The sequence below is a fragment of the Lolium rigidum genome, chromosome 6 (genome assembly GCF_022539505.1).
Source record: "Lolium rigidum isolate FL_2022 chromosome 6, APGP_CSIRO_Lrig_0.1, whole genome shotgun sequence".
NCBI classification, from domain to species: domain Eukaryota; kingdom Viridiplantae; phylum Streptophyta; class Magnoliopsida; order Poales; family Poaceae; genus Lolium; species Lolium rigidum.
The window spans coordinates 272956925-273029013 of record NC_061513.1 but is presented as its reverse complement, the minus strand read 5'-3'; positions in this window follow the sequence as shown (position 1 = coordinate 273029013).

The following is a 72089-nucleotide window of genomic DNA, read 5'->3' as shown; positions in this document are numbered from 1 at the left end:
TTGATTCATATTGGTGTAGCTGTAGTGACGAACAATGCCTTTGATATCATACTTCAAACCGTTGAGGAAACGCTGCATTGTCATCTCAAGAGACTCACGGACACGGCCACGCTGCATAAGCATCTCCATCTCCATGTAGTATTCATCCACAGTCTTCACACCTTGTCTCAATAGAGTCAGCTTATCATATATATTCCGCAAGTAATTTGTAGGCACAAAGCGAGAAGTCATTGCCTCTTTCATGGCACGCCATGTGCGTATAGGTTGCTCACCATCCCCATCTCTATTATGAACAAAAGCATCCCACCAACGCAAAGCGTAGCCATCAAACTCGGAAGAAGCAAGCTTGATCTTCCGGTCTTCAGTATAATGTGGATGTAAGCTCCACAACTTCTCAATCTTGAGCTCCCAAGTGAGGTATTCTTCAACATAAGCTCCTCCTTCAAACTTGGGGATAGAAAATTTGGGCTTACCCAACCCATCTTCCTCATCTTGTCCACGACCATTGCGGCCAAGTGGAACCCAACCACGAGGACGATGACCACGTGGCGCATCACGAGCATTGTGTGCGTCATCTTGAAGCTCAGGATCTTCGTCATCTTCTTGTTGTTGTTGTTGCGCGGTCAAATTCTCAACCGCCAAACGCAAATCAGCAAGACTGCGTTGTACATCCGTCATTTGATCTTGCATTGTAGTGACGGTCACATGAGTAGCATCCAGCTTTTGGGAGATCTCTTCAACCTTCCCATTAAGCACATCGTCCTGAGCGCGGAATTCACGTCGCATCTCATTACGAAGAGCCTCATACTCCCTCCATGTGATGATATCCGCAGCACTCTTGTTTTCCTGGTTAACAAGTTTATGATCACTAGCAGACATCGTTAGTAGATTAGTGCACTAAATCAAAAATATATGGTGGTACTCTCACAACTCACTCAAAACTGATAAGAAAAGGAGATCTTACCGTTCCAAAGTAAATTAGTGTTGCTTACCACTTGTAGTAACAACTAGTGCACGGATGTAGCGAAGCGAATATCAAGGGTATAAGAACAAATCACACGACAAAGCAGGGTATATGTGGGGCTGTAGGTAGGCTACCTATTTGCACCAATAACAAGCTCTAGCGCTGACCGTAGACAACCAATGATACTCACACAAGGCGATATAATGGGGCAATGCAACTATATGTGGGAAAGGTTGCAATGCACTAGAGAGACGCTAGCAAAGCTCAACGAGACAGGCACAAGATTGCTCAACTACGGGTGCAGTAAAGTAAACTTAGGCCTTCACTTGATTCAACTAGCACTTCACTTTTATTTTTGGATTTTTCTTTTTGTATAACACACGCAACTATGTAGCTCTTTTTGCTTCTTTTCAATTTTCTCTTCTTTTTTTGATTTTCTGACACAACTCCTTGATAACACGGCCAACAGAAATATGCCAAGCACCGATAACCTAACGAGCAGCCTGTCGAGCGGTAAAACTAGTCTCTTCTGAGGAAGTTCCTAGTCACTTTATATCGAAAGGCTGTGTCTATGGTTGGGAACAAGCACACTGTACGCTATGTGGACTCGGAGTAACAAAACTGACACAATATGATAAACTAGATGATAGAGAAAACACAAACCCTAACAATACTAGATGGAAAGAAAAAGATACGCAAAAACAACTACGAAAAGCAACTAAAACTCGAAATTAGTGCAATCTAAGGCTATGGCAAACCCTAACCCTAATTTTTTTATGGCTTTTTCTGGATAGGAAACACTCACAACTCAACTATAGGGTGGATTGTGGATGGCTTACCGAGAAAAACTGGAAATCTGATACCAAGATGATAAGGGGTGGCCCGATCTTCTCAGTAAGCAACGGTGGTGATGATGATCACGGGGTGATGGCAGCGGAGAAACACGACGATGAAGTGGATGATAACTTGTATGACGCAACGAGATCTCTCGATTGGTCCCTGTCGCCAATGCAACAGCTCTCAACCCTGCAAGATATTTGCAACTCCACACACTTGCGCACGTAGCCACCGACCACGAAGCGGTAAGTTGCGACCGTCTAATCCCCAATGGAACAGCAGATCACACAAGACTTTTTCAGGATCTACACAATATCAAGCAATATGGTGTAGGGATTCAATAGTTTTGCTAGAGCAAACAACTAAGAACTAGGGTTTATCTTAAACGTGGTCTAAAGCAGCTAGGGGGCGTCCTGGGCACTTATATAGGTGTCCGGGACGAGTTCTGGTCGAAAGATACAAGAATAACCGACCCAGAATAGATCTGGTCGAGACAGACTCGGACTAATCCGGTCTGGAATCCGGTCAACCGGGCCAGGGCCGGGTCGGCCGGTCCGAGCGTCCGGTCGACCGGGCGGCAATCGGAAACTTCACAACTTCCCGGTTGTTGCCCGGTACGATGCATCATATCCGGTTGGCGGCCGGTTGGCGACCGGTCAACCGGGCCGGGGACCGGGCTGGCCGGTCTGGGGCCCGGTCGGACCGGGTTCTGGACCGGCCTGGACGTCGTCTTCTCCTCTCGCGCATGCCTCCCGCTCCTCCCTCGCGCGACCATGAGATATCTTCATGTCCAGCTCCATGTCCAGCTTCACGTCCATCTTGACGTCCGTCTTCATGTCCAGCTGCTCCTCTACTCCTCGTGCGACGCCCGTCTCCTCTTGATACCTGATGATACATAAGTAATAGGATTTAGGCAGTATAAAGTTCTCATCAATCAAAGTACCGTTTAGAAACAAGTTCACTCGTTGTTTAAGTAGCTTCGCACGAGCCCTTGTAATTGGTCCAATCCGAACTTCATCGGATTTGAGCTTCACAGTAGGTTCATCTTCATTTGTCAATGACGGAGGTAGTGGTGTAGTAGGGATGTCCTCATCATGACTAGAACGCGGTCTGCTCGGCGTTGTTCTTCTCCAGTCGCGGTTGTTCGTCAATAAAGTCGTTTGGCGCGGCCTCTCCCTCCACATAAAGAAGGCAGACCAGTAGGCGCTACCATCACCATACTTTGGGTTGAGCCACATCGTCTCCTGCTGCCACCTCTGGAAGACGTCGTAGCCGAATTCCTTGCCGTTGGGAAGAGGTAGCACAGAACCCAACCCATGCTGATGACGAAGCCGTTCGGCACCGTTGTGTTGGGAGCCAGAAGGATACCATACTTGGCGAGTTGGATGGCCTTATGCTAGTCCACCCATTCCTGGTCCATGGACGTATCTCATATTATAGGGAAGATAATTTGGAGCCTCTTAAAAGTTATTATCGTAACCAATGCAAAATCATAAAAAATCTAGCACGCCACTAGAAATACAAATTAACTGTACAATATGAAAGTAGTAGAAACTTTGGAGTATTCATTTCCTTCAACAAAACAGACTACACATGAGGAATCGTCCTACAAGAAAAGTAGAATCCATGAGACATTGGATATGTTGAATCGCCTCACCGAGAATTGAACAAACTTAATCTGGAGCATATTGTATTAAATGTAGAAAGGGGGAACTATTATAGTTGGTCGCAAAAAATGAGAGGTAGCTAACTGTAGTACTACTACATACTACAAATGTGTGTTCCTTATTAGTTTTGCAGGACCAAGGGCACATCACCGAATTGGCTCTGCCCGTAGATTCCAATTTTTCCTCATAATTCGTTTATTGTAAATTCTGTTTCCCCAAAGTTCATTTCTAAATGAGCTAATTACACTATTGGTCCTAGAACTTGCATCGCATGTGAAGTTTTGGTCCTAGAACTTGTAAAACGTGATAAGTTAGTCCAGAAGCTTGCAAATCGGGCTTATTGAGTGTCATCCACGCTGGCAGTTTTGTCGCGCTGGTCAGTGTTGTTTTTTCTGATAACCCCCTGCCTTTTCCTTTTGTTTGGTTGAATCCCGTTTGTAACTCACCGTTGGATCCCGCCAATCAGTCGCGCGTCGGTTGCATGAATCTCCAACCCTAGTCGCGCGTTGAGCTGAGCTGAGCTGCGGCGGGTGGCGAGAGAGGAGCGGGGCACTTGGTCGGCGAGAGAGGAGCGGGGGAGCTGCCCGGCGGAGAGGAGCGTGGGAGCTGCTCGGGGGAGGTCCCCTCGAATGGCGTCGATGGTGAGCGGGCGGACGAATGGTGGCGGTTGATACATCCCAAACGTATCTATAATTTCTTATGTTCCATGCTACTTTTATGATGATACTCACATGTTTTATACACATTATATGTTATTATTATGCATTTTCCGGCACTAACCGATTGACGAGATGCCGAAGAGCCGCTTGTCTGTTTTCTGCTGTTTTTGGTTTCAGAAATCCTAGTAAGGAAATATTCTCGGAATTGGACGAAATCAACGCCCAGGGGCCTATTTTTACACGAAGCATCCAGAAGACCGGAGGACTTACGAAGTCGGGCCACGAGGCGCCGCCACAACAGGGCGGCGCGGCCCAGGTGCTGGCCGCGCGGCCCTAGCGTGTGGGCCCCTCGTGTGCCCCCCTGACCTGCCCTTCCGCCTACTTAAAGCCTCCGTCGCGAAACCCCCAGTACCGAGAGCCACGATACGGAATACCTTCCAGAGACGCCGCCACCGCCAATCCCATCTCGGGGGATTCAGGAGATCGCCTCCGGCACCCTGCCGGAGAGGGGAATCATCTCCCGGAGGTCTCTTCATCGCCATGATCGCCTCCGGATCGATGTGTGAGTAGTTCACCCCTGGACTATGGGTCCATAGCAGTAGCTAGATGGTCGCCTTCTCCCCATTGTGCTATCATGTTAGATCTTGTGAGCTGCCTATCATGATCAAGATCATTTATTTGTAATCCTACATGTTGTGTTTGTTGAGATCCGATGAATATTGAATACTATGTCAAGTTGATTATCAATCTATCATATATGTTATTTATGTTCTTGCATGCTCTCCGTTGCTAGTAGAGGCTCTGGCCAAGTTGATACTTGTGACTCCAAGAGGGGTATTTATGCTCGATAGTGGGTTCATGCCTCCATTAAATCTGGGATAGTGACAGAAAGTTCTAAGGTTGTGGATGTGCTGTTGCCACTAGGGATAAAACATCGATGCTTTGTCTAAGGATATTTGTGTTGATTACATTACGCACCATACTTAATGCAATTGTCTCGTTGTTTACAACTTAATACCGGAAGGGGTTCGGATGATAACCTCGAAAGTGGACTTTTTAGGCATAGATGCATGTTGGATAGCGGTCTATGTACTTTGTCGTAATGCCCTGATTAAATCTCATAGTACTCATCATGATATATGTATGTGCATTGTTATGCCTTCTTTATTTGTCAATTGCCCAACTATAATTTGTTCACCCAACATCTGCTATCTTATGGGAGAGACACCACTAGTGATCTGTGGACCCCGGTCCTATTCTTTACATCTGAAATACAATCTACTGCAATTGTTCTTTACTGTTCTTCGCAAACAACCATCATCATCCACACTATACACCTAATCTTTTGTTTACAGCAAGCCGGTGAGATTGACAACCTCGCTGTTACGTTGGGGCAAAGTTCTGTGATTGTGTTGTGCAGGTTCCACGTTGGCGCCGGAATCCCTGGTGTTGCGCCGCACTACACTCCTCCGCCATCAACCTTCAACGTGCTTCTTGACTCCTACTGGTTCGATTAAACCTTGGTTTCTTACTCGAGGGAAACTTGCTACTGTGCGCATCACACCTTCCTCTTGGGGTTCCCAACGGACGTGTCAACTACACGCATCAAGCAAATTTCTGGCGCCGTTGCCGGGGAGATCAAGACACGCTGCAAGGGGAGTCTTCACTTCCAATCTCTTTACTTTGTTTTTGTCTTGCTTTGTTTTTATTTTATTTACTACTTTGTTTGCTGCACTTAAACAAAACACAAAAAAATTAGTTGCTAGCTTTAGTTTATTTACTGTCTTGTTCTCTATATCAAAAACACAAAAAAATTAGTTACTTGCATTTACTTTATTTAGTTTGCTTTATTTACTACTGCTAAAATGGGTACCGTTGAGAATACTAAGTTGTGTGACTTCACTAGCACAAATAATAATGATTTCCTATGCACACCTATTGCTCCACCTCGCTACTACAGCAGAATTCTTTGAAATTAAACCCGCTTTACTGAATCTTGTTATGAGAGAGCAATTTTCTGGTGTTAGTTCTGATGATGCTGCTGCCCATCTTAATAATTTTGTTGAACTATGTGAAATGCAAAAGTATAAGGATGTAGATAGTGACATTATAAAAGTAAAATTGTTTCCTTTCTCCTTAAGAGGAAGAGCTAAAGATTGGTTGCTATCTCTGCCTAGAAATAGTATTGATTCATGGACTAAATGTAAGGATGCTTTTATTGGTAGATATTATCCTCCCGCTAAAATTATATCTTTGAGAAGTAGCATAATGAATTTTAAGAAATTAGATAATGAACATGTTGCTCAAGCATGGGAGAGAATGAAATCTTTGGTAAAGAATTGCCCAACCCATGGACTGACTACTTGGATGATCATCCAAACCTTTTATGCAGGACTGAATTTTTCCTCGCGGAACCTATTGGATTCACCTGCTGGAGGTACCTTTATGTCCATCACTTTGGGGGCGGCAACAAAGCTACTTGATGATATGATGATAAATTACTCTGAATGGCACACGGAAAGAGCTCCACAAGGTAAGAAGGTAAATTATGTTGAAGAAACCTCCCCCTTGAGTGATAAGATTGATGCTATTATGTCTATGCTTGTGAATGGTAGATCTAATGTTGATCCTAATAATATTCCTTTAGCTTCATTGGTTGCCCAAGAAGAACATGTTGATGTTAACTTCATTAAAAATAATAATTTCAACAACAATGCTTGTAGGAATAATTCTGGTAACAACTATAGGCCATATCCTTCTGCTAATGGTAATAGTTATGGTAATTCTTATGGGAATTCTTACAACAATAATAGGAGTGTACCCCCTGGTCTCGAAGCCATGCTTAAAGAATTTATCAGTACACAAACTGCTTTTAACAAATCTGTTGAGGAAAAACTTGGTAAAATTGATATTCTTGCTTCTAAGGTTGATAGTCTTGCCTCTGATGTTGATCTTTTAAAATTGAAAGTTATGCCTAATAAGTATATTGATAATAAGATTGTTACTACAGCAAATGCCATCCAAGTTCAAATTAATGAGAATATTAAACTGATGGCCGAATTGCATGCTAGGTGGGAAAGAGAAGAAAATGAAAATCTAGCTAAAGAGAATAACGTAGCTAAAGTTTGGACTATTACCACCACTAGTAATGATAATGCTTCACATGTTGCTACACCTCCTACTATCAATGGTAAAATAATTGGTGTTGACAATGTTTCTACTCCTAGTGCAAAGCGTGCAAAATTACCTGAAATTGCTAAAACTGCTGAAACTTCTTGTGATAAAACTGCTGAAATTTTTCAAAATGTTGGGGACAATGATTCCATTGCTGTAGGACATAATGATTTAGACTTTGATTATTGTCACATCTCTGAAGTTATAAATTTCTTACAAAAGCTTTCTAAAAGTCCTAATGCTAGTGCTATAAATTTGGCCTTTACAAAACATATTACAAATGCTCTCATAAAAGCTAGAGAAGAGAAACTAAAACTTGAAACCTCTATTCCTAGGAAGTTGGAAGATGGTTGAGAGCCCATCATTAAGATGAGGGTCAATTACTTTGATTGTAATGCTTTATGTGATCTTGGTGCAAGTATTTCTGTTATGCCTAAGAAAATCTATGATATGCTTGACTTGCCACCATTGAAGAATTATTATTTGGATGTTAATCTTGTTGATAATGCTATAAAGAAACCTTTGGGGAGGATTGATAATGTTTGTATTATGGTTAACAATAACCTTGTCCCCGTTGATTTTGTTGTCTTGGATATTGAATGCAATGCATCTTGTCCCATTATATTGGGAAGACCTTTTCTTCGAACTGTTGGTGCCACCATTGATATGAAGGAAGGTAATATTAAATATCAATTTCCTCTCAACAAAGGTATGGAAAACTTCCCTAGAAAGAGAATTAGTTACCTTATGATTCTATTATTAGAACAAATTATGATGTCGATGCTTCGTCTCTTGATGTTACTTGATACACACTTTCTGCGCCTAGCTGAAAGGCGTTAAAGAAAAGCGTTTATGGGAGACAACCCATTATTTTACTTCTGCACTTTGTTTTATATTTGAGTCTTGGAAGTTGTTTACTACTGTAGCAACCTCTCCTTATCTTTATTTTATTGCATTGTTGTGCCAAGTAAAGTCTTTGATAGTAAAGCCAATACTAGATTTGGATTACTGCGCAGGAACAGATTTCTTGCTGTCACGAATTTGAGCAGTAGTCTCTGTAGAAAAATCAAAAAAATCTGCCAATTTACGTGCGTGATCCTCAGATATGTACGCAACTTTCATTCAATTTGGGCATTTTCATCTGAGCAAGTCTAGTGCCACTTTAAAATTCGTCTTTACGAACTGTTCTGTTTTGACAGATTCTGCCTTTTATTTCGCATTGCCGGTTTTACTCTGTTTGATGGATTTCTTTGTTCCATTAACTTTCAGTAGCTTTGTGCAATGTCCAGAAGTGTTAAGAATGATTATGTCACCTCTGAATATATGAATTATGCACTGACCCTCTAATGAGTTTGTTTCGAGTTTGGTGTGGAGGAAGTTTTCAAGGGTCAAGAGAGGAGGATGATACAATATGATCAAGAAGAGTGAAAGGTCAAAGCTTGGGGATGCCCCGTGGTTCATCCCTGCATATTTTAAGAAGACTCAAGCGTCTAAGCTTGGGGATGCCCAAGGCATCCCTTCTTCATCGGCAACTTATCAGCTTCCTCTAGTGAAACTATATTTTTATTCGGTCACATCTTATGTACTTTACTTGGAGCGTCTGTTTGCTTTTGTTTTTATTTTTTGTTTTGTTTGAATAAAATCGGATCCTAGCATTCTTTGTTTGGGAGAGAGACACGCTCCGCTGTTTCGTATGAACACATGTGTTCTTAGCTTTATCTTTAATGTTCATTGTGAAAGTTGAACTATTTCATTCATTGTTATATGGTTGGAAACGGAAAATGCCGCATGTGGTAAATGGTTTAATGTCTTGAATAATGTGATACTTGGCAATTGTTGTGCTCATTTGGATCATGTTTAAGCTCTTGCATCATGTATCTTGTACTCATTAATGAATAACTACATAGAGCTTGTTAAAATTTGGTTTGCATGATTGATCTCTAGAGTCTAGATATTTTCTGGTTGAGGTGTTTGAACAACAAGGAGACAATGTAAAGTCTTATAATAGTTACAATATGTTCATATGTGAGCTTTGTTGCACCTTTTATACTTGAGTTTGCTTCGAACAACCTTGCTGCCTAGCCTTGTATTGAGAGGAATTCTTCTCGTGCATCCAAATCCTTGAGCCAACCACTATGCCATTTGTGTCCACCATACCTACCTACTGCATGGTATTTCTCCGCCATTCCAAAGTACATTACTTGAGTGCTACCTTTAAATTTCTATTCTTTGTCTTTGCAATATATAGCTCATGGGACAAAATAGCCTTAAAAACTATCATGGTGAAGAATATGTACTTATGTGTCTTATTTCTTAATAAGTTGCTTGTTGAGCGGTAACCATGTTTCTGGGGATGCCATCAACTCTTTTACCTTTGTTGAATATCATGTGAGTTGCTATGCATGTTCGTCTTGTCTGAAGTAAGGGCGGTTCTCACGATCAAATGGTTTGAGTATGCATAATGTTAGAGAAGAACATTGGGCCGCTAACTAAAGCCATGATTCATGGTGGAAGTTTCTGTTTGGACAACTAATCCTCAATCTCTTATGAGAAAATTAACTGTTGTTGAATGCTTATGCATTAAAGAGGAGTCCATTATCTGTTGTCTAGGTTGTCCCGGTATGGATGTCTAAGTTGAGAATAATCAAAAGCGAGAAATCCAATGTGAGCTTTCTCCTTAGACCTTTGTACATGCGGCATAGAGGTACCCCTTTGTGACACTTGGTTGAAACATATGCTATGCAATGATAATCCGTGTTAATCCAAGCTAATTAGGACAAGGTGCGAGCACTATTAGTATACTATGCATGAGGCTTGCAACTTATAAGACATCTTATACATAACACATATGCTTTATTACTACTGTTGACAAAATTGTTTCTTGTTTTCAAAATGAAAAGCTCTAGCACAAATATAGTAATCAATGCTTCCCTCTGCGAAGGGCCTATCTTTTACTTTATTGTTGAGTCAGTTTGCCTATTCTTTCTATCTCAGAAGCAAACACTTGTATCAACTGTGTGCATTGATTCTTACATGTTTACTTATTGCACTTGTTATATTGCTTTGTGTTGACAATTATCCATGAGATAAATATGTTGAAGTTGAAAGCAACCGCTGAAACTTATATCTTCCTTTGTGTTGCTTCAATGCCTTTACTTTGAATTTATTGCTTTATGAGTAACTCTTATGCAAGTCTTATGGATGCTTGTCTTGAAAGTATTATTCATGAAAAGTCTTTGCTATATGATTCATTAGTTTACTCATTATCTTCATCATTGCTTCGAATCGCTGCATTCATCTCATATGCTTTACAATAGTATGATAAAGATTATGATAGCATGTCACTTCAGAAATTATCTTTGTTATCGTTTACCTACTCGAGGGCGAGTAGGAACTAAGCTTGGGGATGCTTGATACGTCCCAAACGTATCTATAATTTCTTATGTTTCATGCTACTTTTATGATGATACTCACATGTTTTATACACATTATATGTCATTATTATGCATTTTCCGGCACTAACCTATTGACGAGATGCTGAAGAACCAGTTGCTGTTTTCTGCTGTTTTTGGTTTCAGAAATCCTAGTAAGGAAATATTCTCGGAATTGGACGCAATCAACGCCCAGGGGCCTATTTTTCCACGAAGCTTCCAGAAGACCGGAGGACTTACGAAGTGGGGCCACGAGGCGCCGCCACAACAGGGCGGCGCGGCCCTGGCGTGTGGGGCCCTCGTGTGGCCCCCTGACCTGCCCTTCCACGTACTTAAAGCCTCCGTCGCGAAACCCCCAGTACCGAGAGCCACGATACGGAAAACCTTCCAGAGACGCCGCCGCCGCCAATCCCATCTCGGGGGATTCAGGAGATCGCCTCCGGCACCCTGCCGGAGAGGGGAATCATCTCCCGGAGGTCTCTTCATCGCCATGATCGCCTCCGGATCGATGTGTGAGTAGTTCACCCCTGGACTATGGGTCCATAGCGGTAGCTAGATGGTCGTCTTCTCCCCATTGTGCTATCATGTTAGATCTTGTGAGCTGCCTATCGTGATCAAGATCATCTATTTGTAATCCTACATGTTGTGTTTGTTGGGATCCGATGAATATTGAATACTATGTCAAGTTGATTATCAATCTATCATATATGTTATTTATGTTTTTGCATGCTCTCCGTTGCTAGTAGAGGCTCTGGCCAAGTATTTACTCTTAACTCCAAGAGGGGGTATTTATGCTCGATAGTGGGTTCATGCCTCCATTAAATCTGGGACAGTGACAGAAAGTTCTAATGTTGTGGGTATACTTCATAGGTGTACCATCGACAGTGGGTATACTTCATAGGTATACTTCATAGGTGTACAGACGGTGATGAGGCATGTGGCCCATCGGGCGGCCCAGTTGTTGTTGATCATGAAGGAAGAAGTCCGGCCCAGGATCAGTAAGCCGGATCCGCACCTACATTCGGAGGAACCCGGATCCGTGGAGGCCCATGAGGAACCCGGATCCAGTACGACGTATATGGAAGGCGGATCTGTGACGTACACGGCAAGACATTGTACCGTAGTTAGGCAATCTGTAATCCGGCTACGACTCTCCATGTAAACCCTAGATCCGTGCGCCTTTATAAGCCGGATCCTGGGAGCCCTAGAGGCACGACCACAACTCATTGTAACAACGCGAAAGCGCCCAGATAATTGCAGACAAGCAGCAGTAGGCCCTGTCATCATGCAGGTGTTCCGAAGCTGGGTAAATCGCGTACCACCGTCCCGTGTGCACTCCGCCCTATGGCCCCTACTTCTTCTCCCCCTCGTGAGGATCCCTCCTCCGAGGTACCGTCGATTAGGCAACGACAGTTGGCGCCCACCGTGGGGCCTGCGGCGTCTGGAGGCCGGAACCGGGAGGGTTCCGCCATGGGAAGCTTCGACGACACCATTGCTGTGGGGCGCGTCCTTTACGCCGGAAGTCTGCCGATCGTCCCTCCGGATGAGTGCTGGATTCCGGCTAGGACAGATCCCGTCAAGCTCTCCATCGTCCCAGTTGGCGGCATACACATCTTCATCGGGGAAACCGTCGATTCCGACGGAAACCCACTGGTAAGTAGCGCTGACGCGACCGCCGCTGAGCAGGACGCAGTCGCGAAGATCCGATCTGAGTCGCAGGAACTTTCCAAGAAAGATTCCGCCTTAGATCTGGAAAATTCAAAACCCACCCAATCCGCCCCCGAGCAGGAGATAGAGGTGGAAGAATAGTGCAGATCCGCCTGGGTCTCCCAGGTGTTAGAGAAGCAAAGGTGTCACTTCGTACACTTCTTGGCCCATACCACCGGAACCGCCCCTCATGAAGACGGAGCCGGTCCTGAGCAGGTCGAGGCACCGGAAAGCAGCCATGCTCCGGAGCAGCAGGAGGCTGTCGGAGAAAGCGTGTCTCCGGTTGAAGAGCCGATTTTGGGCAACCTAAGCCCAATTTCTGGGGATACACCCTCCATGGACACTGAAGAGTTCGATCGCAAGGTAAAAGAGTTCGGATACGGTGATCAGCCCGAAGTTGAATCCGCCCAGCCCAAGCAAGTTCTCGCAACCTTGGCGGCGCTGGACCAACGAGAATCAGGGGATGACAACACCTACTCCGATCCGCAGCCATCTCGCGCAGGATCTCCGCTCTCGCGAGAATGTCCGCGCAAGGAAATCTTGTCCCCAGAAGAACTGGTTGAGCAAGCTGGCATGGATGCAATCGCACGTTCAGCTGCCCTAAAGAAACCAATCACCCCCGAAGACGGATTAAACGCAGAGGCTCTAGAAGCCACAAGACTGGAGATGCTGGAAACAACCCAGAAATTCGCCCGAACCGCCGCAGCAATGCTGGATGAAAGGAAGGAAGCCGCACGCTTCGTGGAAAATTTCCAGCAACGAGAGCTCGAGGTTGACGAACAACTGGTAAAAGTCCAGGAGCTCTAGCAACATTGGAAAGATAAGGTCACCGAGCTTCAGCAGGAGGTTGATCAGATCAGGCGGGATGCTATCCCCCCTCGCAAGATCACCTTCGCGACCCCTACTGAGCAACGGCCGCTCGCAACTCCAAAGGATAACATGAAGAAGGCCGCGGAGATCTTGAAGAAAAAGGACGAAGAAGTCGACATCGAATACGTCCGTACGCTCATTGCCTCAGCAATGAAGCAACAGAGCAAGGCAGACACTTCGCGCAAGTTGGAATCCAACCCGGAACACTGCATCTCTACTGCGCAGAAGGACGCCTACAACAATCGCCATCGCGATGACGAATCGCGTACCGGATCCTCGGAACGCAGAAGAAAAACCAGAGAACACCCAAATCCAATCCCTATACCATCAAAGACACCTCCGTCAGATCCGAGAAAGGGAAAGGATGCGATGTATACTGGCAGGGACAAGTACCGGAATCCCTCACCTCCGGCCAATGGATACCCGCGTCCGCCACCTCCTCGCCGCCGCAGTCCAGCCGGAAACACCAGGCCTCATGGTCCAGGTGGAATTAACATACGCGACAACATGCCGCCGCCGAGGAACAGAGAGCGTACGCCGGAACCCCGCCGAAGCCGGAACAATGATCAAGAACCCGAGCCTAGGAGGAGTCGGAACGAGGATCGCTAGCCGGAGCCACGCCGGAGCCGGAACGACGACAGCAACCAGCACCACGGTGAAGGCAGCCATCGGAGCCGGAGTCAACACCACGAAGGACGGGGAGACTCGGATGGTGGAAGCAAGAGGTCACATCGGCCCCCTCGCAGGTCTCCCTCACCACCACCTAGCGGTGGAGGCGGAGGCGGAGGCGGCGGCCGGAGATCTCGCTCTCGCTCAAAATCCCCCTGCACACGGCTCAATGAGTACAGAACTGATTACATTGGCCCAAAGTGCTTCGGCAGGATGATTCGAGAGGAACCAAAGCCAAGGATGAACCTCAAGCTACCCGGAAACCTGAAGAATTATGATGGCACGGAAAGGCCGGATACCTGATTGAGGATTACTATAATGCTGTAACCTTCGCCGGAGGAACCCCTAATATCGCCTGCCGCATGCTTCAGCTGTACCTTGTAGGTCCAGCCCGGATCTGGCTCAGTGACCTCGAGAAGAACTCCATCTTTTTCTGGTTTGACCTAAAGAACGCCTTCGAAAAGCACTTCAGGGGCACCTACAAAAGACCTGCCACAACAAGCGACTTACAGGCATGTATCCAGAAGAAGGGTGAAACATCAAGGAACTTCCTCACCCGATGGTTGGCATGCAGAAACGAGTGCGAGAATGTCGACAACCGCACAACAATGCACGCCTTCATTGGTGGCTTACAGCGAGGAGGACTGCTGCGACACAAACTAACCTGCTTGGTCAATGCAAACAAACTGACGTTGGATGACATGATCACCATCGCCAGCGATCATACCGCCACCGATGACGACGCAGGCGGAGATCTAGCAGCTACAACAATTCCCCTGCATCAGCAAAAGAAGAACCGTGACAACGGTAGCACCAGCGGCAGTAAGCGGAAAAACCCACCTGATGACCAGAAGAGTGGCGGATCCGAGATGGTCGCCATGGCTTTTCAGCGCGGAGGTCAAGGAGGCGGAAGAGGCCGCGGTCGCGGAGGCGGAGCCGGCGAGGGGCCAGCAGCGAAGTGACGAGGTCACCGCAGCCGGAGCCCGCGCCCCCAAACATACGAGGAGTACGGAGACATGCCCTGCCCGGCCCACCCGGATCCGGCTACGGGGAAGTCCACTCACACTAACCGCAACCGCAAGTGGGTCAACGATCTGAAAAACGACCCGGAAGCGGGATACAAGCGAGCCCGGAAGCACCGCCCACGCGGCAAAGGAGGCAAGGGCAAGAACAAGGACAAGGAGGAGGACAGGTTCGAGGCGATGGACGAGGATGATAACTCGCCGGATCCCAAAGCAGGGTCCGCAGGAAAATCCAACCCCTTCGAGAAAAAGAGTGTGGGCGCGTACCACACCTTCCTCGGAACCCCAACAGTCCGCGCCACCAAGTCAGCTTTCCGGATCCTGAACGCCACAGTTCCGGCTGTGCCGCAGTATGTCAGGTGGTCGGAAGTCCCGTGCACATTTGATAGGCAGGATCATCCTACCATTGTGCCAAAAGAATGCTACGCCTTGGTTGTAAGTCCCCGCATTGACGGGTATGATTTCTCCAAGTGCCTCATGGATGGCGGAGCCAGCTTGAACATCATGTACCTAGAGACTGCGGAGCGGATGAACCTTACCAAGGAGCAGCTTAAGCACAGCACCACTGAATTTCATGGTGTGGTTCCGGGTAAAAAGGCAAATTCCCTTGGCAGCATCAGACTTCCCGTGGCCTTCGGCGACATCAACAACTTTCGCGAAGAGATGATCACGTTTGAAGTCGTGCCCTTCAAGAGTTCCTACCATGTCAACTTTGGCAGGCCCACCTACCACAAGTTTCACGCAAGAGCATGCTACATCTACAACAAGCTCAAGATTCCGGGTCCAAATGGTATGATTACCATATCAGGAGACTACAAGAAGGCTCATGAGTGCGAGTTGGGCGAAGCCGCCTTCGCAGAGTCTGTGATATCTGGAGAGGAGCTGAAAGGCTACAGAGCCGCGGTGGATCCGACTGAGATGCAGACCACCAAGAAGCAGATCTCCGAACAGGAAAACTCCTTCAAGGCCGCGATAGAGACCAAGAAAGTTAGCTTCAAGGAAGACGACGCTACCAAGCAGGTCTCAGTCGGAGCCAACATGGACCCCAAATAGGAAGACGCGCTCGTCGAGTTCCTCCGCGCTAACATGGATATCTTCGCATGGCAACCTTCTGACATGTCCGGAGTACCAAGGGAACTCGCCGAGCACTACCTCAACATAAACCCGGGGGCTAAACCAGTGAAGCAAGCTATGCGACGCTTTGGAGATAAGAAGCGCCGCGCCATAGGAATGGAATTAGCAAAGTTACTAGAGGCAGGTTTTGTAATAGAAGTAATCCACACTGATTGGGTCGCAAATCCCGTCCTTGTACCCAAAAAGAATTCTGAAATACTAAGAATGTGCATCGATTACTCCGGCTTGAACAAGCATTGTCCGAAGGATCCGTTTCCCCTGCCGCGCATTGACCAAGTCATTGATTCGACGGCAGGGGCGGAACTTCTGTGTTTTCTTGACGCATATTCCGGGTATCATCAGATCCGGATGAAGAAGTCCGACCAAAAGGCGACCTCGTTCATCACCCCGTTTGGCACTTACTGCTATGTTACTATGCCTTTTGGCTTGAAAAATGCAGGTGCCACCTACCAACGTACGATGCAGCGGTGCTTGAAGGACCAAATTGGCCGGAACGTACACGCCTACGTCGACGACATCGCGGTCATGACCCGGAAAGGATCCTACTTGATCAGCGACCTTACAGAAACCTTTGAGAATCTCCAACGGTACAAGATGATGTTAATTCCGCTGAAGTGCGTCTTTGGCGTCCCAGCCGGAAAACTCCTTGGCTTCATTGTCTCTAATAGGGGCATCGAAGTTAACCCGAAGAAAATCAAGGCAATCTTGTGCATTAAAAGTCCAACTTGTCTTAAAGATGTGCAGCGACTAACTGGTTGTGTTGCAGCAATCAGTAGGTTCGTCAGCCATCTTGGCGAGAAGGCGCTACCCCTGTACAAGCTATTAAAGAAGACAGACAAATTTGTTTGGGACGAGGCAGCAGATGCAGCGCTTTAAGGGTTGAAGGATATACTCACCTCCCCACCCATCCTGGCAGCACCAGGAGAGTCAGAGCCTATGCTCCTTTACCCAGCGGCTACCAACGAGTCATCGGCCTCGTCATCGTAGTGGAGCGACAGGGAAGAAGGACACGAGTATGGAGTCCAAAGACCGGTCTATTACATCAGCGAAGTGCTGACAGAATCCAAACAAAGGTACCCTCACTTTCAGAAGCTAGCCTATGGAGTATTCCTGGGCAGCAGGAAGCTGAGACACTACTTCCAGGAGCATCCAGTAACAGTCGTGAGCAAAGCTCCGCTGTCAACGATTCTCAATAACGCTGACGCAACATGACGCACAGCAAAATGGGGCATTGAATTATCTACCTTCGACATCAACTACAAAGCCAGGACCGCGGTCAAATCCCAAATCTTGGCAGATTTTGTTGCAGATTGGACAGAAGCTCCGGATATAAATCTGGAGCCGGAACCAGAAACATGGGTTATGCACTTCGATGGATCCAAGCAGCATCAAGGCGCAGGAGCCGGAGTCACCCTGAAGTCCCCTACCGGAGAAGAACTGCGATGCGTTTTGCGGATCCACTTCGAAGCTACAAACAACATGGCGGAATACGAGGCTCTACTACACGGATCGCGCATCGCTAAGGAGATAGGGATCAAGCACATTATTTGTTGTGGCGATTCCGACCTGGTGGCACAGCAAGTAGCCGGAACCTGGAACGCCAGAAACTCCGTCATGGCGGCTTACAGAGACGAAGTTGACGAGATCGCCAAGTGCTTTCTCGGATACGAAGTCAAGTACGTCAGGAGAGACGACAACGCAGCGGCAGACATGCTATCCAAGCTCGGATCCGGCAGAAAGCCAATTCCGCCTGGTATTTTCCTGGAGCACCTGCGGATACCCTCGGTGAAGGGCGCTAACCCGGAGAACCCAGATGTGGTAGTATCTCCGGCTAGAGAAGTGATGGCTATCATTCCGGCCTGGACGCAGCCTTTCCTGGACTACCTCATCGATCAAAAGTTGCCAGAGGATGAGGTCCTCGCACGACAGATCGTCAGACGAGCAAGATCCTACACAATAGTTGATGAACAGCTCTATAAACGAAGTGCAACAGGGGTATTTCTCAAATGCGTCTCTAATCAAGATGGTATTGAGATACTCAGAGAGATCCATGCTGGGGATTGCGGGCATCACGCCGCTCCCAGATCACTCGTTGCAAAAGCCTTTCGGCTTGGATTTTACTGGCTCACAGCTAAAGAAGATGCTGACAAGTTGGTAAAAACTTGCCGAGGTTGTCAGTACTACGCTACTCAACCAAACGCTCCGGCCCAAGAGCTGAAGACCATCCCTATCACCTGGCCATTTGCGGTCTGGGGGCTTGATATGGTTGGTAAGTTAAAGAAATCATCTGCTGGCGGTTTTGAGTACCTCCTGGTCGCTATTGATAAATTCAGTAAATGGATCGAGGCAAAGCCAGTGAGAAAAGCCGATGGTGCTACGACACTCAAATTCGTCTGCAGCCTCGTGACGAGATTCGGCATCCCACACAGCATAATCACAGATAATGGCACGAACTTCGCCCAAGGAGAGTTGAAGGATTATTGTCACGACGTTGGGATCCGGCTAGACCTGGCATCCGTGGCTCATGCACAGTCCAGTGGTCAGGTCGAAAGAGCCAACGGACTCCTTTTATCCGGAATCAAACCACGCCTTGAAGAACCGCTGCGTCGCGCAGCCGGAGCTTGAGCAGAGGAGCTGGACTCCGTCCTGTGGAGTTTACGAACTACCCCCAACAGGTCAACAGGATTCACTCCGTTTTTCCTGGTATACGGATCCGAAGGTGTGCTCCCCTCCGACATCATCCATGATTCACCGCGAGTCTCCTCCTACAACGAAGAAACTGCTGACGAGGCCAGACAGCTATCTGTGGACTTGATCGAAGAAGCTTGGAATTTAGCAGACCAACGTTCCACCATTTACCAGCAGAAGCTCTAACGCTACCATAGTCGTCGAGTTCGGAATCTCTCGTTCATGGCCGGAGACTTGGTCCTCTGTCGTGAGGTGAAAGATCATAAGTTGCAATCTCCATGGGAAGGACCCTTCGTCGTTAGCAAAGTGCTTCACAACGGATCGTACTACCTCGTCGATTTCCGTGAGCTAAAGGACAGACCTGCCAATTGGCACCGGAAACGTAACCGGGAGGATCCGGATGACATTTACGATGAAACAGAACGTCCTTGGAACATTGCACAGGTACGTCCTTTCCACACTTAGCGTAGAATTACATACTTTGTAACAATATTATACATGATCAATGAAATAAAGCTTTTGGTTCACTATATGAGTCATTTACCTCCTTTACTTGTTCATTTTTAGATCGTGTATGTTTTCCGACTAAACCCGCAGAGCTGGATATTTCCGCCTAGGCGTGTATGAAAGTTGTGATTTTCAAAAAATCGTCCCTTAGGACGTAAGCTTAAGTTTTCTGGTGGAAATGTTTTCTGTTGCGAATTCGTGGATTCCTAGTAGCGATTTCCGGCACCTTGGCTGGGGGCTTGTTTCCGCGGTTATTGACGGATTGCCATTGGGCTTCGTCGCCGCTGGCGAGCGTTTCCGGCTAAAGGTCTTCCGGCTCGCGGAAGGTCAAGCGAGTAAGCCGGAAAACATAGAAATCAGCACTTGCTTTCCAATAAAACGAAACATGCAGATAATTTAAAGGATTGCAGGATAAGTTGTTTCCGCACATGCATAGCTGTTTCGTCCCTAGCTACTTAAGAATATAAGTTATATTACAAACCCACTGAGGGGCCAAAATGATGCATCAGTTTTTAACTGCCTCGCAGGTTCTACTCGGAGGTTTGCTCCTCATCCGAAGCAACGTAGGCGGAGCCATCGCCAGAGTCGTCGCCGGAGCTCTCCTCTTCGTGATCCGCGCTTGACCCGGAGCCTTCCTCAGCGAAGTAATCTTCGGGGAGATCCTCCTCATCTTCATCCTCCGCGTCAGAGAACCCCGCAGGAAGATCATGCTTATTGTACCAAAACGAGTGGTTAACTCGTCCGACAAAGATCCGGTCATACCCTTGGGTCTCCGCGAGGAGGGCCCTCATATTGGTGCCTTTGGGGGCTCCGCGTGAGACGTTCGCGAAGTTCATGGTGGGGAAGTGCGCCTTGCACGTCGCCAACACGAGGGAAGCAACTCCGCGAGCAGAAGACTCCTGCCAATCCTTGATGAGTTCCGGCACCTGCTTGATAAGCTTGGTCATGGTGTCGATCACCGTAGTTCCGGCTCTCTTCAAGGATAGTGATTTGGCGACTCCGCGACATGCCTCGAAGAGGTTATCAATAGAGCTCTGCGCCTCCTCATACGCTTCAGTCCTTTTCAGGGTGGCATCCTTCGTCCACTCAAAACCAAGGCTTGCTGCGAAAAATACAATAAGTTTTTTCCGCGAACAGAAGCACAAGACTGAAGAGGTCGGAGTCACAAAACAAGAAAAAAGAAGTTCTTACGGAAGATCATTTTATCAATTGCCTCCGCCTCCGCCTCGTACTCCTTGTTCTTCGCGACCAAGGTCTGGATCCGCTGTTGACTTTTCTTCAGTTTCTCGGCGAGATCCGACAGCTCTTGGGCATGTTTCTCCAAGAGTTCTTTTTTCTTCTTGGACTCCTCCTCGGAGGATTCCTTCAGGAATTTCTTGAGTGTTTCATTTTCTGCCTCAAGTACTTCTATCTTGGCGGAAAGGGAGTCGATTGAGGGGCGTTTGGTAATATCATCTGGAATTTGGAATTTCAACAACAAAGTTAATATAGTTGCATTGACGATACTAGGGGCTCAGTCGGAGTCATTACCTTCAAAACCCTTGATGCGGGTCTCCAGCAGCGCAATGGCCTTCTGATTATCCGCGTCCCTGGTTTGAAGCAGTTCAATTTCTTGTCTCTGCTCCAGCACGTGGGTGCGCAAATCTTCGTGCAGTTTCCGCGTGTTCTATGAAAGCAGTTTTAAGGATTAGACGGAAATTCAAACTTATGGGGGCTGGACGGAAGTTAAAGTGTTTAGCATGTGAAAATTTTGATTTTCCGCTACAATCTACAAATTTAAGGCATTGGCTCATACATGTTACTCAGAAAAATGCATAAACCAATGCCTGGGGGCTGGTGTTACCTGACGCACATTCTTGTGCTTGGCGAAAAAGGCCCTGATGCCGCCTTCAAACTCATTCAGCTCCTGCTCCTCCGTGTTCGCAGGCCCCCACACTTGCTCCATCATGTCGGAAATTTCCTTGTGGCGCTGTGCAAGGGGGACCTTTTGCAGAACTGGGAAGAGGTGGGGATGAGTCTGGGGCGTTCCAGTGGCGCCGCTCAAACGGAGTTTTCTCTCGACTAGTTCAGTCGGAACTTCGGTAGAGGTAGCCGTGGGCTGATCAGGCGGAGGTGCAGATGAGGAGGTGCCCTTGTCGGAATCGACAATTGGATCTTCCGGAAGGTCATCAACGTTGATGACGTCCTTGGGATCCGACTTGGCGGCGGATGAAGCCTTGGGCGGAACCTCCACTTCTGGGGTAACTGGAATAGAAGCCGGAGACGGCATGACCCTCTTCTTGGTAATCCTGGGGGCTTGGCTTCCGGAGCTTTTGCTGCAATAAAAGAACAAGGAGCATAAACAAGTTAGTATATGTTAACTCACAGTAGCAGCAAGGTCTCGTTACGGAAACCAAATGCTTACCCAGTGGGTATAAAGAATTGCTGGATGTTGGGTTGAGCGCGGTTGCTGGTGTCAATCATCTTGAGACGTTTCTTCTCCGCCTCCAGTTTACGGGTGGCCGCGATGCTAGGTGCTTCGCGGACGCGTTTGGCTGCAGGGCTGGAAGGAGCGGCTCTCTTCCTCTTGGATATGCGCGGTGCTTCAGGAGCTTCCGCCTCCGATGCGGCCTCCGGGTCAGTATTGCCCGCGTGAGGAACCCGGAGGAGAGTTCCGAGGTCGCCTTCCTCGAGGGCTTCGAGCTTTGTTGCAGAGCCAGAACTTAGTCAAATTACAGATTACAAATAAAATAACAACTTAAGACGCGATAACTGATTGCGCGTAGTTAACACGTCCGTTGGGAACCCCAAGAGGAAGGTATGATGCGCACAGTAGCAAGTTTTCCCTCAGTAAGAAACCAAGGTTATCGAACCGGTAGGAGCCAAGAAGCACGTCGAAGGTTGATGGCGGCGGGATGTAGTGCGGCGCAACACCAGGGATTCCGGCGCCAACGTGGAACCTGCACAACACAACCAAAGTACTTTGCCCCAACGAAACAGTGAGGTTGTCAATCTCACCGGCTTGCTGTAACAAAGGATTAGATGTATAGTGTGGATGATGATTGTTTGCAAGAAAACAGTAGAACAAGTATTGCAGTAGATTGTATTCGATGTAAAAGAATGGACCGGGGTCCACAGTTCACTAGAGGTGTCTCTCCCATAAGATAAATAGCATGTTGGGTGAACAAATTACAGTTGGGCAATTGACAAATAGAGAGGGCATGATGCTGGCGTGCAGTTGACGTGGGAGTTAGAAATCTTTGTGGAGTAACTTTTCTTCAGGTCCCCGGCAACGGCGCCAGAAAAAGAGCTTGATGGCGTGTAACTCACATGTTCGTTGGGAACCCCAAGAGGAAGGTATGATGCGCACAGCAGCAAGTTTTCCCTCAGAAAGAAACCAAGGTTTATCGAACCAGGAGGAGCCAAGAAGCACGTTGAAGGTTGATGGCGGCGGGATGTAGTGCGGCGCAACACCAGGGATTCCGGCGCCAACGTGGAACCCGCACAACACAACCAAAGTACTTTGCCCCAACGAAACAGGTGAGGTTGTCAATCTCACCGGCTTGCTGTAACAAAGGATTAGATGTATAGTGTGGATGATGATTGTTTGCGAGAAAACAGTAGAACAAGTATTGCAGTAGATTGTATTCAATATAAAAGAATGGACCGGGGTCCACAGTTCACTAGAGGTGTCTCTCCCATAAGATAAATAGCATGTTGGGTGAACGAATTACAGTCGGGCAATTGACAAATAGAGAGGGCATGACAATGCACATACATGATATGATGAATATTGTGAGATTTAATTGGGCATTACGACAAAGTACATAGACCGCTATCCAGCATGCATCTATGCCTAAAAAGTCCTCCTTCAGGTTATCATCCGAACCCCTTCCAGTATTAAGTTGCAAAACAACAGACAATTGCATTAAGTATGGTGCGTAATGTAATAAATAACTACATCCTCAGACATAGCATCAATGTTTTATCCCTAGTGGCAACAAGCACATCCACAACCTTAGAACTTTCCGTCACTCGTCCTGCATTTAATGGAGGCATGAACCCACTATCGAGCATAAATACTCCCTCTTGGAGTTAAGAGCAAAAACTTGGCCGAGCCTCTACTAATAACGGAGAGCATGCAAGATCATAAACAACACATAGGTAATAGATTGATAATCAACATAACATAGTATTCTCTATCCATCGGATCCCGACAAACACAACATATAGAATTACGGATAGATGATCTTGATCATGTTAGGCAGCTCACAAGATCCGACAATGAAGCACATGAGGAGAAGACAACCATCTAGCTACTGCTATGGACCCATAGTCCAGGGGTGAACTACTCACTCATCACTCCGGAGGCGACCATGGCGGTGAAGAGTCCTCCGGGAGACGATTCCCCTCTCCGGCAGGGTGCCGGAGGTGATCTCCATAATCCCCCGAGATGGGATTGGCGGCGGCGGCGTCTCAGTAAGGTTTTCCGTATCGTGGCTCTCGGTACTGGGGGTTTCGCGACGAAGGCTTTAAGTAGGCTGAAGGGCAACGCGGGGGGCCACATGAGGGCCCCACACGCCAGGGCCGCGCGGCCAAGACCTGGCCCCGCCGCCCTGCTGTGGTGGCGCCTCGTGGCCCCACTTCCTTTCCCCCTCGGTCTTCTGGAAGCTTCGTGCAAAAATAGGACCCTGGGCGTTGATTTCGTCCAATTCCGAGAATATTTCCTTTGTAGGATTTCTGAAACCAAAAACAGCAGAAAACGACAACCGGCTCTTCGGCATCTCGTTAATAGGTTAGTGTCGGAAAATGCATAAATACGACATATAATGTGTATAAAACATGTAGATATCATCAATAATGTGGCATGGAACATAAGAAATCATCGATACGTCGGAGACGTATCACATGACCATGCACATACATGATATGATGAGTATAGTGAGATTTAATCAGGGCATTACGACAAAGTACATAGATCGCTATCCAGCATGCATCTATGCCTAAAAAGTCCACTTTCAGGTTATCATCCGAACCCCTTCCAGTATTAAGTTGTAAACAACAGACAATTGCATTAAGTATGGTGCGTAATGTAATCAATAACTACATCCTCGGACATAGCATCAATGTTTTATCCCTAGTGGCAACAGCACATCCACAACCTTAGAACTTTACGTCACTTGTCCCGCATTTAATGGAGGCATGAACCCACTATCGAGCATAAATACTCCCTCTTGGAGTTAAGAGTAAATACTTGGCCAGAGCCTCTACTAATAACGGAGAGCATGCAAGATCATAAACAACACATAGGTAATAGATTGATAATCAACATAACATAATATTCTCTATCCATCGGATCCCGACAAACACAACATATAGCATTACAGATAGATGATCTTGATCATGTTAGGCAGCTCACAAGATCCGACAATGAAGCACATAAGGAGAAGACGACCATCTAGCTACTGCTATGGACCCATAGTCCAGGGGTGAACTACTCACTCATCCCTCCGGAGGCGACCATGGCGGTGAAGAGTCCTCCGGGAGATGATTCCCCTCTCCGGCAGGGTGCCGGAGGCGATCTCCTGAATCCCCCGAGATTGGATTAGCGGCGGCGGCGTCTCTGGAAGTTTTTCCGTATCGTGGCTCTCGGTACTGGGGGTTTCGCGACGAAGACTATATGTAGGCGGAAGGGCAGGTCAGGAGGCGTCACGGGGGCCCCACACGCTAGGGCCGCGCGGGCCCCCCTGGGCCGCGCCGCCCTAGTGTGGCGGCGCCCCGTGGCCCCACTTCGTCTTCTCTTAGGTCTTCTGGAAGCTTAGTGGCAAAATAGGCCCCTGGGCGTTGATTTCGTCCAATTCCGAGAATATTTCCTTAATTACTAGGATTTCTGAATCCAAAAACAGCAGAAAACAGCAACTGGCTCTTCGGCATCTCGTTAATAGGTTAGTGCCGGAAAATGCATAAATATGACATAAAGTATGCATAAAACATGTAGATATCATCAATAATGTGGCATGGAACATAAGAAATTATCGATACGTCGGAGACGTATCAGCATCCCCAAGCTTAGTTCTGCTCGTCCCGAGCGAGGTAAACGATAACAAAGATAATTTCGGAGTGACATGCCATCATAACCTTGATCATACTATTGTAAGAATATGTAATGAATGCAGCGATCAAAACAATGGTAATGACATGAGTAAACAAATGAATCATAAAGCAAAGACTTTTCATGAATAGTACTTTCAAGACAAGCATCAATAAGTCTTGCATAAGAGTTAACTCATAAAGCAATAAATCAAAGTAAAGGTATTGAAGCAACACAAAGGAAGATTGAGTTTCAGCGGTTGCTTTCAACTTATAACATGTATATCTCATGGATATTGTCAATGTAAAGTAATATAACAAGTGCAATATGCAAGTATGTAGGAATCAATGCACAGTTCACACAAGTGTTTGCTTCTTGAGGTGGAGAGAGATAGGTGAACTGACTCAACATAAAAGTAAAAGAAAGGCCCTTCGCAGAGGGAAGCATTGATTGCTATATTTGTGCTAGAGCTTTGGTTTTGAAAACAAGAAACAATTTTGTCAACGGTAGTAATAAAGCATATGTATCATGTAAATTATATCTTACAAGTTGCAAGCCTCATGCATAGTATACTAATAGTGCCCGCACCTTGTCCTAATTAGCTTGGATTACCGGGATTGTCATCGCAATACACATGTTTTAACCAAGTGTCACAAAGGGGTACCTCTATGCCGCCTGTACAAAGGTCTAAGTAGAAAGCTCGCATTTGGATTTCTCGCTTTTGATTATTCTCAACTTAGACATCCATACCGGGACAACATAGACAACAGATAATGGACTCCTCTTTAATGCATAAGCATGTAGCAACAATTAATGTTCTCATATGAGATTGAGGATATATGTCCAAAACTGAAACTTCCACCATGGATCATGGCTTTAGTTAGCGGCCCAATGTTCTTCTCTAACATTATGCATGCTCTAACCATTAAATGAGTGGTAAATCTCCCTTACTTCGGACAAGACGGACATGCATAGCAACTCACATGATATTCAACAAAGAGTAGTTGATGGCGTCCCCAGGAACATGGTTATCGCACAACAAACAACTTAATAAGAGATAAAGTGCATAAGTACATATTCAATACCACAATAGTTTTTAAGCTATTTGTCCCATGAGCTATATATTGCAAAGGTAAAGGATAGAAATTTTAAAGGTAGCACTCAAGCAATTTACTTTGGAATGGCGGAGAAATACCATGTAGTAGGTAGGTATGGTGGACACAAATGGCATAGTGGTTGGCTCAAGGATTTTGGATGCATGAGAAGTATTCCCTCTCGATACAAGGTTTAGGCTAGCAAGGTTATTTGAAACAAACACAAGGATGAACCGGTGCAGAAAAACTCACATAAAAGACATATTGTAAACATTATAAGACTCTACACCGTCTTCCTTGTTGTTCAAAACTCAATACTAGAAATTATCTAGACTTTAGAGAGACCAATTATGCAAACCAAATTTTAGCAAGCTCTATGTATTTCTTCATTAATAGGTGCAAAGTATATGATGCAAGAGCTTAAACATGAGCACAAAAATTGCCAAGTATCAAATTATTCAAGACATTTTAGAATTACTACATGTAGCATTTCCCGATTCCAACCATATAACAATTTAACGAGGAAGATTCAACCTTCGCCATGAATATTATGAGTAAAGCCTAAGGACATATTTGTCCATATGCAACAGCGGAGCATGTCTCTCTCCCACACAATGAATGCTAGGATCCATTTTATTCAAACAAAAAAACAAAAAAAAACAAACCGACGCTCCAAGCAAAGCACATAAGATGTGATGGAATAAAAATATAGTTTCAGGGGAGGAACCTGATAATGTTGTCGATGAAGAAGGGGATGCCTTGGGTATCCCCAAGCTTAGACGCTTGAGTCTTCTTAAAATATGCAGGGGTGAACCACCGGGCATCCCCAAGCTTAGAGCTTTCACTCTCCTTGATCATATTGTATCATCTCCCTCTCTTGATCCTTGAAAACTTCCTCCACACCAAACTCAAAACAACTCATTAGAGGGTTAGTGCACAATTAAAATTTACATGTTCAGAGGTGACATAATCATTCTTAACACTTCTGGACATTGCACAAAGCTACTGAAAGTCAATGGAATAGAAAAATCCATCAAGCATAGCAAAACAGGCAATGCGAAATAAAAGGCAGAATTTGTCAAAAACAGAACAGTTCGTAAAGACGAATTTTATTGAGGCACCAGACTTGCTCAGATGAAAATTCCCAAATTGAATGAAAGTTGCGTACATATCTGAGGATCACTCATGTAAATTGGCATAATTTTCTGAGTTACCTACAGAGAATTAGGCCCAGATTCGTGACAGCAAAGAAATCTGTTTCTGCGCAGTAATCCAAATCTAGTATGAACCTTACTATCAACGACTTTACTTGGCACAACAATGCACAAAAATAAGATAAGGAGAGGTTGCTACAGTACTAACAACTTCCAAGACTCAAATATAAAATAAAAGTACTGTAATAAAAACATGGGTTGTCTCCCATAAGCGCTTTTCTTTAACGCCTTTCAGCTAGGCGCAGAAAGTGTATATCAAGTGTTATCAAGAGATGCAGTATCAACATTACCTTGGGCTTTACCCTTACCTTTCTTGTTCTTTTTCTTACTCTTTGATTTAGGGAATATATGTCTACCCCCGGGTGTAGAGGTGAATTTTAGGGTGCCTTCTCCCATATCTATGACTCGCTCCCAATAGTTTCAGCGAGGATCTTCCGAGTGTGATTTGTCCTGTTCCTGCACATTCAATAACAAGATAATCAATGGATATTGTTCTCCCAAGAACGGTTGTATGCACACCCGCAGCTATTCCTTTAGGAATTATAACAGAGTTATCAATAAGAGTTATTCCTTCTCCCCTTCAACGAATCCCCAAAGTTTCAAAGATTCATGAATACTCTTAGGCATTAGGCAAAATTCAGACATAATATCACAATTGGCATGAAGAGTTTGGTCACCGATAACAATTTTAATAGTAGGATCCCATAATGAAGGTTCAGAGTTCACTAAAACTTGATCAAGACGGTTACGAACATATCTATAATTTTCATTCAAGAGAGATGCACTTGTCTCAAGAGTGTTTAATCTATTATAAATGCTAATAAGGGCTGAATCAAAGTTATTAGCTGAATCATGTGATGCAACCAACTTCTTTATGGCATTAAAAGCTTGATCCCCATTGCAATGAAGGAAATCTCCTCCCACTACAGCATCCAAGGCATATCTATAGCGAATCCTAAGACCAAAATAAAAATTACTAAGGAGCAAACTTAGAGTCATTTGAGGTTCAGCTTTACGATAAGAAGTAAAAATTCTGGACCAAGCATCTTTAAAACTCTCCTCATCCCCTTGTTTAAAAGTGAAGACTAATTCCTCAGGTGAAGAAGTAACAGGTGCAGAACTAGACATGGTAACAAAAGTAAAATGCAAGTAACTAATTTTTTTTGTGTTTTTGATATAGAGAACAAGATAGTAAATAAAGTAAAACTAGCAACTAATTTTTTTGTGTTTTGATATAATGCAGCAAACAAGAAAGTAAAAAAAATAAAGCAAGACAAAAACAAAGTAAAGAGATTGGATTGTGGAGACTCCCCTTGCAGCGTGTCTTGATCTCCCCGGCAACGGCGCCAGAAAAAGAGCTTGATTGCGCGTAGTTAACATGTCCGTTGGGAACCCCAAGAGGAAGGTATGATGCGCACAGTAGCAAGTTTTCCCTCAGTAAGAAACCAAGGTTATCAAACCAGTAGGAGCCAAGAAGCACGTCGAAGGTTGATGGCGGCGGGATGTAGTGCGGCGCAACACCAGGGATTTCGGCGCCAACGTGGAACCTGCACAACACAACTAAAGTACTTTGCCCCAACGAAACAGTGAGGTTGCCAATCTCACCGGCTTGCTGTAACAAAGGATTAGATGTATAGTGTGGATGATGATTGTTTGCAGAAAACAGTAGAACAAGTATTGCGAGTAGATTGTATTCAATGTAAAAGAATGGACCGGGGTCCACAGTTCACTAGAGGTGTCTCTCCCATAAGATAAATAGCATGTTGGGTGAACAAATTACAGTTGGGCAATTGACAAATAGAGAGGGCATGACCATGCACATACATGATATGATGAGTATAGTGAGATTTAATCAGGGCATTATGACAAAGTACATAGACCGCTATCCAGCATGCATCTATGCCTAAAAAGTCCACTTTCAGGTTATCATCCAAACCCCTTCCAGTATTAAGTTGTAAACAACAGACAATTGCATTAAGTATGGTGCGTAATTGTTATCACCAGATTTTGGCTAAATCAGGAGGTGGGCCGCGATCAAGATGGGCTTGGAAGATTACACATGGAAGATCTCTGAAGCGGCCTTGCACGGAGAATTTGGGCTAGGTTGCCCGTGTATCTTTAATTACAGTAGATTGTATCTAGATTAAAAGTTAGAGTTTATCTCGTGCACGGTTGGTGCACGCCCACATTAGAAAGTCCGCTGGACTATAAATATGTATCTAGGGTTTATGGAATAAACAACAACCAACGTTCAACCACAAACAAATCTCGGCGCATCGCCAACTCCTTCGTCTCGAGGGTTTCTACCGGTAAGCACCATGCTGCCTAGATCGCATCTTGAGATCTAGGCAGCACAAGCCTGCCCACGTTGTTCATGCGTTGCTCGTACTGAAGCCTTTTTGATGGCGAGCAACGTAGTTATCTTAGACATGTCAGGGTTAGCATTGTTCTTCGAATTACATGCTTTCGTAGTGCAACCCTTGCATGTCTAGCCGCCCTTACACCTATCTTAGGTGTAGGGGCGGCACCCCGCTTGATCATAGTTTAGTAGATCTGATCCGTTACGGTTGCTCCTTGTTTCATCAAGGATTAGTTTAACATCCGCAATAGTTAGGCCTTACAAAGGGTTGGAGGATCCAGCGGCGTGTAGGGTGGCGTTTGCTAGCCCTAGAAAGGATGTTCCGGGGATCAACCTCGTGTTGGTTTTTAGGCCCTGTCTAGGATCGGCTTACGGTCACCGTGCGCGAGCGCGAGGCCCAATCGTGAGTAGGATGATCCGATTATGCGGTGAAAACCCTAAATCGTCGTAGATCTCATTAGCTTTATTTTGATCAAGCAGGACCACCATATATTCGGACACCTTGTCTGAATCATGGGTGGATCGGCTCTTTGAGCCGATTCACAGGATTACCTGAGAGCCGATCGAGGCTCGTATTTAACGTTTGCGTGTGTGCCCTGCAGGAAACTAAGCGAGGCATCATCCACACCTTCCTGACCAGGTATAGGTCAGGTGGCACGCCCCTGTGATAAACATCGGACGTGCGACCAGGAGGCTTTGCGGGCCGTCGCTCTGAGGGACTGGGGCCAGCCGCAGCCCTAGTTGTTCCCGGCTCTACCGTGTTGACCATCTCTGCCCGCCAGGGGGTTTCTGACGTCAACACATTCTGGCACGCCCGGTGGGACGACCTTCAACATCCACCACATCGCCGTCTGCATCCGAGATGGCGGAAGGCACTCCGGTCAAATACGAGGATCTGCCTGATGAGCTCAAGAAGAAACATGACGAAATCAAGGCGGTCCTCGAAGCCGAACTCATCGGCTCTTTCCACCGAACCCGCTCCCATGGCGTCAGGTGAAAGGGTTTCACACCTGAAGGCGCACTCGATGGAGTGGACCTGTCCGCCCCGTCGGAAGAACGCACCAGGTCGGCCGAAGTACGAGGATCCGCCCGAGGAGCTCAAAAAGAAACATGACGAGATCAAGGCAACCCTCGAAGCCGAACTCATCGGCTCCTCTGAGAAGACCCGGCCGCACGATATCAAGCTCGGTAGAGATTCACGTCCATGGCATGGCGTCAACACGGTGGATCTCAGCCACTCCATAGGCCAGCCAAAATTCTCCGTTGGTGTCAACATGGCAGGGCTTGCGAGCCGCCATGGCAAAGACGAAGCAGAAAGCAGCCACTCCCGTGGCAAGGACAAAGAGGAGGCCGATCCACGCGACCGGCCCCGAGATGATGACAGACGGTACCTGACAGAGGAGGAAGTGAGAAGCGTGCGGTATCAACGTCCACTCTCCGAGCATCTCCTCAACAAATACGAGCAGCAGTACGACCGACGTCGGCGCTACGACGTAGATGATGAGAGAAATTGTCGGTCTGATGCAGAGGTCAGGAGGTACCGTCAACATGATAGAAGCAACGACGGGTACAATCGTCGCGCCGAAGGAAGGTCAAGGGGGCAGGATGACATGGATAGGCACCGGACCTGTCCGTTCTTCAAACATTGCTTGGGACTCGGGAATGAGCCGATTGCCAACAATCGAGAACTGCCAGAATGCAAGCAAAGGAAGAAGGATGCCGCTAACGTGTCCGTGTTCAAGCGTCTAGGGCCTCTCCCGCCTCGGAACAAGCATGCTGAGTCCGCTCGGGTGGAAGATCTCGAGGAACTAGAGGACGATGATGAAGAAGATAAATATCATCGGCCCAGGTGGTGCCCTGATGGGCTCAGCCGTTCCCAAAAGCGAAGGGTTCAGCGTCTGCGTGGGTTGGAAGAAGCTGAAAGATCGTACCTGCACACGCTAAGGAAGGCACGGCCGGATTTGGCCGCCAAAATTCGGCGAACCCTGGACGAAGAAGGTCGGCCACAAAGAAAAGAGTGGCGCCCCAGCGAGAGGAAAGCCGATGATGATACATCGGCTGGCACAAACATGGTCTTCATTCTTCCAACGGAGTTTAGCGCTCCAAGATTATATGAAGCACTCGTGGAGCAATTAGATCTGCGGCCCGCGGCCGGTCATCTTTGAGAAGCCAAAGAGAGAAGTTACGGGCATCCGAAGGCCCCGTACTTACGAGGTTACATCAATGGGCAGCCTCGTCAACAAGATGTTGGTGGACACCGGAGCGGCGGTTAACATTATGCCATACTCCATGCTACGTCGGTTGGGACGCTCCAGCTCGGATCCGATCGGACCAACGTGACACCGAGCGATTTCAACGGCCAAGCATCCGACGCACAAGGTGTTCCGAATGTGGATCCGACCGTAGGAAGGAAAACTGTTCCTACGACGTTCTTTATCGTCGACGGCAAGAGTACCTACGCTGTCCTACTAGGGAGAGATTGGATCCACGCCAATCTGTTGCATTCCATCCACGATGCACCAATGCCTGATACAGTGGGATGGAGATGAAGTAGAAGTCGTCCACGCAGATGATTCAGTCGAGATTTCAACAGCTGGCATGGACGTTTGGGAGACATCAGGCCAAGAGCCACTCTCAGGCATCAATTTGGATGACTGCGAGCGCATCGACGTGACAAAGAACGGGGTTAGGCTGGTTTTATCCACAGGCCTGACTGTGTAACAAAGCAAACGTCGATGAACAAACGTGGCGAGGCTGATCCTTGTGATCGGCCCCAAAAGATTTATGAAGGGACATTACAAACCTTCACCGAGCAAGCAATGTGGAGGCCGATTCCAGCAATCGGCCAAAATTATCCTCACCATCCATTCTGCCTGGGTTCAACATGTTATCCAACAGAGCCGATACCATCAAATCTCTTGACAGAATCGGCTCGGGGGGGCACCCAGGTGGATAAAACACGAGGATATGCAGTAGAAGTGTCTCATCCTTTGGTGATGGGTGTTAAAGTATGGGGGCCGACGCATAAATCGGCCGTAAAAATTCAAAAAAATTTAAGCACAGCCGACGTGCAGACATCGACTTAAGGATCAATGGAGCAGGAAGTGGATCTTCTCTTCGAGGACCCCTAATTCCCGTTGGCAAGTCTTCAAGTTCAGCCTAAGACCAGGAGAACAGCCGATGACGAAGCAATCGGTTGTAAGGTTTTGACCAAGGTGGTGACTTGGTAGCTATCACTTCCAGGGGATGTTACGTCCAGAGTTTTGGAGGGCATCAGAAGTTCAAAAACATCCCCACCGGGAGTTGCCTCAGCCTGCCAAAGACGATGAGCCGATCTGATCAGCCAGGTGCAAGATGTGAGCTGGAGAAGCTCGGGGGGGGCAGCTCGCCCTGAAATTTCTTCGCTCTAAAGAACCGATTTTTGTTGGAATCGGCTGATGCTGCATTACGAGTTGGAAACCGAGGATGACCGACGTGGTCGGCTCACTGCTATTCTCGCCCCGACTGAAGCTCGGGGGGCAGCTTACCCCGAAGGATCCTTTGCTACAGAAAGCCGATTTTGTTGGAATCGGCTGGCTCTGCATCACAACTTGTCTGAAGAATGGGGCTGGTATTGCAAAATTATCAGTTTTCAGCATGCCAATCGATTCAGCGACAAGCCCAGGGCTCTGTCGTAGACACCGCTCGAAGCCGATTGCCAGCTCGGTAGATGGGCTGGTTAGATTCATAATCAGGTTTAATGATCCCTTTTGAGGTGTTTCGTGATGCAGAGCCGATGCACGGTCATCGACCTTAGTACAAGTGCGCAAAGTTGCCAGGTTGCCAGTTCAGCAGTACTATCAGAGGAATGTTGGCATGCAAGTCAGCCTTGTCCATGGAGCTGTGGGTAATCATCCACCGTATCGACTGCCAACGGAAGAAAGGTGATCGACTGGTGGCCCTGCAGGATAGCTCTCTTGGACGTGATCGAGCCCGCCCTGAAATGTCGATGATCTGGGAAACCGATTTGTTGGAATCGGCAGATGCGGCACCACAGTTGGGAAGCTGGTGATGGTCCATTAGGCTGGTCCATTTTTTATCGTCGCCTTGGCTGAGGCTCGGGGGGCAGCTCGCCCTCGAGGTTTGGCCGATTTTGTCGAAATCGGCTCACTCTTCATCACAGCTCGTTTGAAAGATGGTGAATTATTGCAGAAGGAAACTGCCGGAGCTGAGTGAGCGGAATTTGGAGAGGATAATGCGGCGTGAAGAATGTCTGAAATTTAAAGTTAATAAGGAGACTGGACATTATTTCAGGGGTTTTGCCGCTAAGTTTAACATGCCATCCTGTGAGATTTGCATTTACAAGTCCTAGGATTTGCGCGATTATGGCTTGGCCTTGTTTGACCGGGAGTTTGGGTCCGGGTGGATCTATCTCGAAATTTATCGTGAGGGACCGACGCGCTACCGTCGGCTCACTGGGCTTTGACCAAATTGACAATCGGCAGAATCAGCACGAAGGACAATCGGCTAAATTATCCTAAGGGAAGTCGGCAAAATCAAATTGGGGAATTTCTTCATTGATAAACCAGATTTCTTACACAGAAGAGCTGATTGCTCTCAAAAGGGAGTACTAAGGGGATACATTACCCCGTCTACTGCTACTGATCCAATGCTAAGGGCCCTATCTACGGGCCGTTGCTGCCCTCGTCGTCGCCGTCATCACCGCTGTCGGCGCTGCTCCCGGCCGGCTCGTCGTCGCTGCTCCAGCGGCCGCCGGCAGGACCTTCGTTGTCCTCGTCTTCCTCGTCGTCGTCGTCGTCGTCACTGTCGAAGTCACTCAGATTCCCCGGCCAGGGGCAATGGCGCTTGGCCGGCGGCTCGTCGGGGAAGCTGTCGTCGTCGTCGTCCTCCTCTTCCTCCTCCTTCACCTCCTCGGAGGTGGTAAAGTCGTCCCAGGAGAAGCGATCGTCATCGCTCTCCTCCTCCGATTCCCCGTCGGCGAGGAAGCGGAGGTCACTCTCCCCATCCGTCGAGGATTTGTCATCCTCCGACCAGAGGGAGAAGTCATGGCTCGACTCCTCCCCGGCCTCAATGGCGCGGCGGATGTTGGCCGCGTGGACCGCCGCCGGGTTCGGCTCCGGCGTCGGCTCGCGAGACGAAGAGGACTGGGTGGAAAGATCCGACGAGGCGGAGGAGGAAGAAGACATTGTGGCAGAGGAGGGTTTTTTTTGGAAGTGCTAATGCGAAGAGGATGAAGAGGAGAACTGTTCGATGCGGTTAAATGAAAGGAGATGGGGATTTAATTTTCGAGCAGTTTTCGAGGACATGGTGCCAAAACTGTCAAATCGTGCAGAGAAGTTGGGAAGGCAAGTCGTCATGATGAAACATACTGCGACGGTTCTGCTCTGCCACGACATGACCCTTCGAAGGAAAAACGAGTGGTTTTGAAATTATCATTACCAAAACCAGGGGGCATGTGTTATCACCGGATTTTGGCTAAATCAGGAGGTGGGCCGCGATCAAGATGGGCTTGGAAGATTACACATGGAAGATCTACTGAAGCGGCCTTGCACGGAGAATTTGGGCTAGGTTGCCCGTGTATCTTTAATTACGGTAGATTGTATCTAGATTAAAAGTTAGAGTTTATCTCGTGCACGGTTGGTGCACGCCCACATTAGAAAGTCCGTCTGGACTATAAATATGTATCTAGGGTTTATGGAATAAACAACAACCAACGTTCAACCACAAACAAATCTCGGCGCATCGCCAACTCCTTCGTCTCGAGGGTTTCTACCGGTAAGCACCATGCTGCCTAGATCGCATCTTGCGATCTAGGCAGCACAAGCCTGCCCACGTTGTTCATGCGTTGCTCGTACCGAAGCCTTTTTGATGGCGAGCAACGTAGTTATCTTAGACATGTCGGGGTTAGCATTGTTCTTCGAATTACATGCTTTCGTAGTGCAACCCTTGCATGTCTAGCCGCCCTTACACCTATCTTAGGTGTAGGGGCGGCACCCGCTTGATCATAGTTTAGTAGATCTGATCCGTTACGGTTGCTCCTTGTTTCATCAAGGATTAGTTTAACATCCGCAATAGTTAGGCCTTACAAAGGGTTGGAGGATCCAGCGGCGTGTAGGGTGGCGTTTGCTAGCCCTAGAAAGGATGTTCCGGGGATCAACCTCGTGTTGGTTTTTAGGCCCTGTCTAGGATCGGCTTACGGTCACCGTGCGCGAGCGCGAGGCCCAATTGTGAGTAGGATGATCCGATTATGCGGTGAAAACCCTAAATCGTCGTAGATCTCATTAGCTTTATTTTGATCAAGCAGGACCACCATATATTCGGACACCTTGTCTGAATCATGGGTGGATCGGCTCTTTGAGCCAGGATAACCTGAGAGCCGATCGAGGCTCGTATTTAACGTTTGCGTGTGTGCCCTGCAGGAAACTAAGCGAGGCATCATCCACACCTTCCTGACCAGGTATAGGTCAGGTGGCACGCCCTTGTGATAAACATCGGACGTGCGACCAGGAGGCTTTGCGGGCCGTCGCTCTGAGGGACTGGGGCCAGCCGCAGCCCTAGTTGTTCCCGGCTCTACCGTGTTGACCATCTCTGCCCGCCAGGGGGTTTCTGACGTCAACAGTAATGTAATCAATAACTACATCCTCGGACATAGCATCAATGTTTTATCCCTAGTGGCAACAGCACATCCACAACCTTAGAACTTTCTGTCACTGTCCCAGATTTAATGGAGGCATGAACCCACTATCGAGCATAAATACTCCCTCTTGGAGTTAAGAGTAAAAACTTGGCCAGAGCCTCTACTAATAACAGAGAGCATGCAAGATCATAAACAACACATAGGTAATAGATTGATAATCAACATAACATAATATTCTCTATCCATCGGATCCCGACAAACACAACATATAGCATTACAGATAGATGATCTTGATCATGTTAGGCAGCTCACAAGATCCGACAATGAAGCACATAAGGAGAAGACGACCATCTAGCTACTGCTATGGACCCATAGTCCAGGGGTGAACTACTCACTCATCACTCCGGAGGCGACCATGGTGGTGAAGAGTCCTCCGAGAGATGATTCCCCTCTCCGGCAGGGTGCCGGAGGCGATCTCCTAAATCCCCCGAGATGGGATTGGCGGCGGCGGCGTCTCTGGAAGGTTTTCCGTATCGTGGCTCTCGGTACTAGGGGTTTCGCAACGAAGACTATATGTAGGCGGAAGGGCAGGTCAGGAGGCGTCACGGGGGCCCCACACGCTAGGGCCGCGCGGGCCCCCCTGGGCCGCGCCGCCCTAGTGTGGCGGCGCCCCGTGGCCCCACTTCGTCTTCTCTTCGGTCTTCGGAAGCTTCGTGGCAAAATAGGCCCCCGGGCGTTGATTTCGTCCAATTCCGAGAATATTTCCTTACTAGGATTTACGAAACTAAAAACAGCAGAAAACGACAGAATCGGCTCTTCGGCATCTCGTTAATAGGTTAGTGCCGGAAAATGCATAAATATGACATAAAGTATGCATAAAACATGTAGATATCATCAATAATGTGGCATGGAACATAAGAAATTATCGATACGTCGGAGACGTATCAATAACATACCGCGGTCCCGGAGCCGTTGGTGTGGATGTCCTTGTAGGGATTCGTAGCATAGAAAACAAAAAATTTCCTACCGCGAGAACGCAATCCAAGCCAAGATGCAATCTAGAAGATGGGAGCGACGAGGGGATGAACGAGACTAACCCTTGAAGATTTCGAAAGCCTACAAGAGGAGGCTCTCGTTGCTGCGGTAGACGATCACTTGCCGCTTTCAAAAGCGCGTAGAAGATCTTGACGGTGCCACAATCGGGCAGCACCTCCATACTCGATCACACGTTCGGTGTTGATGAAGACGACGTCCTTCTCCCCGTTCCAGCAGGCAGCGGAAGTAGTAGCTCCTCCTTGAATCCGGCAGCACGACGGCGTGGTGGCGGTGGCGATGGAGAACTCCGGCGGAGCTTCGCTAAGCGTTGCGGGAGAGGTGGAGGAGAGGGGGCGGCTAGGGTTTGGGAGAGGGGGTGGCCGGCCACTTGAGGGGTGGGCCAAGCTATGGCTTGTGGTGGCCGGCCCCCTCCCCTTGTCCCTCATTATATAGGTGGAACACCCAAGAGTTGGTCTACAAATCTTCGAATAAGACCCCAAACCAAAACCTTCCATATGACATGAAACCTACCCAAGGTGGGATTCCCACTTGAGGTGGGATTCCTACCTTTCCTTGGGAGGGGGTGGCCGGCCACCCTAGGGGAGTCCACTTGGGACTCCTCCCCTTTAGGGTTGGCCGGCCATGGGTGGTGGAGTCCCTCCGGGACTCCGCCTTCCAAAGTGATTTCTTCCGGACTTTTCTAGAACCTTCTAGAACCTTCCATAAATGCACCGGATCTTTTTCAAACTTGGAATATGACTTCCTATATATGAATCTTATTCTCCAGACCATTCCGGAACTCCTCGTGATGTCCGGGATCCCATCCGAGACTTCGAACAATTACTTTGAACTCCATTCCATATTTCAAGTTCTACTATTACAACATCAAACCTTAAGTGTGTCACCCTACGGTTCGCGAACTATGTAGACATGGTTGAGACTTCTCTCCGACCAATAACCAATAGCGGGATCTGGAGATCCATAATGGCTCCCACATATTCAACGATGACTTTAGTGATCGACTGAACCATTTACATATGATACCAATTCCCTTTGTCACGCGATATTTTACTTGTCCGAGGTTTCATCATCGGTATCTCTATACCTCGTTCAACCTCGTCTCATGACAAGTACTCGTTACTCGTACCGTGGTATGTGGTCTCTTATGAACCATTCATATGCTTGCAAGCTATTTAGACGACATTCCACCGAGAGGGCCCAGAGTATATCTATCCGTCATCGGGATGGACAAATCCCACTGTTGATCCATATGCCTCAACTCATACTTTCCGAATACTTAATCCCACCTTTATAACCACCCATTTACGCAGTGGCGTTTGATGTAATCAAAGTACCTTTCCGGTATAAGTGATTTATATGATCTCATGGTCGAAAGGAATAGGTAACTATGTATCGAAAGCTTATAGCAAATAACTTAATGACGTGATCTTATGCTACGCTTAATTGGGTGTGTCCATTACATCATTCATATAATGACATAACCTTGTTATTAATAACATCCAATGTTCATGATCACGAAACCATGATCATCTATTAATCAACAAGCTAGTTATACAAGAGGCTTACTAGGGACTCCTTGTTGTTTACATAACACACATGTATCAATGTTTCAGTTAATACAATTATAGCATGGTATATAAACATTATCATAAACACAAAGATATATTATAATAACCATTTTATTATTGCCTCTTGGGCATATCTCCAACGGTCCTTGTTACACACGTGAACGTGAAGATCACGCGGAATCTTGATCAACAGTCGGATCCGCTTGTCGATGGCGTCGGCGGAGAGGTTGTCCTTGGACGCACGCATAGGATCGTCGTGCCCCGTGTACTGGAACATCAGGCGGTCCCTGTGCTGAAGTGGTTGGATCCGCTTGGTGAACCAGGACATGGTAAGGTCCTTCCCAATCAGACCCTCCTCTGTCAGCTTACAGATCCGCCTAACCATCCGAGTCAGCTGAGGCGACTCGGAGAGATGAGGACATTGCGTCCAGGCCGGATCCTCGCTGGCAGGGCTGTTCTTAAAAGGCGGCAGCACCCTCTCGCTTGCCGGGTCGGAGACGTCCTTCAGATAGAAGAAACCCCCTGACCAGTATCGCGCGGATTCATGGCGATCAGTTGGAGGGTAAACGCGGCCGGGGCAGAGCATGAAAGTGATTGATCCGCAGGTAGCTAGCTCGGAAGCTTTGGGAATCTTCTCCTTTTTCACGGAGAAGTAGTACTGGAACAGAGCAAGGTCAGGAGCTACCCGGAGATGGCCCTCACAGAGCGTCACGTGGTTGCTGATCGCCAAGACGGAATTCGGGGAAATATTGTGGGGCTGGAGCCCATAGGTCTTCAAGATTTCTGAAAAGAAATCAGATGGCGGAAAGGAGAATCCGCGCTCCACTAGCGCCTTCGTCACCACCATCTCTCCGTCTTCGGGAGCTGGAGTGGGGGCACCGGAAGTGTCCGCCAGGATCCGGGTTTAATGAAGCCCTCCGCCTCGAGGTTGGAGAGCTCCGCGTCGGTGGTGGTGCAGGGACACCACTTTCCCTTAGACTCGTTGTCTCGTTGACGAGCCTTGAATTTCTTAGCGGCTGCCTCCTCCGCCTTCTTTTCCATTTGCTCTGCGCCCGCGTTGTCTTCCGGGTTAGCAGAGGTGCCCTCGATATTCTTGTCGGAATCCTTTGAGGACTCCAGCCGAATTGGGACAAATGGAGGGGAGCGGAGGAGATAGGCATCGCCATGATTGGTTCGGAAGCGGGAGGCGGAGTCGAGGAAGACATCTGATAGGATGATGAAGACGGAAACTGACTTAGTCGGATCCTATGTTAAATCCCAGGTTCATCCCTACCAACTGCGGCGAAAGGACGAAGCTCGAGAACTCACCGTAATGGTTTCCCCGGTGGCCGGAGTCGCCGGCGGCGAGGTTTGTGCGCGGTGGCTCGCCGAAGTTAAGAACAGGATGAACTCCGTGCGGTGGCAAAGCAGCTCCGGCGAAACTCCGGCACGGCGGAGAGAGGGCTCGACGGCGGCGCTTCGCAGAGAGGTGAAAGGGGGGGTGAATGAAAGGTTTAGGGGTTGACGGTGGATATTTATAGGCCGTGGGAGGAGATTCGTGCTCCGCATCCTATGGTCGGAACGCAAGCGTCGCACCGTTGGATGCGTGACACGTGTCGAAACCCTAAACGGTAAAAATGGCTAATGATAAGTTACCGCTCAAATCGCGCGAAAATGGCGCCAGAATTGGCGGAACCGTTGGAATCTTTTAAGGTTCCGGGTTACAGCGCAAAGAGAATCAAACCCTTGTCCGTTGCAGGGGAGTAACCCGGAGACATGCTGAGCACTGTCGATGGATGAAGTCCCACAGGATGGGGGGATTTTCCGACCAAGTGTTGGGAAAGAGAGAGTACGAAGTTGGAGTTCTTCAAGTTTCTCCGTGTTACCAAGAATGTCGGAAACCATGAAGTTAGCAAGACGGAAACAAGAGGAGAATCTCGGAGAACTCTGGGGGCTACTGTTGTGGGTATACTTCATAGGTGTACCATCGACAGTGCCTAGATCCGGCAAGCCCGGGTGGCCCACAGATGGTGATGAGGCATGTGGCCCATCGGGCGGCCCGATTGTCGTTGATCATGAAGGAAGAAGTCCAGCCCAGGATCAGTAAGCCGGATCCGCACCAACATTCGGAGGAACCCGGATCCGTGGAGGCCCATGAGGAACCCGGATCCAGTACGACGTATATGGAAGGCGGATCCGTGACGTACACGGCAAGACATTGTACCGTAGTTAGACAATCTGTAATCCGGCTAGGACTCTCCATGTAAACCCTAGATCCGTGCGCCTTTATAAGCCGGATCCTGGGAGCCCTAGAGGCACGACCACAACTCATTGTAACAACGCGAAAGCGCCCAGATAATTCCGGACAAGCAGCAGTAGGCCCTGTCATCGTGCAGGTGTTCCGAAGCTGGGTAAATCGCGTACCACCGTCCCGTGTGCACTCCGCCCTATGGCCCCTACTTCTTCTCCCCCTCGTGAGGATCCCTCCTCCAAGGTACCGTCGATTAGGCAACGACATCTAAGGTTGTGGATGTGCTGTTGCCACTAGGGATAAAACATCGATGCTTTGTCTAAGGATATTTGTGTTGATTACATTACACACCATACTTAATGCAATTGTCTGTTGTTTACAACTTAATATCGGAAGGGGTTCGGATGATAACTCGAAAGTGGACTTTTTAGGCATAGATGCATGCTTGGATAGCGGTCTATGTACTTTGTCGTAATGCCCCGATTAAATCTCATAGTACTCATCATGATATACGTATGTGCATTGTTATGCCTTCTTTATTTGTCAATTGCCCAACCGTAATTTGTTCACCCAACATCTCGCTATCTTATGGGAGAGACACCACTAGTGATCCGTGGACCCCGGTCCTATTCTTTACATCCGAAATACAATCTGCCGCAATTGTTCTTTACTTGTTCTTCGCAAACAACCATCATCATCCACACTATACATCTAATCCTTTGTTTACGACAAGCCGGTGAGATTGACAACCTTGTCGTTACGTTGGGGCAAAGTTCTGTGATTGTGTTGTGCAGGGTTCCACGTTGGCGCCGGAATCCCTGGTGTTGCGCCGCACTACACTCCTCCGCCATCAACCTTCAACGTGCTTCTTGACTCCTACTGGTTCGATTAAACCTTGGTTTCTTACTGAGGGAAACTTGCTACTGTGCGCATCACACCTTCCTCTTGGTGTTCCCAACGGACGTGTCAACTACACGCATCAGCGGTGGCCGAAGCACATGGGCAGAGGAGGAATGGAAGGAGACGTCGGTCGTCACTACCCCCACGCCAATGAGAGGTGCTGCCACGCTGACGAGAGGAATGGCAGGCCGACTGTTGCCTACCGACACGGGCTCAATGACAGGTGCTACCACCATTTCTCCAAACGAACAACACCAAAATGCCTCCACGAGCTATCTCATTAATAGTTCCCCTTGTTTTCTACCTGCTCTAACTATAGTTGATTTGGTGACGGAATGGCAAAAATAGGCTAGAAATCGCCCAGCCTAGCCGATTCTTCGAACAATAGAGATAAATGCGAGAGAAGATAGATAAAGGGAAGCGTTGGGTGGGCGTTTTAATCCCCTCCGAGAACTTATCGCCTTATTGGGCACGCTCGAGCCGAACAACCCCTTGTAGTCATGCCAGGCTATACCTGGGCATGTGTCGGGCCGGGCCGAGGAAAGCCCAACGTTGAAAAAGCCGGCCCAAGCCTAGCCCCGCCCAACGAGATACCCACCAAGCCCGTCGGGTCGTCGGGCCGCGTGCCAGGCCGTAGTATAAATTGATGTTTTCAGGCTACCCAGGCCCGGCCTAGCTGTTGGGCCAACATTTTCCGGCCTAGACCCGAATTTTTCGGGCCGAGCTTTGGGCGGAGCTCCCCATGGCCAGGTATGTGCCAGGCCAACTGTTGCCTGCCTAGACAGCCTCAATGGGTTCGGCCAAGCCAACCAGTTTGGTTCGTCGATGGGGCCAATCTAAATATTTTAGTTTCGTCGCCGGATTGAGCTTGGGTGACTTTGTCAGGGTGACTTTGCCCTGACTTTGGGCCACTGACATGTGGCCCCTTCATTATTTAAGTCCCACTTGACCCCACTTGTAAGTGACTCAAAGTCACTGACTTTGGGAGGTGGCAAAGTCACTGAAGCACTGTCCGTCGCGACGGGGCCTTGTCGGGTTTCTCTAGGCCAACGCTGCAATATTTCTTGAAAATTTAAAAAACACGTAATATTTCTAGTTTTAAAAAATATTTGGAAAAAAAGGCAGAAAGCAGTGCGTGTGCAGCACGCTATCGCGCCGTGGCAGAGCGGTCAAAGGAAGAGAAAGGCGATGCACTGCGGACTGTGGTGAGGGCATCTCCAGCGGCGCGACGCAAACGGACGCTGAGCGGCCGTTTGTGTCCGCCGTGACCGAAAATGTGTCGTGCACCACCTCCAGCGGCGCGACGCAAAGTGACCGGGCCATCCACAGAGACGCAAACCTGGCCCAAATATGCGCCAGGTTTGCGTCTCGGCGGACGCTGCACGGACGCGCAAAGTGACCGCTTGGTCCTGGCACGGGCCCGCCTGGCAGCGGCACAACTGCTTCGTCTTCGGCGGCATTACTTGCGGGCGGCGCGCCGCACCCTTTGCAGGGCCGCGTTAATGGCGTGCCTCGGCTTCCGCGAGCGTGCGCGGCCTAGTAGACGTGGGCGGCTAGCGGACGCAGGCGTCGATGCGTCTTCTCGCGCGCCGCGGCGACGGCGTCGCTTCGGCGTCTGCGGCGCGCCTCGCGTGCCGCGCGTAGTAATGGCGATGCCCCGCGTGGCGCGGCCGTCGCCGTGCCTCCGACCTATATAAACAGGGGCGCCGGCATCTCATCTCCTCCGCACTAAACCCTAGCCGCCGCCGCCGTAGCGCCACTCGGTAGATCCACCATGAGCAGGCGCCGGGCGCGGCCGGGCTGCCGCGCCTCCACCTCCACCTTCACCTCCCACTCCACCTCCCCGGCCTCGAGCTCCGACGACGGGTTCGACTCCGACGACAGCGACCGACCTCCTCCACGCCGGTCGGGGACGCCGCGGACCCGGGTCGAGCGGAGAAGGAAGCGGAGGAGGAGCGGGCGGCCCATGCGGCTCGTCGACGCCGAGCCGGAACAGCGCGAGGCTAGCGGCCGCCGCCGGCAGCCGAGGACTCTGACTCGGAGATTTCATGGTCATCCGATGACCCTGATGCGCCGACGCCGGAGGAGAAGGCGGCGGAGCAGCGGGCCCTCGTCGCGTCTTTCGAGACGCTCAAGGACGAGGCCGCCAACGCGAGGGTGGAGCAGGCACTGCAAGAGGACGCGGCGGCGCACCGAGCCATAGCGGCCGCGCGGGAGCGGCGGAGAAGCGAGCCACGGAGCGACGCAACGACGGTGCCGGCCCGTCAGGAACCAAGTAGTCTAGGTCTTGTATAGTTTTTATGTACTTTCTATGTTTGGTTTTCATATGAATCAATCGCTCGTGGTAGAAAACCAAAGGAATTGTATGAAGATCAAACTATGTTGCAATTCAAAAATGGGTCGCCCCGGTGGGAGCACACCCAGACGCAAACGGACGCGCGGTCAAAATATGTCCGCTGAGCAACGCAAACGGACGCTGCCGACCACTTTTGGGCGTCCGAAATGCGTCGCGCCGCTGGAGATGCCCTGAGCCCAGCCTGAAGACCCCAGTCCAACGCCTGCAAAAGGAATTGTGTCTTGTAGTGCTGCTTTCAGCAGGGGTTTCTTGTTGCGACTTGTATTCCATTCGGCGATCGACACGTTGCGAGCAACAGCTTTGTTTCGCCTCGGATCCCCTGCCTTCTCCATTAACGTCAGGTGCAGACTAGCCTGAAGAGCAAAGGGTTACCACCGTCTCGTCTTCTCCCTGACACCGAGAGAGAGAGCGAGATCGTGGAAGAAGCTGCGGCCGCCATGAAAGGACGAGTGGCCAAGACGGAGCTGGGCGGCATCCTCGTGCAGGCCAAGTGCGCCGCCAAGAACATCCGAGCCCAGCGCGAGCGTCTCCTGCACTTCCAGCTCCAGCTCCAGCCGACCCAGGCCGACGCGCCGCCGGACGAGGTCGTCTCCGGCCTCATCCGCGTCTACTGCGAGGGCCTGGAGGCCGGCGCGCGCTACCTCACCGCCTGCCTCACCATGACGGCCCAGAGCGGCGAGCCCCCTTCCCTGCCGCTCGACTTCGCCGTCATCTCCGACGAGCAGCTCTTCGCCCGCCTCCTCGCGCTGCGGCTGCCCCGCCGCCCCGTCTCCCAGGCCCAGGCCTTCGCCCGCCTCGAGGCCGCCTTCTACGCCGTCACCCTCAACCTCAGGTACTGCCTCACGCGCTGCATCGACCACCTCGGCCACCCCAAGTGCGCCGACACCGACGAGGAGGAGGACGACGAGGCTTTCCAAGTCAGTCCCTCGAACACCGACGACGAGTACTCGCAGGACCCCGACGAGTTCGGCCTGCCGGACCCGGTCGCCGCCGCCAGCAACGACCTCGCCAAGATCGCCCTTTCCGACCCGGGCGCCGCCGCCACCGACACGGAGCCCTCGGAGCAGGGCAACCAGACCGACCTGGCGGACCCGGATGCCGCCGCCACCGAGGACTGCGCCAAGATCGGCCTCACCGACCCGGACGCCGTCGCCACCGACCCCACCCATGGCAGCGCCAAGACCAACCTCTCTAACCCGGCCACCGGCGCGACCCCGCAGGAGCCAATCGTTGATATGGACCAGGCTCGCACCTACCTCAACCACGCGTGCACCCTGGCAGACCTCGCCCTCAAGCACGTCGACCTCGCCGTCACCGCCATTTCCAGCTGCCTCGACCCGGCACAGGTCGCCAGCATCTCTGCATTCGCCGACAATGTCGTGTACACCAAGTAGCCGCTTGTTTTCCTCACTGATTCACCAAGAGGCTGTCAAGCGATGAAGGGGGTTGGATCCATTGCATTGTTAACCCAAGCCGAATCAATCAGCTAGGTCGATCTCATGCATCAGCCCTGAATTACTCTATCTGCTCATGTCCTGTATTTTCAGGACTACTTTGGTGACCATTTTTTGCCATGTTAATCCAAGCCGAATCAATCAGCTAGGTCTCATCAGCCCTGAATTACTTTATCTGCTCATGTTTCCTTTAGTTCCTGGACTGCTTTGGTGCACATCTTACCGCCATTAGAGGGTAATGTAATGCAATGTAGTATCTGCATCTTATCTGTGGACGATCAAATCGAATTTCGATCTGAAGGGAATGTCAAAACTGGATACTTTGTTCTATTTAGTTAATCATTTCCGTGGCACCAATTTTCTTGATCCCAGGTTAGCAGTCCATGATATCAATCGCGTGTGCGTCCTCAGTTTATTGATCACAAAGCTCTTGATTGCATTGCTTCGTTTGTCAAGTCATTGTCAAGCTGGTTTCTAAAGCGAATGTCAAAACTGAATACTTTGGGATTCTCTATACTAATTAATATTTTCTGTGGCACCAATTTTCTTGATCCTAGGTTAGCAGTCCATGATATTAATCGTGTGTGCATCCTCACTTTATTGATCAGCTGTAAACTCTTGACTGCACTATATTTTTTGTCATGTCATTGTGAAGCTTTTTGTTTAATGCATAGAAGAAATACCCTCCAGTATGTTGGTAGCATAGAGATCGTTAAAGAAGAGATACATTGATCAGCCACGCCACAGATAGTGAACGAACATAACCAGCTGATTTGTGTACTGACACGGATTTTGCATATACACTTAACCTCTGGACAGCCAGACAATAAGGACTATTATTCGTTTAATCGTACAACATTTTTGTATTCATTGACTGCATAAAACAACAGTCTGGCAAAAACAATATCATTTAAATATGTTTATCTGTTGTCAAATACGTTCCCTAGCTCGAAAATCATTTGGTTCCTTTCAGTGCAGTAGCCTATTCTTTCGTCCGGCCTTATCCCTTGGTCAATCAAATTTGCAGAACAGATGCATCTGCTCGGATGCGCCACGCAGAACAAGCACATTCTCCATAGCGTGCACCGCAGGCCCGTATGGAGGCGACCATACGGTAGAAGGTTTGCCCGGGTAGCAGCTAGGGCCATCTAAGCTGTCGCTAACTTGCACAAACTAGATTTAGACGTGCGTCTTGGCGCACAATCCCGTAAGGCTCTCTATAACAATGATAAAAATTGATCGCCAACACTATAATACACTTTGCTGGTTGGTTAATTTGATGAAAGCTTGCTAACTTACCATTTCATTAAATAACATCGTTTCCTTATTATTTCTCCCTGGCTGATTTCTGCCGATCTCATAAAGGTAAAGTCGCCAAAAATACCCACAAAATGAGTTTGAAATTCCATATTCTTTCACCAGTCTACAAACAACTGTTTTTCTGGACCTCATGGCCCATATATATTTGAAAGAGTCCATGTCTTATTCAGATGAAGAGCAAGCTATTCCAAAGTCCCATGAAGCACCTACGGATAGGACAAATTCAAATTTGTCGAAACATCGAGGGCAGAACTATCTGATGAAACATGATCAAAACGTCCCTTTTTTGTCTCCTTTTTAACAGCAAAACACTTGGCCTCATAATTAAAACCACGTATATTCCAAGAATAAGATAAGCCAACATTCATTGCCGACAGATCTTCAAAACCATTGCATGAAGATAAAACACAAATGTTCTGGAAAACATAACACGATAAGTCTTTTATTCGTAGCATGAAGAAATTGAAGCAACTTGAGCCGGTTCTTCAATTTTGCATCTTCAGATCGAGGCGCCAAGAGCTGATCAGCAGCAAGTTCAGTTTCCAGAATGCCACACACTGCAGCGCCAATGTGTTGCAGAAACGTGACAGAAGTAGGCTTCAGAGTTGGATCTTCAGTCGCAGCATCTTCAGAAATTTTCGTCTCTCTTGCACTTGCTATCACTGTCTGAGCTTGCGTGAGACAATTAGGTCCTGCTCAAACACAACAGTGTATCTGAGCATGACGAGAGGGATGTAGACCAAAAGAAAAATTACTCTAGAATTATAGTGCTTGCAGTTAGATACATTTAACATGGTGTTGGACAACCTCAGTTAGGCTGCTACAACTCAACTGGGTTATAGTCAATAATTGAGTTAAATATGATACTTCAGGTTCTGCAGCCGCTGTCCAGGGTCATCTTCAAATTCAGAATTAACCTACTCTCTTTTCTCCAACTCTTTGGTACAAAAACAAGATGAGACAGGCCATCAAGTGCCAACCTAAGGTCCCCTCGAGGCTGCAATAAAGGGCACATAGATGGCTAATTATCTACACGATGTGCATGAAACCAATTAAGACAACCATATTTGGGTGAAAATAAAACCCGTTTCTCATGTTTTGGTCTTACTGCATATTCAACGAAAGGGCGTTGATAAAGTAAAATCCATTGAGACAAATCACAAGGCGTTACAAATCTTCTAAATTTGGATATAAGATCAAGGGATTCTATCAAGAACAACCAATAATTGACAATTGCAGTTCCAATACATACAAAAGAAATCATCTTCTATTTAGCAGCATAATCTATAAGTCTAAGAAGCTAAAGTTCTATCCTGAATTTAACAGGTTATGGCATATACACATCTTTTGAACTGTCCCTTGCCAAAAATAATGGCACACAAATCCTAGACAGCAGTCAAAATCTGCACAATATTAACGGGACCATGGGCTTAAAATCCGAGAGACATTACTTGATATGTTTCTCAGAAAATAACGCACAAATATATTTCTCCATGTGATAGCTTACACAGGCAAGTGCCATGGCCAAGAGAGTCAATTTATTAAACAGTCAAGTCACGTAACTGAGTGTAGTAGTATATTTTACATGCAAGTCATCTGAAACTGCAGATAGTTTTGAGAAAAGAAAAATATTTTGAAGGCAATCAAAGCATAAACATTAAAAAAATCTTTTTGATGTTATACCTATTGATGTAGAACCTCTTCCCTGTCTGAACTTTTGACGCAGTTGCCACAACTTACTCTCACATCGCCCTTGCCAATGAACATTATACAGAAAACTTCGGTCAGCATAAAAACACAAGACGCATACCTATACATTGGAGACTGTTCCCACTAAGAATAGAAGCTAACTTTTATCTTTAGGCAGGTAGATGGCAGGTTGAAATCATCAACCCTAGCTGAACCAAGCTCTTCAGACCCAATCAAAGGAGGCAACTCCTGAAACAGGGCTCTCTTGACAGATAAAACACTGCCCTCTTTGACACCACTGCATAAAATGACAGCGGACATTATACCAAATCAAAGGAATTCTCCATCTGCATGAATTAGCTCGGGAAAATTCAATCCGTGAAAATTACCCAAGTCAAGGGAGTTTTACGACTGATGGCAGAGTCTGTGGGAGAGTTGAGACAACCAAACGATATTTCCTCAACACATATATGTGGTACACTCAATATCCCACTGACCAACAGGATAAAGGATATGTAGGCACCTCCAGCTAGATTTCTGGTGGGCCTTCCACGCCTAGGAGCACGAGGTGCGGCGGGCATCTTGGGAGGTGTACGATAGATTTCTAGCGGGCCTCCACTACGGGAGACACACTGTGGGCCGACGGCCAACCTATGTGCCGACGGCCAAAAGTCGGGGCCGTCGGCACAGAAGCCCTCGTCGACCGGCGACGGAGCTGACCGTCGGCACAGGTCGGCCGTCGGCACACAGCTGGCTACACCGACGGTGACCGTCGGCGTAAAAAGGACCGTCGGCACAGGACGGTGGCGCCCGAAGGTCACCACCGGCGCAGCTCCGACCGTCGGCACACGCACTGACAGGCGGGCCCAGCCGTTAGACTGTCACGGCGCCGTCTACACTGTGCCGACGGTAGCCCACGGCGCAACAGCGGCCGTCGGCACAGGGACTGACTGCTGGGTCCCCCTTCTGCTGGGCCGTCACAGCGAGCTGGGCTGCGCCGACGGCGGTACGGCCGACGGCCACCGTCCAGCCGTCGGTGTACCACTGTGCCGACGGTGTCGTCCTGTGCCAACGGTGGGTGCGCCGCCCCCGACGCGAAATGTGCCGACGGCGAGACGCCGACGGTCACCGTCGGCAGAGCCGGTGCCGACAGTGTATTAGCCCGTGCCGACGGTGCGGGGCCGTCGGCCCACGGCGTGTCTCCTGTAGTGCTCTGCCGCAACACATGTTACTGGAGTACCTTGCGTGGCCGCATCAGGGGCCATAGAAACTGCCCATGCTCGCCGACCTCATCGAGGACAAGGAAGACAAGTAGACGACGGTGGCCTCGACACCGACGCATGGGCATAAGCTGTAGCTAGGGTTTAATTATTATTGTCTTTTATTTATTTCCTATGTAAATTATGTTGTGCAAACCGTTGCGCCAACATCATCGTCGGCGATATGAAGTTCCATGCTCCTATGGCTTGTGGCGTCCCTGTTTTACGTTGGATCCGCCTTGACACCTTCATTGCTATGATTTCCACGGTGTTGAGTTTCGGAAGGCTCCACCAGCGAATGTAACAGTGCACCTTATGCATGGAGTTTGCTGGATCAGGTGGTATTCCGTCATGCACATCATTCTTTTACTCCGACTCTGGAGGGAGCGGCGCGAACCTCTGTTCTTTGGTGCCATCAGGTGACACTTTGTTCCACGGTGAAGTCAGAGGTCGAGAAGATAATGAAGGCTAGATTGGAGGACTAGTAATGGAGGTTAGAGTCTCTAAGCTGTTGAGGATTTTGCTTCGTTTTCCGGTTCTGCAGCAGCAATATGCATGTGGGGTCGACAACACATGTGAAGTTTAGAGTATTACCTTTCAGGGTGAAATCCAAGGTCTGCCCTTAATTGGTTGTGCGTGACAATGGCCTTGTTGAAGACATTGTTTTGAGAACGGGGACTATCTGCAGGGTGAAAAACTAAGATCTTTGATCAGGCGGCGACGTTGCTTGCGTACTGTTTACTTCTTGAATGCGTCGCTTTTGCAGAGCGTAGAGTTCAGGTGTTGTTTTGGTGGTGGATATATATTGCTGCTAGGGCTGGAATACCATAGCGAGACTTTTTTTCTTAGTTTCATTTTTTTTGGATGTGTGCATTCGTACTATCATTAGGGCATTGCTTTGTTGCATAGGCTGGATGTAATTAATATCTCGGGTATTAATATATTCCATTTAAGAAAATATATAAATTATATTTGAGTGAATAAAATCCTTCCAAAATTTCGCGCGCTTTTAGTTTTCATTTGAATTTAATTTATTTGTATTCTTTGGCCAACGGGCCAGCACAGATCAAATGGGCCATGCCGCTGTGGGCATTAGCTAACTGTATTCGAGAAAAAATGCACGTTCGTTGGAATGCCACAACTCCTATAAAATAGACTTGTTGTTTATAAAATGAAAAGTTAAACAATGTGACCGTTTATCAAGTTTACATTAAAGACATTAACAACTATATAATAGCAAATCTATATTATCAGAACAATCATGTATACAATTTCATAGTGTTACATCGATATTGTAGATGTTGATTTCTATTGCTACAGTAACCTTGGTCAAGCTTTATAAAATTTAATAAAGGAAAACAACTAATATGCAGAAATTTCGACATGGATTTTGTGTTGTGGGTATACTTCATAGGTGTACCATCGATAGTGTCTGGATCCAGCAAGCCCGGGTGGCCCATAGACGGTGATGGTGTGGTAGAACAAAAAGGATGAAGTCCGGCCCAGGAACAAGGAGCCGGATCCACCGACCGACAATGGAAGTCGGACCCGGCCAGGCCCATCAGGGGTAGCCGGATCTGGTACGACGTATAAGGAAAGGCGGATCTTTGGCGTACATGGCAATGTAGTTTTCCGTAGTTAGGCAACTTGTATTCCGGCTATGACTCTCCATGTAAACCCTAGATCTGTGCGCCTTTATAAGCCGGATCATGGGAGCCCTAGAGGCACAACCAAAACTCATTGTGACAACGTGAAAGCGCCCAGATAATTCCAGACAAGCAGCAGTAGGCCTGTCATCGTGCAGGTGTTCCGAAGCTGGGTAAATCGCGTACCACCATCCCGAGGACTCTCCGCCCGATGTCCCCTACTTCTTTTTCCCTCCATGGGGATCCCTCTCTGGAGTACCGTCGAATAGGCAACGACATTTTGAAATTTTAAAATTTCAAGTGGCCCAAATACTAACATGAACGCACTTTTTTGGCGACTCAAAGAAAAAAGGCGTAATATATCTGGTAACAATGGGCAACGCTTTTGTACGGCGAGCTCCATTAATTTAGCATAAAATAAGAGTATCTACGAATCGAAGAAATAAGTAAGCAAATAAATGGTTCTATCAGATACGAGATGATCACAAAAAAGAAAGATAGCATACTTTTTAAATATTAGAATCACACTTGTCAGACCGAAGCAAAGCGGATACATATGATATCACCTAATTTTTTCGATAAAGGGTTTTTAATTACTCAAAATAATTAAGCATTACACCCAGCCTCTGCATAACTATGATGCATGCCGCCGTTCAAGAATCCAGTATCCAACTTAAAGAGATAAAAACGAAAGGAAAAAAATCAACTAGTCTGAAGCTCCTTTGGCTTCTATCCTACGGATATGCAGTCACCCATGTTGGAAAATAAACTCCTTCACGTATTCTCCGATCATGTAGAAGCCTCCATAAATAGGTCGCGGTCCTCCAAGCGTTGATGCGGCGACCATGAACGGAACAATATCACCGATTAATCTATGTCTTTCAAATTCCAGCCGTGCAAGCTTTGCGCATGTGCATGTGAGCACAATAACAACATCCATAGATATGGTAAACAAGGCTGCATTTGCAATCTTAGTCAGCAACTTCACACCACACGAAGGTCGGCGTCGACCATTTGCCGCTACCAAGTTCATATTGATCTGGAATATCATGCTTCGGTCGTTGGCGACGTAAAATAGTGTCGCCCACCATGTTAGGTATCGCCTTGAAGCCAAAAGTCATAGTCTCTCTCAAATGAACACATATATCATCACCTTGGCTGCTAATGTTGTTGTTAATGGTAAGAAATAGCGCTTTTCCTCCGATGCTTGTCACTGGTACAACATTGCCCATGATAATGTCGGACACCCTGTAAACTAGCATCCGGTTCCTGGAATTCATCTGAGCATTGTGGCCAATCAACAACATCTCCGAGTCACATTCGGCCATGGTGAATCCGCCGCGGATTTTGTCCATGGGACAGGTGCCGATCAATTTTGGTGGAAGCAAGGAAGACGGTATTCCATCGTTCTCATGTTGGGGTGGATCGATCTGGAAAATTTGTTCTGCACCACCATGTATGATCCGAGAGTCCAACGTGTACAACTTCCCCTGCAATGCTACTGTCGTGGAGTATGGTGTGAAGCTCCAAGTAGAGACGTCCCACTGCTGATCCTTAGTGGTAGCAAAGAATACACCGGGTATATCGCTGATCTTGATCATAACCGCGACAACTTCACCCGCGCTCACGCTGATTGAGGTCACACTCTGGAAATTAACCCATTGTCGGTGTCTCGTGTGCTCCGACATATTCATGCGCGCTCTTACGAGGGACATGAGTGGCGGGAGATCCGCAAAGTCGCCGGTGAAGGGGTGAAGGAGGCGGATCGCGGCGGAGTCTTGCTTGCCCCACTGCACGAGGAGGAGACCATCAACCGAGTCAAGGATACGGTAGTCGCTTGGGAGGGATAGCCAGGTGCAGACGGAAAGTCCCGTGGAGAGGTTGAATAACTTTTTCCTGCCGTCGTCGGGGTGGAGGCCATGGCCCTCGGGCAGCAGCATCCACCTCCTCGGGTGGAAGCGCGGGTCGACGATGCCACGGCCGCTCGGGGCGGCGGCGCTGGACCGCCAGTACTTGCAAACGGCGCGGAACCTAACGTAGTCCAGCAGGTCTCCAGTGGCCAGCAGCCGCCAGCCAACCAGCTGAACCAAATCTGCATGGAGAGACAGCCACGGAGACATGTCGTCGGAGCTGGCGGCCGAGGGGCAGTAATGGCGGACGGGGCCCTCGCAAGTTCGGCGAGGATGAGGTGGGTCGTCGATCGCAAATCGCTGCTGGATATATCTATCTGGCCTGTTTGCCCTAGCGCGCAAGCGAAACGGAAGTCACAGCTGCGGCACGAAAAACCGAACTAGTTGAATTTTGTTTCGGTTTTAATAACGAGCAATGCCCTGTTGGCATAATAGTGCTAGAGTTAGTACGTGCAGGTGAGTACTAGTTCGAGTCATGTTTGGTTTGTGTTATGCAAGTTTCCAGACGTGTTGCACGTGTAGTCCTGAAGTCATGTTATAGTTCTAGTTTTCTAGTCTAATTAAGATCACAAGTTGCTAAGAAAAAAAGCTGCTAATCTTGCAAGTTGCCGTGTAGAGTCCAAGTAGTACTAATCCGATTAGGAGTAGTACCTGTAGTTCGAAATATATTTTTTTTTTGGTAGAGGAAGCATACGCATCTAGGAATCGAATTGAATTTTCATAGTTTATAGCACAAGTTGTTTATGTATGAGTCGGCTTAGCTAGGTAGTGGATGCATATATATCTGACAGATCATTGAGTTTTGTAGGAGTAACCTAGAAAAACGTGTGAACAAGAGAAAAACAAAAGGACAAATATAGGGTGTGACTAAGGCTGGACCTTCGGAGCGGGCTTTTAGCTTAGCCTGACATTTCCATGGCTTGGCCCGAGCTTTTCGCGGCTAGGCCCAGGTTGAGGTTGACCCGCGGTAGGAGATGACCAATTCAAACCCAAAAACCTAGACCGCCGCATGCTTTTGGCTTGTAAGGCTCGGCTTGGTCCAGCCCCAAAGTTCGTCATTTTTTAATGAATTTAGAGTGAGGACGGAGATGATTGGGCCTGTTATTATGGCCCGTTTCGTTCTTCGGGTGCACATGAAACACAAAAGAGATGAGGGGGCTTGTTCTTTGACTAGCATTGCTAAGCCACAACTCCGCGGTTGTTGCCGCAGGTTCCCACCGACATCATCTCTGACCTCTCTAACTCTGTTGCGGTCAGAAACCCACCGGCGGGCAGCGACTGGCAACACCGTAGAGCCGGGAATCTCCCAGGACTGCGGCTGGCCCTGGTCCCTCCGAGCGACGGCCCGCAAAGCCTTCTGGTCACACGTCCGATGCTTGTCGCAAGGGCGTGCCACCTGACCTATACCCGGTCGGGAAGGTGTTGGATGATGCCTCGCTTAGTTTCCTCGCATGGCATACACGTAAACATTAAATACGAGCCTCGATCGGCTCTCAGGTTATCCTGTGAATCGGCTCAAAGAGCCGATCCACCCATGATTCGTACGAGGTGTACGAATATATGGTGGTCCTGCTCGATCAAGATAAAGCTAAAGCGATCTACGATGATTTAGGGTTTTCACCGCATAATCGGATCATCCTACTCACGATTGGGCCTCGCGCTCGCGTACGGTGATCGTAAGCCGATCCTAGATAGGGCCTAAAAACCAACACGAGGTTGATCCCCGGAACATCCTATCTAGGGCTAGCAAACTACACCCTACACGTCGCTGGATCCTCCAACCCTTTGTAAGGCCTAACTATTGCGGATATTAAACTAATCCTTGAAGAACAAGGAGCAACCGTAACGGATCGGATCTACTAAACAATGATCAAGCGGGGTGCCGCCCCTACACCTAAGATAGGTGTAAGAGTTGCTAGATGCCTAAGGGTTGCACTACGACAGCATATGATACGAAGAACAATGCTAACCCTAATACATCTAAGATAACTACGTTGCTCGCCATCAAAAAGGCTTCAGTACGAGCAACGCATAAACAACGAAATAAGCTTGTGCTGCCTAGATCGCAAGATGCGATCTAGGCAGCATGGTGCTTACCGGAAGAAATCCTCGAGACGAAGGAGTTGGCGATGCACCGAGATTGGTTTGTGCTGAACGTTGGTTGTTGTTTATTTCATAAACCCTAGATACATATTTATAGTCCGGGGGACTTTCTAATTCAGGCGTGCACCTAACCGTGCACGGGTTAAACTCTAACTTCTAACCGACACGTATCCTACTATGGTACAGATACAAGGGCAAACTAGCCCAAACTTTGCATATAAGGCCGATTCACGTATTTCTTCTGTATATAATCTTCAAGCCCATCTTGATCGCGGCCCACCTCTGCCTCGGTCAAATTCTGGTGATAACACATGCCCCCCTGGTTTTGGAAATGACATTTCCAAAATCATTATGCCTTTCCTTCGTCGGGTCATGTCGTGGCAGAGCAGAAACCGCCGCAGAATCCTTCATCATGATGCCTTGCCCCTTCCACTTCTCCACGTGGCCTGCGAAATTTTTCTGTTGGGCACCACTTCCTCGGAAACTGCTGTGGCATTGAATCTTCCTCATATCCCCTTTTATTTAACCGTTCTAAACAGTTTGCTTCTTCACCCTCTTCGCATTAGCACCCAAAAAACCCTCCTGCGCCACCATGTCTTCTGCCTCCTCTTCCTCTTCCAGTCTCTCCTATGGGTCTTCCTCCTCCCGCGAGACGCCGGAGGACATCCGCGCACCAGAAGAATGGGACCAGGAAGATCACGCCTCCTCCATCTGGTCCGAGGACGACCAGTCCTTGACCAACGGGGATGAAGATCTCCAGTTCCTCGCCGACGGGGAACTGGAATCGGAAAGCGAGGATGACCAGTTCCCCTGGGACGGCTTCCCCTCCTCTGAAGAAGAGGAAGAGGAAGATGACGACGACGACGACGACTCCCTCGAGGGCTACCCGCCGGCGAAACGCCTCCGCATGTGGTGGGACGACGACAGCAGCGATGATGAAGAGGAGGATGAAGCTCCCGTAGAGGGCTACGGGAGCAGCGACGAGGAGCCCATCGGCAGCAGTGCCGATGAGAGTTCCGAGGATGACGACGAGGGCAGCGATGGCCCGTAGACTAGGATCTACTAGTGTAGGCCTAGTAGTAGTAGATTGGTCAACAGACCCTTCTTTTGTTCTTCCTTCTTTGAGCAATCAGCTCTTTCTTTGTAAGAAATCCTGTTCATTAAAGAAGAAGTTTCCCCAATTTGATTTGCCGATTACTTTTAAGCCGATTCTCAATGAGCCGATGGCAACGCATCGGTTTCTCATAATCCGCCCTTCATCCCTTCGACCACGGGGTGATCGCGAACTTGGTCAAATCTCAATAAGCCGACGTCAGCGCATCGAGCCCTCATGATCTATCTTCCATCTTTTCGACCAATGAGTTCGAGTTCTGCTGGATCACCACCCTTGACGAAAATCGAGACGCAAGACTAGCCGATGGCCATCCAATCGGCTTTCAAAATCAGAGCATCCACCAGGCCAGCTGCCCCCCGAGTCTCAATCAAGGCGAAACAGAGACGAGGACACGCAATTCAGACAAATGGACCTGGGCTCGATCATGTCCGAGAAAACTACCATGCAGAGCCAGCCAGAGCCGAGTACTTCCCTTCCGTTGAAAGCCGATATTGCAGAAGCTCGCTCAACGGCTCAGAAACAGAATTCCTCTGACACCGAGCTGGAGGTCCTTGTGTTTTGCAAACGTAACTGGTAGATCCTGTGTCATTGTGCTAGAGTCAATGACCATGCATCGGCTTTGTTCCTCAGCTCTAAAGTCGATGCCCGTGCATCGGTTGTACCTTGCGAGAAACTGCGTGAGAATTTTTTTTACTGGCCGATTTTTCTATCGGCCCCCGATGTTTCACTGCACATGTATCGCACATGTTCATCTGATTAGGTGCCCCCCGAGCCGATTCCGCCGAGTGCTGCTGAAATCGGCTCTGTGATTAACCAAGGCACTCTACGCGAACGTCGGCTTGATTAGGACCAGTGTGGACTTCTTCTAGCTCATTAGCCGACGTAACCCTATTGCCCATTAGATTGGCGTTGAACCCAGGCAGAATGGATGGTGAGGATAATTTTGGCCGATTGCTGGAATCGGCCTCCACGTCGCTTGCTCGATGAAGGTTTTTTGCAATGTCCTTCCACAAATCCTTGGGGCCGATCACTTGGATCGGCATCGCCACATTTGTCCATCGATGTTGCTCTTGTTACACGGTCAGGCCGGTGGACGAAACCAACCTAACCCCGTCCTTTGTCACGTCGATGCGCTCGCAGTCGTCCAATCCTGGAGTACTAAACTCCGTTGGAAGGATGGAGACCATGTTTGTGCCAGCCGATGTCTCATCATCGGCTTTCTTTTGTCTGCGGCGCCACTCTTTCCTTTGTGGCCGACCTTCTTCGTCCAGGGTTCGCTGAATTTTGGCGGCCAGATCAGGCCGCGCCTTCCTCAATGTGTGCGGGTATAACCTTTCGGCTTCCTCCAACCCACGCGGACGTTGAACCCTTCGCTTCGGGAACGGCTGAGCCCATCGGGGCACCACCTTGGCCGATGATACTTGTCTTCTTCTTCATCATCGTCCTCTAGTTCCTCGAGATCTTCCACCCGAGCGGACTCAGCATGCTTGTTCCGAGGCGGGAGAGGCCCTAGACGTTTGAACACGGACACGTTAGCTGCATCCTTCTTCTTTTGTTTACATTATGGGCAATTGCCGATTGTAGGCAATCGGCTCATTCCTGAATCCCAGCGATGTGCGAAGAAGGGGCAGTCCCGAGTGCCTATCCACGTCGTCTTGCTCCCTCGACTTTTCCTTGGCGTGGCGCTCATATCGCTCCTCGTCGTGATCATGCCGATGACGTCTCCTGTCGTCCCTAGCCAGACGATCTTTTTCATCATCGTCGTTGTATCGCCGGCGTTGGTCGTATTGACCCACATACTTGTTGAGGAGGTGATCAGAGAGAGGTCGCTGATATCTTACGTTCCTCACTTCTCCCTCTCTGATGTAGCGCTTGCCGTCGTGGCGGAGCCGATCACGTGGAGCGGCTTCCTCTGTGTCTTTGCTATGAGAGCAGCTGCCCTCATCCCCGTCCTTACGCAGTGGTGCCCGGGTCCCACCATGTTGATATTGCACGAGAAATCTGGCTGGCACCCTCCATGGTAAGTATACTCCACCATGTTAACGGCGGGGAAGGGGTGTGTGTCGACCTTCATGGCGTCTTGGTTGAAAATTAGCCGCCCTTTTTCTATCGCCATTTGGATCTGCCGACGCCACACCCTGCGGTCGTTAGTGGTGTGGGTGAACGTGTTATGCCACTTGCAGTATGGCTTTCCGTTCAGCTCCTGCACCGTGGGGATCTTGTGGCCTTCGGGTACCTTTAGCTGCTTCTCCGTGAGTAAGAGGTCGAAAATCTGCTCGGCTTTGGTCACGTCGAAGTCGAACCCTTTTGGAGGGCCCTGTGGCTTAACCCATTTGCAGGACACGGGGCCTGCCGCCCGAGTCCATTCAGCCACTGCTACCTCTCGATCTCCCGCAGCACCTTCATCCTCGTCTGCCTCAACCAGGATCACCGCACGCTTGAATTTGTCCTGGTAAACATCTGGGTGGCGTTGTTCATATGCTGACAGCTTCTGCACCATGTGCGCCAATGAAGGGTAGTCTGCTTGGGAGGCCACGTCCTTGATCGATGATGAGAGACCCACCACCGCCAACTCGACTGCTTCTTTTTCACTTACGTGAACCGAATAGCATCGGTTCCTAATGGTCCTGAAGCGCTGGATCTATTCGACACTTGTTTCCCCGCTCTTCGTCGTACTTGTGCTAGATCGGCAATACCAGCCTCGGAAGCCTCTGAGTGATACTGTATGTGGAACTGCTCTTCCAACTGCTTCCAAGTCCGGATTGAGTTCGGTGGCAGCGATGTGTACCATCCGAAAGCCGATCCTGTGAGGGACTGTGCGAAGAACCTCACACGCAGCTCGTCTGATGTTGAGATCGTGCCCAGCTGTGCCAAATATCGGCTCACATGCTCGATGGAGCTAGAACCATCTGATCCACTAAACTTTGTGAAGTCCGGGAGCCGATATTTGGGTGGTAGCGGGATCAATTCGTACTCGTTGGGGTACGGCTTGGTATAGCCGATTGTCCTCCTTTTCGGCATCATGCCGAACTGATCTTTCGAATTGTACAAATCTGATCCGCGGTGATGGCTGAAGGTGTCGAACCCCGAAGATTCGCCGGGGTGGCATACTTAGCCAGCCATGCTTGCTTTTCCAGCTCGAGCCAACTGCAGGAGCTGAGCTGCGGAGGTTTGTCGGAGTGGCGTACTTAGCTAGCCACGTCCGCTTCTCAAGATCTGCTCCCGACGTTCCTCCTGGCTGTTCCGGAGGTCCCTGCTTGTTGCAGCCTGGTTCGAGAGTGCCCGATTCTGCAGATCGCAGTACGTATGCGCACGTGTATCCGTGCGGGATCTCCTTGGGCGCCTCATGTAGGAATTGGTAGTCACTAGGGTCACCACCAATCTTGTAGACGACGTATGCCGATGAGTTCGGCACTTCTGGTGCTGCCAACGCGAACGGCAACGGTGGACGGGACTGGAGTGGCATCTCTCCTTGGTAAGTCCCCAGAGCCGGTCCTGACGGAGAATACTGGTGGCTCATGATTTCCTGGATCACGCGCAGAGCGACACGCTCCAAAGTGTTCACCAGGCTCTCGGAGTGGTGGTGCAGCGAATGAGCCACCATGAAGTTGATCTCCTGACGCAGCGACCTGGTATGTTCTTCTGACGGGGCGGACAGGTCCACTCCATCGAGCGCACCTTCAGGTGAGAACCCCTTCCACCTGATGCCATGGTAGCGGGTTCTGTGGAAAGAGCCGATGAGGTCGGCTTCGAGGACTGCTTTGATCTCGTCATGCTTCTTCTTGAGCTCGTCAGTCAGATCCTCGTACTTGACCGGAGTGCCTTCCGCCATCTCGGATGTAGATGGCGATGCGGTGGATGTCGAAGATTGTCCCACCGGGCGTGCCAGAATGTGTTGCGGTCAGAAACCCACCGGCGGGCAGCGGCGGGCAGCACAGTAGAGCCGGGAATCTCCCGGGACTGCGGCTGGCCCTGGTCCCTCCGAGCGACGGCCCGCAAAGCCTTCGGTCACACGTCCGATCGTTGTCGCAAGGGCGTGCCACCTGACCTATACACGGTCGGGAAGGTGTTGGATGATGCCTCGCTTAGTTTCCTGCATGGCATACACGTAAACATTAAATACGAGCCTCGATCGGCTCTCAGGTTATCCTGTGAATCGGCTCAAAGAGCCGATCCACCCATGATTCGTACGAGGTGTACGAATATATGGTGGTCCTGCTCGATCAAGATAAAGCTAAAGTGATCTACGACGATTTAGGGTTTTCACCGCATAATCGGATCATCCTACTCACGATTGGGCCTCGCGCTCGCGTACGGTGATCGTAAGCCGATCCTAGATAGGGCCTAAAAACCAACACGAGGTTGATCCCCGGAACATCCTATCTAGGGCTAGCAAACTACACCCTACACGCCGCTGGATCCTCCAACCCTTTGTAAGGCCTAACTATTGCGGATATTAAACTAATCCTTGAAGAACAAGGAGCAACCGTAACGGATCGGATCTACTAAACAATGATCAAGCGGGGTGCCGCCCCTACACCTAAGATAGGTGTAAGGGCGGCTAGATGCCTAAGGGTTGCACTATGTCAACACCCGGATTTTTAAGTCCAGGTGCCTGTTATGCCATACATCGCAGTCCCAGGAATATTGTTGTTGCGAGACATAACAGTTGAGTATCATAAGTCATCATTCATTACATATCATAGTCGTCTTACAAATAGATCACATGATCCAATATTACAATAATAGTTGAACTATTGTTTCAACACACATCACAAATACATAGCGGAAGCGTAGATAGAAGGGGACTCTATAGTCCCCAGGCCAACGCTTGACGTCAGGAGTAGTCCTAGTTGTCGTAGACGTCCTGCTGATGTCTACGGGAGCTTCTATTCTTGTAGACAGTGTTGGGCCTCCAAGAGCAGAGGTTTGTAGAACAGCAACAAGTTTCCCTTAAGTGGATACCCAAGGTTTATCGAACTCAGGGAGGAAGAGGTCAAAGATATCCCTCTCATGCAACCCTGCAACCACAAAGCAAGAAGTCTCTTGTGTCCCCAACACACCTAATAGGTGCACTAGTTCGGCGAAGAGATAGTGAAATACAGGTGGTATGAATAAGTAGTAGCAACGGTGCCAGAAAAGTGCTTGGCGTGTAGTTGATGGTGGTGGTATTGCAGCAATAGTAACGCAGTAAAACAGTAAACAAGCAGTAGTAACTCAGCAGTATTTAGGAACAAGGCCTAGGGATTACACTTTCACTAGTGGACACTCTCAACATTGATCACATAACAGAATAGATAAATGCATACTCTACACTTTTGTTGGATGATGAACATATTGCGTAGGATTACACGAACCCTCAATGCCGGAGTTAACAAGCTCCACAATAATGCTCATGTTTAAGTAACCTTTAGTGTAAGATAGATCAACGCTACTAAACCAAGTACTAGCATAGCATGCACACTCGTCACCTTCATGCATATGTAGGAGGAATAGATCACATCAATATTATCATAGCAATAGTTAACTCCATAATCTACAAGAGATCATGATCATAGCATAAACCAAGTACTAACACGGTGCACACACTGTCGCCCTTACACACGTGCAGGAGGAATAGAACTACTTTAATAACATCACTAGAGTAGCACATAGATAGTAGTGATACAAACTCATATGAATCTCAATCATGTAAAGCAGCTCATGAGATTATTGTATTGAGGTACATGGGAGAGAGATGAACCACATAGCTACAGCGAAGCCCTCAGCCTCGGGGGTGAATTACTCCCTCCTCATCATGGGGGCAGCGATGGCGGTGAAGATGGCGGTGAAGACGGCGGTGGAGATGGCTCCGGGGGCAATTCCCCGTCCGGCGGGGTGCCGGAACAGAGACTTCGTCCCCGAATTGGAGTTTCGCGATGGCGGCGGCGCCACGAGTAACTTTTCCGGAGTTTCGTCAATTGGTATCGGGTTTTCTGATCCAGGGGCTTCTTATAGGCGAAGAGGCGGCGCCGGGGGTCGAAGGGCTGGCCAAACCCTAGGGGGCGCGGGCCACCCCTAGGCCGCGCCGGGTATGGTGTGGTGGGCCTGTGCCCCCCTCCGGTCCCTCTCGTGTGTTCTGGATGCTTCCGGAGATTCTAAGATCTTTGGCGTTGATTTCGTCCGATTCCGAGAATATTTCGTTACTAGGATTTCTGAAACCAAAAACAGCTAGAAAACGAGAACCGGCACTTCGGCATCTTGTTAATAGGTTAGTTCCGGAAAATGCACGAATATGACATAAAGTGTGCATAAAACATGTAGATAACATCAATAATGTGGCATGGAACACAAGAAATTATCGATACGTTGGAGACGTATCGGCATCCCCAAGCTTAGTTCCGCTCGTCCCGAGCAGGTAAAACGATAACAAAGATAATTTCTGGAGTGACATGCCATCATAACCTTGATCATACTATTTGTACAGCATATGTAGTGAATGCAGCGATCAAAACAATGTATATGACATGGGTAAACAACTGAATCATAAAGCAAAGACTTTTCATGAATAGCACTTCAAGACAAGCATCAATAAGTCTTGCATAAGAGTTAACTCATAAAGCAATAATTCAAAGTAAAGGTATTGAAGCAACACAAAAGAAGATTAAGTTTCAGCGGTTGCTTTCAACTTGTAACATGTATATCTCATGGATAATTGTCAATGCAAAGCAATATAACAAATGCAATATGCAAATATGTAAGAATCAATGCACAGTTCACACAAGTGTTTGCTTCTTGAGGTGGAGAGAAATAGGTGAACTGACTCAACAATAAAAGTAAAAGAATGGTCCTTCAAAGAGGAAAGCATCGATTGCTATATTTGTGCTAGAGCTTTGATTTTGAAAACATAAAGAGAGCATAAAAGTAAAGTTTTGAGAGGTGTTTGTTGTTGTCAACGAATGGTAGCGGGTACTCTAACCCCCTTGCCGGACAAACCTTCAAAGAGCGGCTCCCATTTTATTTTATTTTTGGATGGCACTCCTTCCAACCTTTCTTTCACAAACCATGGCTAACCGAATCCTCGGGTGCCCGCCAACAATCTCATACCATGAAGGAGTGCCTTTTTATTTTAGTTTTATTATGATGACACTCCTCCCAACCTTTGCTTACACAAGCCATGGCTAACCGAATCCTTCGGGTGCCGTCCAACAATCACATACCATGGAGGAGTGTCTATTTTTAGTTTGTTAATTTGGGACTGGGAATCCCATTGCCAGCTCTTTTTGCAAAATTATTGGATAAGCGGATGAAGCCACTAGTCCATTGGTGAAAGTTGCCCAACAAGATTGAAAGATAAACACCACATACTTCCTCATGAGCTATAAAACATTGACACAAATAAGAGGTAATAAATTTTGAATTGTTTAAAGGTAGCACTCAAGCAATTTACTTTGGAATGGCGGAGAAATACCATGTAGTAGGTAGGTATGGTGGACACAAATGGCATAGTGTTGGCTCAAGTATTTGGATGCATGAGAAGTATTCCCTCTCGATACAAGGTTTAGGCTAGCAAGGTTGTTTGAGGCAAACACAAGTATGAACTAGTACAGCAAAACTCACATAAAAGACATATTACAAGTATTATAAGGCTATACATCGTCTTCCTTGTTGTTCAAACACCTTACTAGAAATTATCTAGACCTTAGAGAGACCAATTATGCAAACCAAATTTTAGCATGCTCTATGTATTTCTTCACTAATGGGTGCAAAGTATATGATGCAAGAGCTTAAACACGAGCACAACAATTGCCAAGTATCACATTACCCAAGACATTATAGCAATTACTACATGTAGCATTTTCCAATTCCAACCATATAACAATTAACGAAGCAGTTTCAACCTTCGCCATGAATATTATGAGCTAAGAACACATGTGTTCATACGAACCAGCGGAGCGTGTCTCTCTCCCACACAAGCATTTATTCAAACAAAAACAAAAACAAAAGCACACAGACGCTCCAAGTAAAGCACATAAGATGTGACCGAATAAAAATATAGTTTCAAGAGAAGGAACTCGATAATTTGTCGATGAAGAAGGGGATGCCTTGGGCATCCCCAAGCTTAGACGCTTGAGTCTTCTTGATATATGCAGGGATGAACCACCGGGGCATCCCCAAGCTTAGAGCTTTCACTCTCCTTGATCATAGTATATCATCCTCCTCTCTTGACCCTTGAAAACTTCCTCCACACCAAACTCGAAACAACTCGTTAGAGGGTTAGTGGACAATAAAAATTCACATGTTCAGAGGTGACACAATCATTCTTAACACTTCTGTACATTGCATAAAGCTACTGGACATTAATGGATCAAAGAAATTCATCCAACATAGCAAAAGAGGCAATGCGAAATAAAAGGCAGAATCTGTCAAAACAGAACAGTCCGTAAAGATGGATTTTATTAGGCCACCAGACTTGCTCAAATGAAAATGCTCAAATTGAATGAAAGTTGCGTACATATCTGAGGATCATGCTCGTAAATTGGCATAATTTTCTGAGCTTCCTGCAGGGCAGTGGGCTCAGATTCGTGACAGCAAAGAAATCTGGAACTGCGCAGTAATCCAAATCTAGTACTTACTTTTCTATCAACGGCTTAACTTGGCACAACAAAACTCAAAACTAAGATAAGGAGAGGTTGCTACAGTAGTAAACAACTTCCAAGACACAAATATAAAACAAAGTACTGTAGCAAAATAACACATGGGTTATCTCCCAAGAAGTTCTTTCTTTTTAGCCATTAAGATGGGCTCAGCAGTTTTAATGATGCACTCGCAAGAAATAGTATTTGAAGCAAAAGAGAGCATCAAGAGGCAAATTCAAAACACATTTAAGTCTAACATGCTTCCTATGCATAGGAATCTTGTAAATAAACAAGTTCATGAAGAGCAAAGTAACAAGCATAGGAAGATAAAACAAGTGTAGCATCAAAAATTTCAGCACATAGAGAGGCATTTTAGTAACATGAAAATTTCTACAACCATATTTTCCTCTCTCATAATAACTTTCAGTAGCAACATGAGCAAACTCAACAATATAACTATCACATAAAGCATTCTTATCATGAGTCTCATGCATAAAATTATTACTCTCCACATAAGCATAATCAATTTTATTAGTTGTAGTGGGAGCAAATTCAACAAAGTAGCTATCATTATTATTCTCATCAAGTGTAGGAGGCATAGTATAATCACAACAAAATTTACTCTCCATAGTAGGTGGCACAAAAAGACCACTATCATTATCATCATCGAAATAGGAGGCAAAGTATCATCAAAGAAAATTTTCTCCTCGATGCTTGGGGGACTAAAAATATCATGAAAACCAGCTTCCCCAAGCTTAGAACTTTCTATATTATTGTCAACAATGGTGTTCAAAGCGTTCATACTAATATTACTACCAGCATGCAAAGAAGATTTCATAGGTTTTTTAATTTTCGCATCAAACAATCCATGTTTTAAATCAGGAAATAGAATAAGAAGCTCACTCTTGTACATTATGCCAAACTAGTGTAAACAAGAAACAACAAGATGCAATTGCAGGATCTAAAGGAAATAGCTTTGAGCACACACACAACGGCGCCATAAAAATACTTTACCTGGGACCGTAGTATGAGAGCCTTTTACCTTTCCTCCCCGGCAACGGCGCCAGAAAAGTGCTTGATGTCTACGGGAGCTTCTATTCTTGTAGACAGTGTTGGGCCTCCAAGAGCAGAGGTTTGTAGAACAGCGAGCAAGTTTCCCTTAAGTGGATACCCAAGGTTTATCGAACTCGGGGAGGAAGAGGTCAAAGATATCCCTCTCATGCAACCCTGCAACCACAAAGCAAGAAGTCTCTTGTGTCCCCAACACACCTAATAGGTGCACTAGTTCGGCGAAGAGATAGTGAAATACAGGTGGTATGAATAAGTAGTAGCAACGGTGCCAGAAAAGTGCTTGGCGTGTAGTTGATGGTGGTGGTATTGCAGCAGTAGTAACGCGATAGAAACGATGAAACAAGCAGTAGTAACTCAGCAGTATTTAGGAACAAGGCCTAGGGATTACACTTTCACTAGTGGACACTCTCAACATTGATCACATAACAGAATAGATAAATGCATACTCTACACTTTTGTTGGATGATGAACATATTGCGTAGGATTACACGAACCCTCAATGCCGGAGTTAACAAGCTCCACAATAATGCTCATGTTTAAGTAACCTTTAGTGTAAGATAGATCAACGCTACTAAACCAAGTACTAGCATAGCATGCACACTCGTCACCTTCATGCATATGTAGGAGGAATAGATCACATCAATATTATCATAGCAATAGTTAACTCCATAATCTACAAGAGATCATGATCATAGCATAAACCAAGTACTAACACGGTGCACACACTGTCGCCCTTACACACGTGCAGGAGGAATAGAACTACTTTAATAACATCACTAGAGGAGCACATAGATAGTAGTGATACAAACTCATATGAATCTCAATCATGTAAAGCAGCTCATGAGATTATTGTATTGAGGTACATGGGAGAGAGATGAACCACATAGCTACAGCGAAGCCCTCAGCCTCGGGGGTGAATTACTCCCTCCTCATCATGGGGGCAGCGATGGCGGTGAAGATGGCGGTGAAGACGGCGGTGGAGATGGCTCCGGGGCAATTCCCCGTCCGGCAGGGTGCCGGAACAGAGACTTCTGTCCCCCGAATTGGAGTTTCGCGATGGCGGCGGCGCCACAGTAACTTTTCTGGAGTTTCGTCAATTGGTATCGGGTTTTCTGATCCAGGGGCTTCTTATAGGCGAAGAGGCGGCGCCAGGGGGTCGAAGGGCTGGCCAAACCCTAGGGGGGCGCGGGCCACCCCTAGGCCGCGCCAGGGTATGGTGTGGTGGGCCTGTGCCCCCCCTCTGGTCCCTCTCGTGTGTTCTGGATGCTTCCGGAGATTCTAAGATCTTTGGCGTTGATTTCGTCCGATTCCGAGAATATTTCGTTACTAGGATTTCTGAAACCAAAAACAGCAGAAAACAGGAACTGGCACTTCGGCATCTTGTTAATAGGTTAGTTCCTGAAAATGCACGAATATGACATAAAGTGTGCATAAAACATGTAGATAACATCAATAATGTGGCATGGAACACAAGAAATTATCGATACGTTGGAGACGTATCACCTGCTGTCCATCCTCTTCATACTGCTGCTCCTCTTCATAGTCTGGCCATTTGAATAGCCAGGGACACAGCCGTGAGTACTTTAAAGTACTCGCAAACTAATACTAATGTAAGTACGAACATTTCCGGTAAGGGGGTGCTAAGCTCTAGTTTCTTTTGCATGAAGCCAATTTTAGTTCACAAGTATTTGAAATCAAAACCTTTCATGTGCTAACTAACTCAAGTGGGAACATTAGTGTCATTCCCACAACATTTGTTGTAATTCAAGTCAAATTCAACATTCACCTTTCAAATGCAAAATCACAAGTCATATGTCACATTTTGTGAAAATGGTCTGATGACGGAACAAGTATGGCCTTTCCAACCGTCCTTAACCGTGGACGCGGCTATTCGAATAGGTTTACACTCTGCAGAGGTTGTACGCTTGTGCCACAACTTTTGATTACATCCGTCGGGGGTAACCCTGAATAATCGTAACTCGAGTACGCGGATCATCAACCAAAACCTTTCACTTACATTTCCTAGTATAGGTACCTCTCCCCATGAGCTTGGCCTCCCAGAGTGAAGACCAACTGTCAACTCGGGAACCGCACGAGGGCTTGGGCCGGACATTCACCTCATCTTTAACGTCGTTTCTTTTGTGGTGGAGGCAGCTTTCGGCATAACCCCGATGACGCTTGTTTAGAGGGAACCCATACTAAGACACATAAACTTCCAGTTAAGCCCTACCCATAATCAGGTATTGTGGGGGTACTTGTAAATTGGAATGGTATCGCATCCGAACCCAACCATCAGTTTTTGTAAAGTTCACCATGTCATTCACAAGTCATATTCACCATCAAAATCTTTCAATAAAATGAATCATCATTCCAAGCTTTTCAAAGTCATTTCATTTCACAAGTTCCCATCTAGAGTAGTCAATTTTATTTATTTAGCAATAGCAACTAGTCATGAGGGGTGCTATCTAGCTTTGTTTGCTTTAGGCTAAATTTGATGCTCTTGTTCTATTCTAGCCCAAGTGAATCATAAAACAAAAATAAACTTTAAAAAAAAACAATAAGCAAAATAAATGCAAGGTAAAAACATGGGATAGGTTTATTGGACATAAAAATAAATGGTGATGGTGCCTTGCTCTTGTAGAGCTTTGCACTTGGGACTTTGCAAGAGGGTTAGCTTGCCTTGGTTGGTGTATTGATCAAAATGTTCCTCCTTCTTCTCCGTAGATGTTCTCGTCGTCCCCTTCGTAGCCTTCGGCACTAGCGTCTATAAATACAAATACGGGTATACAATCACCACACAAGTTCAAGAGCTATAAAAAGCACACACATAAATCACACCAAATATTCTAGCATTATCACCTTGTCATCATGTGGGTTGATATGGTTTTATTCTTAAGAAAAATAATTTCCTCTCATTATATATGTAAATGATAGTTTCCTTTTAATTCCTGAGGAATAATTTCCTCTCATTGAATCTTCTTAAGATTTAATTTCTCAAACCATCACACATGAATTTATGTTGACCTAAGTCAACCATTCATCATCATCATTTGTGAAAATGATTTAAATGAGGTAGAGATACCTCATACCATTTAATAATGCCTATTATGATTTAAAATCTCCAAGTATTTCATGTGAGAGTATTTGACCAGGGGTTCAAACTTCATATGAAAATACTTGGGACAAGATTTAAATGAAGTGATACACCTCATATAATTTACACCAGTAACTAGCATCACTCATTACTATTAAGTGGGTAAATGTGTTGTTTTCTTATTTAGGAAAAATAATTTCCTCTCATACTAATTAAGGGGTTACTTTTAGTTACTTAGAGAAATAATTTCCTCTCATTATCTTATTAAGATTTAATTTCTCTCATGAACAATATATGACCTAGGTTGACCAAAGTCAACCTCTTCACACTTATCATTTAAGAAAATGATTTAAATGAGGTGAACACCTCATACCTTTTAATCCTAACATGGTAAAGATTTAATATCATCAACAATTCATGTGAGACCTAAATGACCAGAGTCTCTACCTCATTTTGAATTGTTCATGACAGGATTTAAATGAGAGAAACACTCCCATAAGATTTAATAATTTGTTGGGACAATTTAAATGCTACTATGGCAAACATCTAATATTCTTAAGTGAGCAAAATATGAGACCAAGCAACAAGGGTCATCACATTACTTCATACAACTTGAGAAGATGATTTAAATGAGGTGCTATACCTCATAGATTTGACCCCTAATGGTGAACATACTTTAAATGAGATGGTGCACCTCATGCATTTTAATAACACTTAATAAAGATTTGATATCATCAAATAATTCAATATGAGATTTAACTAACCAGGGTATCTAACTCATGTTGAATTAGTTGAGACAAGATTTAAATGAGAGGAAGCTCTCATACATTTTAATAAATTATCTTGCCCAATTTTTAATGATCTAGAACTAGCCATAGGGCCAATCTTTAAACTAGGCCATGATCATGTAAAGCAACTATGTCATATTTTTATATATTCTGGTAGATAATGTGACATGTGATTTTTGAGAGTTGGAATTATCTTAAAAGCACTTTTCTATAATTTTTAATAATTATTTGAAGTGGAAAAAGGCCCTGCCTTGTTATTTTTGTCACATTTATTATACAACATATTTTGATTTGAATCCAGTGTGGTTGGATGGGGACTTTCATGAGCTTTCTAAATATATAAAATTTGTAAAATTTGGCTCAGTAGATTTGTCCCTATTACATTTTGAAACTAGCATCAGATTGCAATTTAAATGAAAAAGAATTAAACAAGTTTGAATTCAAACGGGGGCGGGAAAGTAAACGGGCTGTGCAGGGGGAAAGGAAGGTGGGCCGGCCCAGTAGCGCGTCCACGCAACGGGCCGCCTGACGGCATGGGGGCCACGCGTCAGCGGGTTTAATACCGCGAACCGGTACGAGGGGGGTGAACCGTAGGATTAGACTCAGATCTAACGGACGAGGAGCATCGCCGTCGGCGACGAGAGGCGAGGCTACTGGCGGCGACGGCAGGGGGTGGGAGGTTGTCGATGACGAGGAAGCAGTTGGCACCGACGGCGTCTCCAGCGGTGGTCGGAATCGGCGGCGTGCTTCTCAGCACCTCCGCGGACTCCGGTGGTCAAATTGGACGGCGGTGATGGCTAATCGAGCATGGTAGGTGGACGAGGAGCTTGAGAAGGGGAAGGTGAGCAAGATTGGTGTGGAGAGTTGGGCACGGGAAGGTCTCCTTTTATAGCTGCGGGAGTGGCCGAGGGGTGCGGGGCAGGTCGACGGAGTTGGGATGGCTACGGTGGGCTAGCGTCACGGGTGAGGGTGCTGCAGTGTTGGCGACGTCGAGGCGGTCCTAGCGCGCGTCGTGGCGCTGCAGGGGAGTGACGGAGGAGGGCATGCGATGTTGGGTCCTGTCGTACCCGTGGCGGAGGACGGCGAAGGTGGCGTGGGCTACAGCGCTCGAGCGAGCCAATGGAGGTGTCTGGCAGTTTCCTGGCGTCATGGCGACTCTCCTGGCGGACGCTGATGGCGAGGCGAGGGCTGGGTCAATGGGGCACCGTGG